The 70,569-nt window shown below is 48.1% G+C and overlaps 3 protein-coding genes and 1 pseudogene across 4 annotated transcripts; all 4 read left to right on the forward strand.

Moving 5' to 3' along the window:
• Positions 1 to 7,571: 7,571 nt before the first annotated feature.
• Positions 7,572 to 9,256, forward strand: DUSP23 (dual specificity phosphatase 23). The gene is made up of 2 exons (XM_045546389.1): positions 7,572 to 7,965; positions 8,847 to 9,256. Exons 1-2 carry the CDS (start codon positions 7,699 to 7,701, stop codon positions 9,030 to 9,032), a joined length of 453 nt encoding a protein of 150 aa, XP_045402345.1. The 5' UTR covers positions 7,572 to 7,698; the 3' UTR covers positions 9,033 to 9,256.
• A 15,698-nt stretch (positions 9,257 to 24,954) lies between these two features.
• On the forward strand, positions 24,955 to 36,332 carry FCRL6 (Fc receptor like 6). The gene is made up of 7 exons (XM_045546529.1): positions 24,955 to 25,017; positions 27,072 to 27,207; positions 31,149 to 31,247; positions 31,529 to 31,776; positions 34,748 to 34,883; positions 35,558 to 35,629; positions 36,277 to 36,332. Exons 1-7 carry the CDS (start codon positions 24,955 to 24,957, stop codon positions 36,330 to 36,332), a joined length of 810 nt encoding a protein of 269 aa, XP_045402485.1.
• On the forward strand, positions 32,283 to 32,446 carry LOC123636112 (annotated as a pseudogene).
• Positions 36,333 to 47,597: 11,265 nt separating the features above from the next.
• On the forward strand, positions 47,598 to 57,839 carry SLAMF8 (SLAM family member 8). Of its 2 annotated transcripts, XM_045547058.1 has the most exons (5): positions 47,598 to 47,995; positions 50,641 to 50,949; positions 53,234 to 53,539; positions 53,619 to 53,726; positions 55,549 to 57,839. In XM_045547058.1, exons 1-5 carry the CDS (start codon positions 47,908 to 47,910, stop codon positions 55,608 to 55,610), a joined length of 873 nt encoding a protein of 290 aa, XP_045403014.1. In that variant the 5' UTR covers positions 47,598 to 47,907; the 3' UTR covers positions 55,611 to 57,839. The 2 variants fall into 2 exon arrangements, with proteins under 2 accessions (XP_045403014.1, XP_045403015.1); XM_045547059.1 differs by lacking the exon at positions 50,641 to 50,949.
• Positions 57,840 to 70,569: the final 12,730 nt, after the last annotated feature.

Genomic DNA, 70,569 nt, shown 5'->3' on the forward strand with positions numbered 1-70,569 from the left:
CCCAACAGCCCTGACTTCCAGTTGGAGAAACATGATTAATGTGTGAAAATACCAACCTGGAAGGAATTGCAGATGGGAGGGAAACGTTTTAGAAAAGATTCAGACTGAACTACCTTTATAGTCCCTTCCGACCCCACCCCCATCCTCTTGATTTCTCTCTAAGGCGAGCATTTATTAGTTTGATTTCAACACACACACTTGTATCTGTAATTACTATATAATATCTGTTTACATTTTTTAAACGAAAATGAATTTAAATTAATCTTGTTTTGTGAATTTCAAGGCACCCCCTGAGATAAATGAAGACACTCCAGGGTGTCATCAAACCAGTGCTGGGAATCCTTGCTCTAAAAAGCAGAGAAGCGAGCCCATTAAACCTTCAAGAAGCCAGAAGGAAGAAATGTATATAGAGATACAGATAGAGCACATTAAAGACAGAGTGTGCTATATGCATTATTCACTTACATACGGACACATACACAAATATACATGAAAGGTAGTGCACCAAAATGCGATTATCTTTAGGTGACTTGTTTCTTGTAAACTTAACATCAATGCCATTTGTTTCTAAGGTCTCTGAATCACAAAGGATATGCTGGCAACAGCATTTCTAAAACTCCTTTTCCCATATATCCTGAGAGCCAATAAGAGGCACTCATGTGAGATTCGGAAGGAGAAGAGAGGAGAGACTGTTATTTGTGAGAGGCAGACAAATGCATAGGCAGATGAGAGGCTTGAAACAGCATCAAGGTGAATTTCTTGAGACTCCCCATATTAGTGCTTCAGACAAAAATAATTGGTGGCAATTTTCCAGAAGTTCTTGAGATTTACAGTGAAATAGCCTTCAGGCAAGGCCTTTGAGAGTGTCTCACTTAGGTGTTGCAGGCTAAGATCATCTGGGACCTTTATGACTCAGCCCACCCAGCAGGTATGTAAACCTCCAATACTGCTTCCCTCCTACCTAGAAAGCATAGAGTGGCTTCCCTTATCCTAATTGAACAGCAGGTAATATAAATAGGTAATAGGTAATCATTTTTGTGTGCATGCATATGTATTTTAATGCTTTTACAATAAACATAGATTTTATTTGTATAATATAGCAATAAAAGCTTTAAAATGTTTTAAATATGTAATGTATTAACTATTCAGATAGAGATGCTGCAGAAGCCTGGAGGAGAGACACAAAACATGAATTGTAAAGCAGTAGAGAAGGCTTCCTAGAGAAAGTGGTTTGGTCCCAAACTGAATCTCAAGGGAGGTGAGGTGTTGCTGCAGGCAAAAGGTACGAGCAGGACACATAAAGGACACAGCATGGGCAAAGACACGAGACAGAGCCCTGCTTCTCTGACCACCCATACGTTGTTCAGTGTGACAGGGACATATACTGCTGCAGAGGAATGAGCTAAGACGAGGCTAAAGAGAAGTGCAGGAGGCCTCATCCTTGAGGGCTTGATATGCCAGTCTATAAATGTTGGGGTTTCCTCCTGAAGGCAATAAGGAGTTGCTGAAGAACTGGAAAAGTAGGATCTGTGTTCTGTGAAAATCACAGAGGCTGCACAGAGGGGAAAAGTGTAGAGGCTGGACTAGAGGCCAGTCCAGAGGTACACAGAGTGATGGGTCCCGAGGAGGTTTTGAAAGGATGGGAGTCGGGTGGGTGGGAAGAAGGTCTGCTAGTGAGGGGGAGCTGGTGTGATAGGAGGCTGGCTCTGGCTCCTTCCTCTTTGCCCCAAACTGCAGGAAGGCTGGAGGCACTTAAATTGGAGGGTAATGACTGGGGAGGTTTCTACCTTGCCTAGAAAGTACTTGAAAGGTGGGGAAAATAGGAAGTGATGATTCAAGCATTCCTCCATAAAGGAAATGTAGGAACCAAGCCCTTCCTTGGAACAAAAACAGGAAAGGCACATGTATATTGAGCCTATTTTTTTTTTGGACATCTTCCTAACCTGTAGATAAAGCCAATCGATTGTTCTAATCCAGGACTCTTAGGTGTTTCTAACTGGCCTTGGGCTTTCCCCCAGGCCAGTTAGGCCCCTTCGAGACCTCTCCTCTGCTGATGAGCTCCTCTTCCCACAGCCCTGCTCACCCAAAGATTCTCAGCCCCAGGGAGGAGACACCTGGATATCTCCAAGTCACCACCTCTGTGACCAGACCACGCTCTGGGTGCTACCAATGACCGAAGGGAAAAACAACAGGGCTTCTCAGTCATAGGTGTGCATATGAACCACCTGGGGACCTCACAGGACTTAGGTGGGGCCCGAGATTCTGCATTTCTCACAAGCTCTCACATGATGCTGACTGTAGATCACACCTTGAGAAGCCCTGGTCTAAAGACCGAGGGAACAGCCAGGAGTTTAGGAAGGTGCCAAAAGAAAACCAGATGCTGACAATTCCTGAGGTCCACTGATTCACCATATTTGTTGTATCTGCACTGGAAAATGAACCATTGTGGGCTGTAATTTTGGAGACAGAAGACTTAAAGAGGAAAGAGACAAGAAATAATATGGCAGTTTAGAAACCTCAAAAGTCTAGTACTGCACACAGCATATTAAAGATGAGAAAATAAAGTAAGTAAATAAGGGTACCTGTATTAGTTTTCTATTGCTGCATAACAAACTGCCACAAACTTAGTGGCTAAAGAAACACCATCTATTATGTCACAGTTCTATAGGCTAGAAGGCCAGTTACACGTTAGCTGGGTCCTCTGCTCAGGGTCTCATCAGACTGAAATCAAAGTGCCAGCCTGGCTGTGACTGAGCTGAGGCTCAGCCAGTATAAACAGAAGAAGTGAGAGAGTCACTAAAATGGTTTTCATCGTAAAAGTGGCCCTTAGGTAACAAAGTGCTCCCTCTTGATTCTGCTCTCCCCAGCCTTCACTGAATGGCTTTTCAAAAACCGAAGCCTGCCCCTCACCTCCTTCCCCATCCCCAACTCCCATGATGATAGCGTCCGGTGTAAGGCAGCATCCCACAATAGCCCAGCTTCCAGTTTCAGCGTGCTCCTGGAGTGGTCTAAAAGAAACACGTAATTTTAAGTGCCATAAAGGCTACAGAATTGTCAAAAGTACAAGAAATCAACTAGTAAATTGTGAGATTTCAGTTATAGTATGTTCTGTAACAGTATACAAATCACAAATTTTTCAACAAGACAAAGAGAAACAAGGAAAAGCTATCAGTGCCATCTTGTGGAAAGACCTATATTAAAATGTCCAAGGTAATCTGGCCACACCTCAGACCATTTCAGAGCTTCTGCACCCAAGGCCAACACGCCTCCAATCGACACCAAGGTAGCTTTATCTGTTTATAGGTAATAGCTCTGATCCGTAGAGGCTCCATTCTAATTGCTTGTTTCTCATGCCATGACCAGTTGTTAAGTAATTTGTATATCATCTCTAACTGTACAAAAACTACATAAAACCTATACACCACACACATACACACACACACAAAAAAAAAAAATACCCAAACTACTCTGGTTGCTTCCCCTCCATAACATGGTTCTCCAAATCTGGAGAATTTGCACTGACCTATCCTAACACTCCACATAAACACACACACACTTAGATCACAACTGCTTAGAGTATAACTCTTTCTTTTTAAATTAACCTTGATTTTATTTCACTTCTTGAGTTTATTGGAAATTATTTTCCTTCTCTCCTTCACACTGAATATTTCCATCTGTATTAGCAGTTACCTATTGCTGCATAACAAATTACCCCAAAATTTGAGGGCTTAAAAGAAAAATATTTATTATCTCACAGTTTCTGTGGATAAGGAATTCAAGAGAGGCTTAGCGGGGTGGTTCTGGTTCAGGGAATCCATGAGGTTACAGTTAAGATTTGGGGAAGTCAACTAAAGTCTGGATGCAGCTGGAGGATCCACTTCCAAAATAGCTGGCTCCCTTACATGACTGTTGGTGGGAGGCTTCAGTTTCTCACTGCATGGATCTCTCCATACAGCTGCCTGAGTGTCCTCACTACACGGAGGCTGGCTTCTTCCCAAGAGCATACGATGGCAGCTCTTCTTTTCAAGACAGAACAAGTCAAAACCCATGTCTTTTATGACCTAGCCTAGGAAGTCACACACCATCATGTCCCCAGAAGCCTACTGGTCATAAAAAGCAGGCCTATCAGTGTGGAGAGGACAGCACAGGCGTGAGCTGGCTCACTGGGGCCATCCTGGAAGCTGCCACACCATCCCTTCTTCCTAGGTCCAACTCCCAGATCATCAGGCCCCAGGGCTGAAGTGTGTTTAGAGGTAGGAAAATCAGAATATTGAGGACACTGAGAATTTGGTCTGTAGCCACAGGAAACAGAACCCAAGCAATCTTTCACTTTAGTGGGACGCAGGGACCTACCTGGAGGAAGGGATTCTCTGACTCTAACTTCCCTTCTAACTGCCACTGGCATCAAGCCAATCAAGGAACTGGGACCTCACCATGAACAAGAATGTGTCAAAATATCCTTGTCAACTGGTGGAGGAGAAGCCAGGATGCCCTAAAACTACTCTACTCTGCTTTACAATGGACAGAAGTCAAACTGGAAGGAAGATTTTTCTGGTGGTTCCAACCCAAGCTTATCTCTCCCCCACTGACTTCTTTAGCACTTGTTATTTTTACTGCACAATTAGCTTTTTAATATATATTATCTGACTCTCTTTGATGAGCAATTTGGTACTTTATTATATGTTCTGAGAATAATTACATCTGAGTCTAAATCCCCCCAAGTATGCTGTAAATTCCTTGAAGTCAGGGAAATTACTTAAGATTATTACTCAGTCCACCATCAGTGTCAACAGATTGTTCTCCAGGAATATGTCCCCCAACACACTCACATACACACACCACCATACACATGCGCACCACAGGAGCCTCGCTCTAGAAAGAATAAGGCTTATTTATCCAGTTTTACAAAAACAGTAATTAGACCTAGCCAGGACCATAATGACACAGTTATTCCTTCCTTAAAAGCACAGACACATAAAAAGTACACCTCAAAGAGGTACTACACAATGCTCAGCACAGTCCTCAAACCCAGGCAACTAAAAAGAACTACAAATACACACTGTCACATAGTCCTACAGACCCTCATTCACTTCCAGAAAAGTATATTCACAGTCTTGCCAATGCATTCGACTTATCTATTTTCCATTCATTTTTTATTTAACATCTCTGAGCACCGCCTATCAGGCTCCATAGTAGATCATGAAATTCACAGACAGAACGATGCAGTCTTGGCTTCTATGCAAACAAGTAACTCCAATCCAACGAAATAACTGCTATCCCGAGAGGATATATTTATACAAGGTGAGATGGGAGTACAGAAAATGCCTCAGTCTTCCAGAGGGTCAGGTAACCCTGTACAGAAGAGAGAGGAAAAGAAGGTCAGTATCATGTATGTGAGGAGAGGGGTGTGAGGTGCTGACATTGTTATTTGAAGGAGTTCTAGCCAGAAAACCATCAGAGAGGGTTTTCCCTTAGATTTTTGAGGCCCCCTGGACCGAAGGCAAAAAATTCAAATGACACCCTTGAAAATAAATGCAACACAGCTCAAGGCAGGGACCCTGGGCCTTTTCTACCCTGGGTCTGTTGGAGGGGAGGGGCAGAGCCACAGAGGGGAAGGCATTTATGAAAAGGGACCCACTGGCCTTCACACAGGAGGGCCCCAGTGGGTTGATGGATACGCTGCTAGCCCTGCAGAGACCCACATGAGGGGGTGGAAATCACTGCTAGAAGGCTCAGGGAAGAAGAGAATCTCTGTCTCCCCCCAAAATGTCTTCCTTCTGGAGAGGATGGGCTCTGAGCTGGATATCAAGGAGCAAAGGAAGGGGCACAGGAGGGCAGGGAGAGGTGTGGGAAGTTTTTCCCTGGAGAATGGAGGGAGCAAAGGAAGGAGAGCAAAGCGAAGGGACTAAGGAAAGCTTGACTGGAGAGGAGCAAGTGCTGGAGCCTTGTCTCCAGAGGCAGTGCAACCAGCAATCCTGGAGGGCAACTGGGCTGAGAGGAGAAGTGGGGCGGGGGTGACTGGTAACTGAGAGGTCAGGGCTGGCAAGGGGGAAAGGAAGAAATCGCAGCAGGCTGGATGATAGGGAGTCATGTAGGAAATGAGAGTGCAAATAGGAAGGGCTTCATCAGAGCTGTGTTTGTATGGAAGGGGAGAAAAGGGGAGATTTGGCAGCTCCCAGAACCTGGAAAGAGTAGTTGACTGGGTAAATGTTAAGTGCATTTTTCACAGGGTCAGAGCAGGCTTTGAACTTTGGGGGAAGAGAAATTCCTTTCCATTCTGCTGGAGCCAGAGGCTTAAATGGTCAAAAGTGTGTGTCAGGGGTAGGTGAGGCAGAGGAAGGAAAATAAACCTTCCTGGCAAAATGCCCTGGGCTTGGATCACTGTGTCCTTGGCCAAGTTAACCAACTTCTCTAAACCTCAGATTACTCACGTACAGAAAGGGTACAAAAATATCTTCCACGTGTGGTTCTTCCAGAAAGCACTTGGCACAGGGCCTGGTACATTAGTAAATTCAATAAGGGTTAACTATTTTCATAATTATATTTAGTCTGCATCACTAGAAGAACATTATTCAAATGAGGATATGGACTGGTCAGATCATAGCTGAGACAGTGTGTTCAGATCTGGGTCCCCACCTTACAAGAACAACAGTGAAAAGCTCTAGCCTGCCCAAGGGAAGGTGACCCACGGAGTCAGGAAAACTTGAAATGGGAAAAAACATAATTAAGAAAACCCACAGGTGTTTAACTCAGATGACATTTGGCGGTATGAGGATGGTTATGTGGAGAGGAAGTAATTTTCTGTTTAACTTTGGGAAACAGTACTGTATTGTTAAAGATTCTAGAGCCTGCAGTCATCTATCTGTTGGTCAAGTATATTAATCTTTCCAGTGGCTCACTGTTTCCATCTATAAAACGGCATTACTTAGATCACCTACCTCATAAGATTATTGGGGCGATTAAATGAGTTAATACATGTAAAGTGCTTAGAAGAGTATCTGGCACATAGTAGATCCTCAATAAATGTTAATTATTTTGTTGGTGGTGATTGACATTATTATTTCCATAATTATTACCCTGGGTAAGTTTTCAGGGCACCAGATGGCAGCCCATAATTTTTTAATAGTTCTAGCAATGGAAAAAATGAGAGTATCTGCCTGTGCGGTAGTAATTTCTCTTTCCAAAAGTCTCTGATAGTGACTAGTCATTGGAAAGGAGATTCCTCCCCGTGGGCGAAAGTGAATTTGTCATCTCGTGAGCCCTGTGCGCCCACTGTAAAGAAAGGAAAGCGAGGCCGGGCCCGGGGGAGGCAGGAGCAGCTGCCCGGGATGCAATAGCTCCGACACACCGCCAGGAGCAGCAGAGCCCGACCCCGGGTTGATCCGTCCTCAGAGAGCAATTCTTAACTCACTCTAGGCTTCCTCCTCGGCTCTTTGGGCTGCGGTAATCCCGCCCATTGGGGATCGCGGCGCTTCTCGGTGTCGCTCAGAGCCGGGGCTCCGCGTTCCAGCCCCGCCCCCGGGCGGCTCGGCCAATCCCCGGCGGCCGGGCCGAGCGTCACCGCGCGGCGGCCCGCAGACCACGTGGCCAGGTGGCGCTGGGGCCTGGTAGGTGGCGGGTTACCGGGCCCCGCGGGACAGGGGACGAAGGGGGGCGGCCTGGCCTCCGGTGACCCCTGCCCTGTGCCCTCCCCCAGCGATGGGCGTGCGGCCCCCGAACTTCTCTTGGGTGCTACCCGGCCGGCTGGCGGGGCTGGCGCTGCCGCGGCTCCCCGCCCACTACCAGTTCCTGTTGGACCAGGGCGTGCGGCACCTGGTGTCGCTGACGGAGCGCGGGCCCCCTCACAGTGACAGCTGCCCCGAGCTCACTCTGCACCGACTGCGCATCCCCGACTTCTGTCCGCCGGCGCCAGACCAGATCGACCGCTTCGTGCAGATCGTGGACGAGGCCAACGCCCGGGGAGAGGTCAGCGGGGAGGGCGGGGCCGGGCAGGGTCGGCGGGGCACACGGGAGGGCTGGGCGACAAGGGCCAGGACAATAGCGGGGCTCCGGGACAGCGATGGAGGAAGACAGTGAGGCAAGGGTGCAACAAGGACCTAAAGCCACGGCGGGGAGGGGAGGCTAAACGGGAGGAATGAAAGAGAAGGCAGAGCAGTGTGAAGTGGGCTTGGGGAGAGGCAGCGGATAACCCGCTAATACTGTGAGTCGAGGAGGAGAAACAGGGGCAGATTTCGGGGGGGGGGGTTGAAGGCATACGGAGGCTGTTTACTGTTTTCTACAGCAATGCTGTCCAAATATAATGGAGCCATGTATGTAATTTTAAATTTTCTAGCCCAACCACGTTTTTAAAAAGGAGAAAAAAAAGCAGGTGAAATTAATTTGGGGAATATTAACCCAGTAAATCAAAATTATTATCATCTCAATGTATAATCTCAATATAAAATAAATTCTTAAGGAGATATTTTCATTCATTTTTTTTGCACTACATCTTCAAACCCTGGTGTTTCTAACGCCAAATCTCCATTTGGACTGGCCACATTTCAAGTACACAGTAGCCACACATGACTTGTGGCTTCTCTATTGGATAGCACAAGTGGACAGTTGTGGGGAAGTGGGCCAGGAGCCCACTCTTGAACCAGCCACTTCAGAGACCTCCTAACCACCCACGTGCAGGGACAGCCCTCCCTGACTTTGATGTCACTTCTTGCCTTCTGACTACCTGACCCAGTGCACAGAGCCCTGGGCCTGACTCAGAAGTAGCAGCTGTGGGGAGACCAGCCCAAATGAGGGGCAGGAGAGTGTTAGGAAGGGCGTGGGCTCCGACCTATCAAGCTCCCTCTTCACAGGCTGTGGGAGTGCACTGTGCCCTGGGCTTTGGCCGCACTGGCACCATGCTGGCCTGTTACCTGGTGAAGGAGCGGCACTTGGCTGCAGGAGACGCCATTGCTGAAATCCGGCACCTTCGACCCGGTTCCATCGAGACCTACGAGCAGGAGAAAGCAGTCTTCCAGTTCTATCAGCGAACTAAATGAGGGGCCTCAGCACCTTTCTGCCCCCTCTCCCCTGCCCGGTGGGGCCAGAGACAACGGGAAGTGGACTAAAGTTTTAAACACTCGAGCTCCCATTGGCCCAAGAGACTGAAATAGCCCACCCACCTGCAGGCAGGTCCTAATTGAGGGGATGGCTGGGGCCCCACTGAAGGGCGGGGTGGGGGGAGGCTATACTGCTCCCCTGAATAAATGACTTGTAAGAACCAGCTCACATTGCATGGCACTTTACAAAGCACTCCCACACATCAACTTATTTGATCCTCACAGTAGCTCTGTGATATAGGCAAGGCAAACAGGCCATCTCTCTTCTTTGGACGAGGTGGCCAAGGCTCAGAGAGGCCCAAGGTGACACTACTAGAAAGTGGAAGGATGGGCCAGAACTACAACATGCATCTTCAGTGGTTGGAAGATGCTGAAATTCTGCGTATCCCCTCCCTAACGATATTTGATGTGGTTTCCGGGGAGCTGGTCAATGAAAAGGTTTCAGATCCTCAGTAGCCCAGCCTCCCTCATCTCTAGGTCTTGGACACTCACAGGCCAGGAGGGCTCCTCAGTCTCGGTCCATCTGCCACACGTGTGTCACCCTTGTCCCTTTGGGGACAGAGACGGCCTGGATGTCGTGCTCACAGACAACCGCTGTCTCCATCTCCCCAGGACTGGACACCTCTTGTCAGCCTCGGGTGCTGCTCAGCTCATCTGGGACCTCAGGCCAATTCTGCTACCCCACAACCTCAGGCCAGGGGGTGCTCGAACTGAGCCAGTCTGGGCAGCTACACAGAGCAGATATTTGCTAGTTAAATGAAGAGCTCCAGGACTATAAATCGTGGCCTCATTTCTCAGATGCTATCTTCACTTCTCCCCTGTTGGACCCCATCCTGCCACGACCACCACATTTTGGGCTTCTGAGAGATGGGAGGAATGGCATACCCCAGCCAGATGGATGCTTTTGCCTTAACGTCTGCCTAAATTCCTATCACCTCTCCTGCTGTAGCAGGCTGGGCTTAATAAGGTAGAAATTCATCACAAAATGTGTACTGAGTGCCTGTGTGTACCAGGCTCTGTTAGATGCGGAGACTATCCAGTCGAATGAGACGTGATTGCTGCTCTCAGGAGCTCACAGCCTCCAGAAATAGATGGGCACAGACAGAGTCCAGGCCCAGGTAATGGGTACTGAGATAGACATGCATTCCCGTTGCAGTGGAGACAGAGTAGAGAGGGGTTAAGGGTTCCCCTGTTGTAGCCTCGACCAGAGCCAGACCTGGCCACCTGCTCCTCACTACTTTCTCCCTTCCACTACAGCCCACCCAAGCCAACCCCTACCCAACTCAACCTTAAACAAAAAGGGTGTCAGCTGAAGTCTTGCCAGTCTAAAAGAGAGAGGCTATAAGATGCCCTGTCCCCAATTTTCATCTATGTGTCAAATCTGAGTGATCAGTTCCTTCTCTCTATTTACCCCCTTGGTCCCTACCTAGCCTATCCAGGTAAGGACATCTCCCAAAGAGAAGAAACCCATAAATTCCAGGTATTTAGGCTGCAACAGAGGAATGAAAAATAGCACAAAGAGGACACACTGAAACTCTTACTCTGGTCTCATCAAAGGTCCCAGCTACCCTGCCCTCCCTCCCTCACTACTTCCCCTACACCACAGCCCCCTTCTATTTCCTGGTGCAAACCAGAGCACGTGCCAAAGGGGTGTGTGTGTGTGTGTGTGTGTGTGCGCGTGAATATATGTGTGTGTGTCTCCATGCATATGCGTGTTTCCATGTGAAGGGAATGGGCAGGAAGAGTATGAATGGCCCACTTCCTAAACCCCTTCCCTGCATTCTGAGGGCTTACCAGGATGGGGAGAGAAAGGCACGAGGCTTGAAGCTGCACCAAAGCTCATGTCTCCTCTCTTATCCTTACCTGCTGGGCTATACAAGCAGTCCTTGCCCTTTCTGCCTGTTTGCCTGTTCCCGGTTTGCTCCACCCTCCCACATCCCCTGCACTGTGGGAGAGGAATCTGCCCTTCCCTTCCTCCCAAGGCTCCTTCAAAGGAAACAGAAAATTTTTCTAGCCCCATTAAAGCCCTATGTACAGTCTCTATCCCCATAATTTAAGCAAGTTCTCCACTGCCTCAAGAGTTCCTTAGGGAAATAAACATATAATTAAGTGCTTAAGGAAACCACTCTTTAAATAAGAGTTGACTTGAAATGAAAAACTCTGCCCTTCTCCTTCCATCTACCTTGGGAGGTTAGCCTGAGCCTCCCTTTGGGGTCATTTCCACCCCCCAATATTTTGTCTTTTCACCACCCCCTCTTCTGTAATGGCCACCGATGAGGGGTACCAGATTAGCCATACTCCTTCCCATCCTACGCTGAGATAAATTCAAGGAACAGGCCACCTCCATCTAAAAAGAGCTTTCGCATCAGACCAGGGGTTCTCTGCCTCAGCATTGTGGACGTTTGGAACTGGATAATCTTGTGTTGCAGGGCTCATCCCGTGCATTGAAGGATGTTTAGCAACATACCTGGCCTCTACTCACTAGATGCCAATAGGACACCCCTCCCCCATGGCAGTGACAACTAAAAATGTCTCTAGACATTGCCATATATCCCCTGGGAGGGGATAAAATCGGCCTCGGTTAAGAACCATTGCATCAGACCAGCAAGCACCAGATGCAGTCATGGGCTTTCATTTCCTCTGGGCATGGAGGTGGGAGCATACTTGTCTCCTGTGGATGCATACATCTTAAAAGGGGAGAAAGAGCCCACTCAAACACTGCTACCCTCTCAAGCAATGTCTGGCACCTTTTCCCTGGCTGGTTTCCCCGAGGTGGTGATAGACACCACTAGCTTTCCATATTCAAGAAGCTTTTAGTCTCGATGAGCTGCTGGTGGACACAGCTGCAGCAATGTCTACTCCCAACCCCATGTTTTATAAAGTTCAGTTCATGTTTATTCTATGGTAGATGATCAGAGTTCTCTGCCGAACGGAGGCTTTTCTCTCTAGAAAATGACCCTCCATATCATTAGGGCTCTGCGGCAGTCACCTTTTGGGTTCCTCTAAAATTATGCATATGGCCATTCAGAACCTATAGGGATCCCATCCACAGGGGGTTCATCTCTGGTCTTCACCTGGCTGGGGAGGTCTGCTCCTCATGCACCTGTCCCTCTCTATCCGCTAGATCAAGTCTCCCCAGGGCAGTAGGAGCCTGTTACCTGGGACAGGGATTTGAGCCAAACCATAAACCATTTCCCAGAATGAACTTCACCCATTTGCCAAGCTGCAAATCAAACATTCTGTCTATATCTTGCCATTCTTTCTGAGAATTTGGTCTCACAGGATTGTTTTGTCACAAGACAATGTCAATTACCATTAATGTATTTCACATTTTGTCATGACCATACTTCACTTACTTATAGGATCATAATTGCCATTATTTATAAGGTGCTTACCATGCAGCAGGTGTTTTACATACATTGCATTATTTTATCTTTAAAACAGCTCTGCAAATTATGTATTTTTCCCTTTTTATAGATGAGGGAACTGAGATTTAGAGAGATGAGCAACACGCCCAAAGCCACACACTTGTATTGAGAGAGCTGGGATACAAACCCAAGTCGAGACTCCAGAGCTCATGCTTCTTTGCCCAGACAGCGGCCTTCCAAGACTTTCCCAGGTTCCAGTGACACACAGAAGCCTGTCTTCATGATTAGACCTTGGTCTCATGGGCCCTCTTATCAGCACGCCCTCCAATGAGCACGCTCTTCATTCTCTTGGGAGGCCAGAGAGCCTGCCCCTGACACTGAAGTCAGTAACACCTGAATTATTAATATGTGCTGCTCTTTAAAATGGGGCCCAAGCATTTAAGGCCAAAACGGTGAAACCAACTCATCAGACCAGTTCTGTCTCATCCACTATTATCTAATTGGAAGCATGCAGATGTCCTCACCCAGCAGGACAGCCTTGAGGAGTGTGTAACTGGCATCAAGACCTCAAAAATGTCTGATTATTTATTTAAAAACCCTAATACTTTTTCTGGTTTTGTTGTTGTTGAGTCCTTAATGCATGCCAGGCACTGTGCCAAGTACTTTACAGCATTATCTCATTCGCTCCTCAAAAAAAAAAAAAAAAAAAGCCTATGAACAAAGTGCTATTAGAATAGCCAGTGCAGTGCACAGATGAGTAAACTGAGACCCAGAGAGTTTAAGTAACCTGCCCAGAGTTACCTAGTAGAGCAGGATCAATTGTAGAATGTCTAACTATAAACTGCCTTCCCTCTTGGGAGCAGAGAGAAGAGACTTCATTGTAATGAGAAATATACAGAACAGCATCTTGTGTTCCCCTGAATGGAGGCATTTGGACCCACAGGGCCATCAGTGGAGCTCTCTGATCTCAGGGCTTCCCCACCCTGCTGCCCGGTATCCAGCAGCGCCACTGACTGGGGAGAGTGTGGGCTGCCAGCACAGTCATCATCCCTAACAGCCTTCTGCCTCCAGCCTCCAACGCCATCAAAAACATAGTCCCCTGTTGACTTAGACATGAATTACATAAGCACTTCTTCCATTACTTTTAAAATTTCCTCCAGCTATTATGGATTCAAGGCATACTCTTGAGAAGGAAGCATGCCTGTCCAAGCAAGCAGAAATTTAAGGAACACTTTGGTGCACCTCCATGCCTATAATTGATGACTTATTTGCAACCTTGATAACAGAATTCTTTTTGCCAATAAATTGCTTAGATTGCTTCAACAACTCTCTCACACTATTTTTTCCTTGACTTATTCTGTAACCATGGATATGTGATCATGAAACAAATTAGTGATGTCACCTCTGAGTATTCAATATGTGACATTCAGTATGGCAAACAGTGCCTGGATTGTTTTTCCCCTGCCTTTTATAATAAACACACCACTTGTGTCTTCTTTAACAAAATCCACTGAGTAGTGGCTCTGCTCCAAACCCAAGGTAGCACTATGGGAAATGAAAAATCCATGCAGCCATCCCACAGGTGACACTGCTCACCTCTTTCAGTGGGTTTTATGTGCCCTTGGGTTCCCCCACCCCAAGCAAATTCACTAATTTGCATGTTTTCCATAGAGACTCATGAGATCCAGCTGTGGTTGGGTGCAGCCTAGAGCCATGGAATAGAATTAAATATAGTAGCCACACTGGGATCAAGCCCACAGGCAGAACCATGCCAATCTTGACCATGGCCTGTGAGGACCTAAGTAAGGATCCAATCCTATCCTCCATTTCATCCCTTACCTCATACACTCCCCTCTCTTTAACCTTTGTTCTCTTCTCTGTACCTGCATCGGGAGTCCTCAAGACCTCTGTCAGATTGGATGATTCGCTAAAAGGACTCACAGAACTCAGAAAAGCTGTTATACTGTCAGTTATGGTTTATTACAGTGAAAGGGTATGGGTTAAAATCAACAAAAAAAAGGCGCATAAGGTAGAGTTCAGAAGAGATCAGGCACGAACTTCCAGCTGTCCTCTCACAGTGGAGTCGTGTGAACAGTGCTTAATTCTCCCCGGCAACGACCTAAGACAGTGCAAGGATGTTCACCTGAGCCTGGGTTTCCAGAGGTGTGTGGATTTTTTGGTGGGACTTGAGGGAGTCATATAGGCATACAGCATTTATGTGACTCAGTCTCCAGCCCCAGCAGAGGTCAAACTAAGACAGCATAGCCCAAAGCAGCCTAGGCGTATAAAAACAGGTGCTGTCCATAAATCACACTGTTAGCATAAACGATCTGGGCCGGCTCAAGGTCTCAGGTATACAAAGACACTCTTATCAGGTGGATATTCCAAGGGCTCAGAGGTCTTAGGAGCTGGTCAAGGGGCAGTCCTGAAGACCTTTGGAATGTGAAGGGTTGGGCAACGCAGGCCTGCTGAGTTAACCCTTTACTGCACACTACCAGATGCTTTGCACCTCTCCACATGACAGTCTGGGCACATGCTATTCCATTTGCCTGGGACGCTTTGTTCCTCAACTCTTTGCCTAGCTCCCAACTCCTACTGACCCCTAGTGGTCTTAGTTTAAACATCACTTTCTCAGGGAAAGGTTTCCAACAGCACCCCTCCCCCATATTCTCCTTCATATTCCCAAAGCATCTGTCCTTCTCTTTGAGGCCATTTGCTCACTCATATGATTCATTTAGTCATTTAATATCTCTCTCTCTCTCCCTCTCTCTCTCTCTTACTGGAGTCTAAGGACGTGTCCCTACCTCTAGCACCTGGCACAATGCCTGGCACATGGGTGCTCAATAAACATATGGTGACTAACTGACACACTGTCACTTACTTGGGTATCTGCACATAGACAAATAAATGGGAATAAAAGAACAAGTCTAGGGGTTGGATAATGATAATCCAGTGGAAGTATGCATGACACATGTACACTTGTAAGTGTAAATGCAAAGATGCATATATAAAATTAGCAAATATGCAATGCATGAATATTTAAGCAATGCTATAGTGATTGAAGAGATAAGAGGAGTGAGTCTGGTAAATTTCAAAAAGTTAAACCTTCAAAGAGATGTGGAGGATGTGGTTGGAGAGCCTAAAGGAATATGCAAATGTTAGCTGTTACTTAAAATACCAATATTATGTGTTGGGTGCAGAGTCCACATAGGTGGGCTTAGAGAGAGAGGTGGACAGTGCGAATGGGTTTCAGTGAGGGGAGGGAAAATATGGGGAGTCTATTGGCACAGATGAAGTAAAAACCTCACCTAATGGGCAGCAGAAAATGCAGTTAGGTGAAGGTCTTGAAAGGGCAGAAACTCACACCAAAGGGTCAGGATCATATCAGTGACCAACAGTGTGGAGTCACCGTGGGTTTCTGAGTAGAGGACGTTTCACTAGGTTCAACTTTTCTTAAGTTACACTCTGACAGAATGGTCCCATTACTTGACAGCAGTATGGTGCTTTATGATTTAACACTGCCAAAGAGAAACAAAGTCTCAGGGCTGCTGATTTTTAAGACTTTTCAGAAGATAAGAGTTAAGTAAGAACTTGCTTTTCCCGCTTGCTGGAAGTTAATGACTTTAATGCTTTGCAAAAGAAAGTGAAAGGGTTGTTAAGGCAGAGTGCTCACCCTCTGGGCTTGCAGGTTATGATTTTTTAATGCTTTTCAAATAGGAATGGATCTCAAGTGAGAGCCATCCCTACGTGCTAGAAATACATGTCTTTCAAATGGCAGCTGGCACTGGCTCCTGCACACCCACTGTTCTGCCTGATTCGCTGCTGTCACATTTTAAATCTTGAACCATTGCCATATCCTGGTTGACCCAATTCAGGGACAACAGAGGCAACAACCCTGGTCTTTCTCCCTAGTGTCCCAAGGCCAGAGAGTATCCTGACTGTTCAAACTTTCTATTTCAGTTTTATTCCCATTCCCCTCTCCCCATTCCCCTACCATTATGTCTGTCTGCTTACCTTCAAACCTGTCTTCTCTTCTCCACATAGTGGCCAATTTGTCAAGTACTGAGAAGCCAAACAGAACAGATGATGTGTTTTCTTATAAGTGGAGGGCACGGTGTATGCCAGGGAGGGGCAGTGCTAGGGACTCCAAAGATAGTTTCACCCACAAAAACCTGCAAGGTAGCTGTAATCACAAGAGCACCCTGAGCCTCAGGACTCCCGCCAGCAAGCTACAGCTGGAGACCTAGAGGATAACAGACCAGCACAGCACCAGGGGCTGGCCCCTCACAGGGGCCTGCAGAGCTCAAGGTGGGGCTGGACAGGGGGGCGAACCTGGTCTCCACACTGTGTTCTGCAGTCCTGGGGTCCTGGGTCTGCCTTGGCACAAGTACTCAAATCCCTCCAGACAGGAAGGGAGGCTGGGGACACGTGGAGGGTTTCAGGCCCATGCAGGAGTCAGGCCTTACCCTTGAGAGGTCCCCTCAGCCCACCCCAACCCACCTCTGCTCATTTGATAATCTGGAATCCTCAAAGGAAGTCAGTGAGACTCCCAGGTGAGACAAATCAGAAAGGAACTAGAGCTATGCAAATTAAAACAACAACAAAATATGATTTTATGTACAATAGAGTTAGACACAAACACCTGTGCACACACACCCAAATCTCAAAATACTAAAGTTGGCAACACTAAGGGAAACAGGAACTCTCAGACTGCTGGGGATGTGTAAATCGGCACAATAACCTTAGAGAGTGATACAGTAACGAGTTCACCCAAAAATCCAGCCACTTCACATATATCTATGGCAAAATCACCCAAAAATCCAGCCACTTCACATATATCTATGGCAAATTTTCCATTTGAGCAACTTAGAGACATGTATGAGGCTGTTCATTTATTCAATAACTCAATAAATATTTATTGGGCATCTACTATGTTCCAGGCACAATTCTAGTGGCTAAATATTGAGCATGAACAAAAGACAAAATCTACTACCCTCATGGAGTCATTATGCAGCCTTGTTTAAATGACCAAAAACTAGAAACAACCTGAAAATATGTCCCTAGGAGAATGGGCAAACACTGAACTAGAGATACCAGCATCAACATAGATGTGTTTTGGAAACAATGTTGGGTGGGTAGGAAAGAAACTGGCAGATGCAGAATACTATCTGTATGAGTAAAAACAAACAACAAGTTGTATATGGATACATACATATGTTATACAAATAAATGGTTTGGACACCCACCAAGCTCAGAATCTTGGCTACCTCCAGGAAAGGAGGGAGGCAAAAGACCAGGGAGGAGAGCTTCAAATTTAACTGGAATGCTTTATGTCTTAAAAAGAAAACATCTGAAGCAAATATATACGGGAAAATGTTAGCCCTGTATATTTTGGATGTTAAGTAGATAAATGTTTGTTTTCACAACCTGGGTCTCTTTTTATTTCATTTTAAGATGAAGGTTTTGTTTTGTATTGCTTTCAAATTTCAGAAAAGAGTTGGAGGCGTGGGGGACTAAGACTCCCATCGCCCAGCAACCCAGGTGCTACAGCGTCTCTGGGATTCTGACCTCCAACCACGGGCCAATGGGTGGGACAACCAGGACAGAGACAACAGCAGAGTCCAGCTCCTTCAGCCACTGCCCTAGATCCCAGCGAGCTGCTCAATGATCCCTGGGGCCCCCAACCAGCTCGGCCGCTCAGTCAGTGAGGAAGTGGAGCTCCCACACCGCCATGGGAGTGGAAATTTGCTCAACCACTTTGAAGAGCAATCTGGCATTATCCCGTAAAGTTGAAGAGACACATACTCTATTATTCAGAAATTCTGTTTTTAAGGTTTTACCCTAGAGAAACTCTCAAACATGTGTCCAAGGAGACGTGTCCAAATGTTCTTTGCAGAGTTGTTTATAACAGCCAAAAATCAGAAATGGCACCATTATCCATCATTAGAGGAATAGATAAAGTCAGACGTCTGTATCCAGTGAAATACTACGCACGGTGAAAATGGAAATGAGAGCACGTGAGTCAGTACAAATCCTTCTCACAGGCAGCACGGAGGAAAAGGGTGAGTTGCAGAGTCCTCCCACAGTAAGATGCCATTTACATAAAATTGTAAACTTGCCAAACAACGCCATAGATTATTGATGGGTGTAATGAAAGTATGAAAACAGACACGGGAAGGATAAATTCCAAATTCAGGGGTTACTTCTGGAAAGGGAGAGAGGAGAACAGAATTGGGGAGGACTATACATGGGGCTCTGGCTGATTCTGTGCTAGTTTATTTCTTTCGTAAAAACAAAACCCTGACGCAAATATGACATCATTTTAGAATGAAATAGTGCTGGGTGGTAGGTACCTGGATGTTTTTTACGTTATTTGCTACATTTTTTTGATTGTTGAATTATATTTATTTATTTATTTTTATGATTTATTTATTACTATTATTTTTTTGTTTTGGAAAGGGGAGAGGGAGAGGTGGCGGATAGGGGAAGAACCTCCGAGGCCAAGGGAAGAGCGAGTGGAGGCCCTAGGTGGGGACCGTGGTCGCGTGTCTGCAGAGCTGAAGGAGCACGGTGAGAAGGGGGGCTGGCCTCAGACAGGCCCAGGGAGAGAGGCGGCCCTGGCCTGCAGGAAGTTATACAAGAGGGTGTGATTTATTCTTGGAGCAATGGAGAGACATGGGGGCTTTTAAGCAGAGGAGTGTTTACACTGCTCTGTTTACACAGTGAGTAGGTGGCTTTTTTTCTTCTGTGTATAAAAGGAAAAAAAGGAGGGTAAGAGCAGAGGCAGGGAAAGAGTGAAGAGGCCTTTACAGTGATGTACGCGAAGGATGTTGAGAGGCTCCATGGTAATAGTGACAGAAAAGATGGAGAAAAATAAAGGTAAATGTGAGATATGCTTTGAAAAGGAATGACTAGAACTTGGTAACAGATGAGATGTGAAGGCTGACTCCGAGGTTTGGATTTGAGTAACTGGTGGTGCTGTTTACTGAGATGAGAAAACTGGTGGGGGGGCAGGGACAGTGAAAATAGTGGTTTGTGTGTTTGTTTTCTTGTTCCTAGCAGGGAGGAGAGAGATGAGAGTTTTATTTTGGACATGTTAAGTTTGAGATGATTATGAACTACCCAAGTGGAGGACAAGAGCTGACAATTGCAAGTTCAAAGTCCAAAGTCCACAGGAAAGTTTGGGTCGGGTTAGGAGGTATAAATTTGGGTGTCACCAGCATATGATTTAGAGGCATGGGACTAGAGAGACAGTGTAAACAGAGCAGAGAAGAGGGTCCAAAACCAAACTCTGAGCAACTCTACATGTAGCGTCAGGAAGAGGAGGCAGATCCAGCCAATAGACTAAAGCATGGCCAGCCAGATAGGAGAATCAGGAGAGGGGGCTGTGGTGCGTGCCAAGACAGAAGGGCATTTCCAGATGGAAGCAGGGTTCAACTGCTGAGTGGCCAAGTAATTGGAGGACAGAGAACCTGTTGGAGTCAGCAACACAGGAGTCCTTGTGACTTTGATAAAAGCAGTTGGGTGGAGTGGTGGGGGCTGGGGCCAGATCATCCACGATTGCAGAAGAGGAGACAGTGAGTGTGGGCAAATCTTTCCAGAAGCTTGACGGTGAAGGGAGGGGAAAGATGGGGTGGACGCTAAAAGGGATGAGTGAGGCAAAGGAGAGCTTTGGTTTGTTTTGGATAATGTTTGTGCGTGTCCATATGCAGATGAAAAGAATCCAGGAGAGAGAAACTGATGGTGGGAAGAGTGGAGGGAATGAATGCTGGGGGGAGTACTCTGAGAAGAGGAACGAGAATGGAGTCCAAGCCACACAGCCTCGTTCAGCCGAGCCAGGATTTTCACTCAGTTCCGTCTGACTCCAAACAAATCTCATGCTCTTTCCCTTCATTACCTCTTTTTATTTTTTACCTGCTTATGGGTGTCCGACTCCCAGGATCCAGTACACTAAATCCTTTACCCCCCCTCCTCTAAATACATAAGTTTATAGTCTTCCCATTTCCATCTAGGTTGCACACCTACCCAGAGAACTGGAGGAGAAAATAAGCAAACTGAAGAAAATTAAATCTGACCTATTTTATGCATTTGGTATAAATGCATGAAACAGATTATGTTTGACAGTGGTAAACAGAGAACCCAAAAAAATCCAATTCATTGCTTTAATTATATATGCTTTTCTTCCTCAATCTCCAGGGAAGAATGAGGTTCCAGCAGTTTGCAGCCCGTACCACAGAGTCATACTCTAATTTCTAAAGCTGCTTTTGGTAATCACAGACTTCTGGTTAAGGATGTTTTAGCTAAAGTACACTGAAGATTTTTTAACATGCTACCTAGGAAGGCACATGCAAGGAGGAATGTAACATGTATGTATAAAATTAAAAGTAAGGAAATAGAGTTCTGATTCAAGGGAACAGCATGGATTAAATTGGAGTCCCTCCAGAGAAACCAACGATCTCCCCACTGCCACAAAGGAAAGTATAAAGATACTGAGTTATTTGGATACTAAGCTAACTTCAAATCAACCACCACCTTTAGGTAAAGAAATATCACCCTCAAAGCCACTTATTTATGAATAAGAGCATGAAAGGGTGAGAAGACCTGAGGGAGGGCAGGCAGGACGACAGTTCACAGCCATCACTCTGCAGTCGCTGTGCACAAGCAGGAGCAGTCAGAAGGCGGCCTCTGCTCTGGGCAGTCTCCATCCCAAGCGTAATTGCTGAACACAACTCTTGCCAGGCACTGAAGGTACGGCAAAGAACAAGGCAAGCATGGCCTTTGGCCTCAGGAAGCTTGCAGTCCCGTGGGGGAACACACACAAGAGGCCATTACGATGCCAGAGGAAAGTGCTAAATGCTAAAACAGGGGATGTACGTGCACCTAGCTCAGCCTGGGTGGGGGCCAGTGGTCAGGAAAAAGTTTCTGCAGGAAGGGCCGTATAAATTTAAATCGAAGACACGAGTAGGACTTAGCCAGACTGGCAGCGAGGGTTTGCGGGGAGTAGATAATAAACAGCAGAAATATAAAGCACGTGCATGCACACACACACACACACACAAAACACCCATTATCCAAAAGGATCATGTTACTGGGAATATTTTTGCTGGGCTAACGTGCACCTTAGGGAAAGTCAGAGTTGTTACAACCAGGTTTGTGACCTGCACATAAACGTGAGTAGTACTGTCAGCTAACACAGGGCACGCCAGAAGAGAACCAGGTTGGGAGGCAGAGGCTGGGTTTGGTCTTAACAGTTTGCATTTAAGGAGCCTCTGAGACCACCACACGGAGCTCTCAGGTAAGCAGTTGGATACTCACATCTGAAACTCAGGCTCATGGCTTGGGCTAGAAAGATACATTTGGGATTCGTCAGATTAGAGGTGGCAATTTAAACCGTGGGCACAGATGAGAATGTTCAGTGAGAGAAACATTCTCTCGCTAAAAGTGCAAGTGAAAAGAGAAAAGGCCTGGGACTAGGGTCTGAAGAGGCTGAGCCTGCAGAGGAAGGTGGGAAGGTGTTACTGGGAGAGACAGAGGAAAACCGGGAGGAGGCTGTGTCATGGTGGTTAGAGAGAACGATCCACAGTAACAACATTAGCATGCACTAGAACAAAATGAGGACAAAAACCTTTCTGTTGGACATGCTGGAGACATGGAGTGGGTAGATGGCCAGCTGAGAGGTCAGCTAATACACACCTGTGCTTCCCAAGCCTTTCTGCTCTGTGGCATATATAGAAAATTAAACTCAAATGGAACACCGGGTAATTCAGCAAGGCTGCTCCATTCTGGAAGTGCGGCTGCTCTAAGGGCTGAGATCAATATTTTATAACACCTGTAACCATCTGAGACACACCAATCTGTCTCAGAACACCAGCTAGTAAATTCTGCTGAAGACCACTCTTCCAAGGAGAGTGAACGGGGCTGGCAGTGGGTGTGGGATCAAGGGAAGAGTTTGGCTTTAAGATTAAAAAAAAAAAAAAAAAGACTCTAGCATCTTTCAGAAGCATCTATGGGAAAGATCCAGTTGAGATGGAGAGACTGAATTCCTAGGAGAGAAATGGGTGGTATAGCAATGGTATTAAAGGCTCCTAAGAACATACAAAAGAATCCAAGTTCAGGTCGGGGGTGAATGTGCATGATACTGTGTGGGCAAAAGTGCAATCCTCTCCACAATACTAGAAATTTGGTGTCATTATTACCAAGTTAAAAATTTAAAACCTGAAGCTTAGTGAGGTTAAGTCACTGCCCTAGGTCCCTCACCTAGTAAACAGCATAACCAATATTATAAGCTAAATTTTTCTGACTCCATAAGTCCTAACAATTGTACTTAGATGTATCTTTTTTTTTTTTTTTGAGACAGAGTGTCACTTTGTTGCCCTGGCTAGAGTGAGTGCCATGGCGTCAGCCTAGCTCACAGCAACCTCAAACTCCTGGGCTTAAGCAATCCTACTGCCTCAGCCTCCCGAGTAGCTGGGACTACAGGCATGTGCCACCATGCCCCGCTAATTTTTTCTATATATATTTTAGTTGGCCAGCTAATTTGTTTCTATTTTTAGTAGAGACGGGGTCTCGCTCTTGCTCAGGCTGGTCTCGAACTCCTGACCTCGAGCTATCCACCCACCTCGGCCTCCCAGAGTGCTAGGATTACAGGCGTGAGCCACCACGCCCGGCCTAGATGTATCTTGAACCTCACACTGTGCTGGGCCTGGAGACACAAAGACGAAGAGATCACAAACTGGAAATATAGAAAGACAATGAAATAAATACAATACAGTGTGATACATAGAATAACAGAGACATGGGGAAAATGCTTTAAGAAGCACAAAGACTATATCTGAATATATGCCTGTCACTTCCTGAGCTTGTGGAGACAGGGATGGGCTGGATATAGACCAAGAGCTAAAAAGACAAAAAATACTTGGACGGTTGGGTGGATAGATGGGTGAGTGGGTAGGTGGGTATAGAGAGTGACCTTTTAGCACTAATAGAGACTCCCTCCTTAAGGCAACTGTTGTGCACGTAGCCACAAGAGGTCGCTGCAGACCTGACACAAAGCAAGTTTTCCATTGGCTCCTCCATGCTCTCTCCAGTAGCTTTCTGGAAGGAAGGGAGAAGACAGGAGGGAATGAGAGTGGCGACCAGATGCCCCATAGCGTTTCCTGCACCCTGCAGGCCAGGCCAGAGCTTCATCCCCAGTGTGGCTCCATCTTCGTGCTACTCCTGTTCTTTTCAGCTGCTGCCCTAAGTTCCAGGCTTTTGATGTGTTTCTCCAATTTGTTCTCTCTTTTGGACCTAACTCAAAAATGGCCTGAGGTCTTTCCTTGGGCCTCTAGTTCCAGGTAAGGATGTGACTCCAATGCCAGCAGGTTTTGCACAGACTACTTCATCTTTCTGGGCCTCACCAACACCACTTAAGGTAGGGAGGAAGGCTCAAGGCTTCCTGACACAGTCTTCCTTGTATCAATAGCGCACCTTCATCCAGCACTTTCTACCTGCCAGGCACTGGTCTAAGCCTGTGATATCCAAGAAGACAGCCACTGGTCACATCTAGCTGTTTAAATTTAAACAATTAAAATAAAACAATTAAAATTTCAATCACTGGGCATGGTGGTATGTGCCTGTAGTCCTAGCTACTCAGGAAGCTGATGGAGGAAGCTTGCTTGAGCTCAGGAATTCAAGTCCAGCCTGGGCAACATAGCAAGATTCCATCTCTGAAATAATAAATTAATTAAAACAAAAATTTTTTTAATTTCAGTTTCTGAGTCTTGATAGTTATTTTCAAGTGCTCAATAGCTACATGTGGCTAGGAGCTAGTGAACTGGACAGCTCAGAGAACATTTTCATCATCACAAGAAGTTCTATCAGATGTCACTAAGTACATCTCACGTTTTTAAATGTCATTTGACCTCCATAACAATCCTATGATGCAGGTATAACTATTCATCCACTTTAGAGATAAGGACCCTGAGACACAGAGAGGTTAAAAAACTTAGCCAAGGTCTCTCAGCAGACTCGTTTCCAGAGCACAGAGTCAAGCTCAGGGGCCAGGCTCCAGGGCCCACCCACCATGCTGCCTCTGAGCCCAGAGAGGCCCCAGCCCCAGCTCTCCAGCTCTCCCCTCCCACTCCTGGGAGGTGGACTGACTCACCATTCCCCAATAGCCACTGGCCCTGGCCACGGCTGCCCTGACAAGTGACCCTGAGTACTGAGGGCACCTGCACTTGAAACCTCTTCTGGATGAGATCCCCACTCTGTTATCCCTCTACCTCCGTTTAGCCCCTCAATTCCCTTAGAGTGTCAGTACTAGTATCATGGGTTTTGATTCCTCCCCTGATCCATCCCAATCTTGGTTCAAGGTCAGCCTGGGTCCTGGAAGATTCCTAACCTAACCTGGGCAGCAGCCCAGTTGCTGCTCCCCTACGGTCACCTTTATCCCCAACAGCAACATCTCACTCTGCAGGGGAAGTGAGAGGAGTCAGGCTGCAGTTCGCGCTCTCATGCTGCTGGAACCCAGTGAAAGAAGAAGCAGCCAGGAGGAGAGGCTTCAACCCTTCGTGCAAGCAAGTGTTCGCAAGGAGACCATTTGCAGTTGCTCTGTCTCCTAACCCAGGTGCTGCCCTGCAGGGCCTCCGCCCCTGCCCGCACTGGACCTGCAGCTGAACAAAGTTGGAGACAACTCAAAACAGGCGATCTGTTAGCAAGAGGACAAAGGAATATGTGTGAATGTTCACATCCTTAGGTGAAAGGACAAGATATCCAATCCTACTATACTCCATCACTACTTTTACCTCTCTCCTAAGCAACCAGGTCACCAAAGGATTGCCTGGCAATATCTGATTGGCTTCCACCAAGGACAAGAAAAGTTAGAAAATTCATCCTCTCCATTCCTGCCCTCAGCAATAAGCACATCAAATTCTTTCCAGACTATATAAAACTTCTCATCTAAAAATTGCCAGAAAAAAAACCTAACTGTCAGAAAGTGCTTACCTGACACCTCCATGTTTCACCTTAAACTGTCATGTTCTGTCCTCAGAGGAGATGGGAATGTGTGACCTCCTTCTCTGTCGAGAGGCCACTGAGTAGTTTCCAATTTTTTTCTGTTACAAACGACGCTGTTTTGAACACCCTTGCACATGTCTTTTCATGCCCATACAAAAGCTTCACTGTTCAGCGTGTGCACACGAGTGAAGATGCTGGGTCATCAGGGATCCCTATGTCTGGTTTTAGCAGCTTCTGCCAGGCCATTGTCCTAAGTGATTGTACCAATTTATATTCCCACTGCTGGTGTACAAGAGTTCCAGTTGCTTCTCATCCTCACCAACTCTCGGTGATCTTTGTGGTTCTGACGATTCCTAAGGGAGGCGTAGTGGTTTCTCATCGTGCTTTAACTTTGCATTCTCAAGGTGATTTATGATGCCAAGCTCCTTTTCCTATATTTAGTTAACACTTGAATATCTGCCTTTGTGAGGTACCTATCCAATTATTTTGCCCATTTTTCCAGTAGGTTGTCTGTCTTTTTCTTATTAACTTACAGAAATTCTTATATTTTGGATATGAGTCCTTTGTCAGCCATATGTATTAAAAGTACCTTGTCATACTGTGGCTTGCCTATTCACTCTCTTAATGGTGTCTTTTAACAAAAAGTTCTTCTCAAAATAATAAGCTGACAGTCTTAAAGCTCCAGATTCAGAACCTGCCACCCCATTCTACCACCCTTCTCTATCCCTGATTCCCTTCTGAACTGATGGTCCTATGGACCATTCTCGGGTTGCACCTCTCCATCTCACTGTGGTGTCCAGACACATGTATCTCTGTGGAAAGGAGAGCACTCGAGAACCTGGAGGTCACTCAAGGGTGGGGGGTGGATAATCTCAGTTTTCCAGTACTATGCTATCTGCCAGGCCATGTGATTCTGAGACCAGTCAAATCTTGCAATCTCTGGCATCTTTCTAATGAATATGTCCCATAGCCTTGTCCCATCCTGGTCCCCTGGCATGGGCTTTTTGAAGCTACAAAGAGAGTGTCATAAAGGGCTTATTAGTGATTTTTCTATTTTTTTATTTTTTTTATTTTTTTAGAGATGGGTCTTACCCTATCACCCAGGCTGGAGTGCAGTGGTACAATTATAGCTCATTGTAACCTCAAACTGCTGAGCTCAAGTGATCCTCCTGCTTCAGCCTCCTGAGTACCTGGGACTGCAGGTGCATGCCACCATGCCTGGCTAATTTTTTTAGTTTCTGTAGAGACAGGATCTTGCTATAATATGTTGCCCAGGGTGGTTTCAGACTCCTGGCCTCAAGTGATCCTCCCACCTTGGCCTTTTAAAGTGCTGGGATTATAAACATGAGCCACTGTGCCTGTCCAGAAAGTGCTTATTAGTGATTGATTCATGCTTCATGTTCAAGAAATTTACTCATGTAATACTCCTTCAGCAAAAGAGGAAACACTAATTTGAGCTTTTAAAGTTTCTTTTCCACTTCCTCTATTTCAATCAAGCTGCAACACCACCCAGGTCAGAAGGGTCGCCCACCCACTCTTGGGCCTGAGGCCTAGGCGGTTTCTACCAGCTTCGCCCTGGCCTACAGTCTGACCTGTGTTCTCTCCTCTGCACCAGGGCAGGCCCATGCTGCTCTGGACAGCTGTGCTGCTCTTTGGTAAGTCACCAAGCATGGGTAACCCCTCCTGGGGCACTCAGGACCGCAAGTCATTCCAGAAACACAAAGTTCCTGATCTGACCTTTCCCAATTCAAGTGAGTCTGTGGCTGGCGCTTGAGCAAGTGTGCACACGGGCTCGAGAGAGATGGGCACTGGGGCCGGGGGACTCCTTGGTGTTTCCTATGCCATCTTCCGGGGTCCTCAGCAGGGCAGCCCTTCCATGTGTCAGAGATAAATTAGGGAGGCAGAAAAAATCACATTCTAAGGTCCCTTTTCTCCCCAATGATGTTTTTACCCTGTGAAATCAGGCTAAAAGCCTCATCAGGGCTGCCTCAAGAGGAAAGTGAAGTTATGGAAGGAAAGGAGGCTGCTGGGGTCATGGGGGGAGATCAGGCAAATGGGGGAACACAGTTTCATGCATTTTGCTCAGCAATGGGAGGTGGGATTTTACAAGCTGACATAGTTACGGAGCCTCAGTATTTTCTTAGGGCCAGTTAACTATGACAGGCTTCTCAGCTGGTCGAAAGGCTTATGCTCTGGGTATCCAAATTCCCTTTCAAACTGACCATTCCTCTTCTACCTACATCCTCTCTGTTGGAGGTGGGCAGTGGTTATGGGTCTGACCCATTCTTGGGGCTGGTTTGAAAAACCAAATTGATCCTCTGATCCATGTCGCTCTCTCTCCCTCCATGTCTCCCATGCCAGTCACTCATGCAGCAACTGAAGGAGCTGGGCTGAGGGTAGAGGATTGCATGGGAAGGGTCACTGGGCTCCCTGAGACCCAGCTCAGCCTCAGCCAATATCACTACCCTATACCTAAAAGGAAAAATTTGTGCATATATTTTATTTTGCTTTTATTCGCCCAGCTCAGTTTCTAAGTTGGCCTACTTTTTGTTTGAATCTTGGTCCCAATTGTTTGTTGGTTGTTTGTTTTCACTGAACCAGAAAAGCAAAACTGTTCTTAAATATAACCTCTTCCTGGGCAGACTTTGTGAGAACTTGACCCAGTGAAGAAAATGCCTGTTCCACTCAGTGTTCTTCCTTCTCCGACGTCACTGCACCACTCTGTGTGTTCTGTGAATGGCCTTTTGAACAAACTGAAAGGTCTAACACTCACAGTAAGGCAGCAACAGGATGGCCTAGTGCCTGGATATGCTCCAGATGAAAAGGTCTCAAGGGCAAATTACACCACCTTGTAAAAGGAACAGCCCTTGGACTTGTCTAGATATAGTCTAAGAATGTCCCAACTTGGAACCCAAGACGTGGATGGAACACACCAGAGGAGGGGATGGGAGTCAGTGACGAGCTGACTGGTGCATAGCATAACGGAGGACATGGCACAACCCAATTTGGTCACACTTGATGGTCAGGGACTCCAGAAAACAGCCTAAGACACAGCCCCCAGAGGTAGGTGTGTAGAAACAGTTAACATGAGTGTAGAGCTGCTGTCTCCTCTTGGATGTGGACAGAGAGAAAGAAAAAAATCACAGAACATCTATTTTATAGTGAGTACATCTCACCTAACCTTCAGAACTTTATACAGCAGGTTACTTTTTATCTTTATTAAACTACTGAGGAAACTAAGGCTCAGAAAGATTACGAACCTTGCTTGGAATTACCCTGCTAACCAGAGTAAAGCAGAGATGCAAACCCAAGTCCATTTGCTGTCAAATCCTGTGCTTTCTCCTTTCCACCACACTACCTCTAGTCTGGATGTTGTTGGATTCTAATCAGGCAAAACTGGAAAAGAATAATTCGTTTAAAATACTGGGCAGGGTGTGGTCAGAATAATTGGTGGCTATTACTATTATTGGCTATCATGGGTACAGGAGGCTAGAAGCCCTGACATTGAACATGCTGGCACCTGGCTGAACACTAAATATATTTTTAAATCTGAGAGATGAACCTTAATTTTCTCTGAGCGGAACATTAGCCAACTTCCCTCCCACCACGAGAACCAGCTTCCCATGTGCTCATGCAGCGTCCGTGCCTGGCACCATGGCACTCCACACAACCCTCCTAGCACCACAGCCACCACAGCTTAGCAAAGCAATGTGTGGCAGAGCTCAACTGCAAGATAGTGCTTGTTGGGCTGGAATCTGCCTCCCTGATCCCTCTGATTTCCATGAACTAGTCTCATTTCTGTCCTGTAAGTAACTCAAAATGGGTCTCTCCCTTCTTTTAAGCTTAGCCCACCAAGTGTTTGAAGAGCACTATTGTGTTCCCGTTCTGTGGCATCTTTCCCAGGTAAATGTCTCCCGGCCCCTCAGCAACTCTAACAGGAAGTGGTTTCTAGACCCAGTTCCCCGCGCTGATCTGCCCTGTCCAGCTGCACTCAATCAGTGTGCCAGGAGCACACTTTCCCCTCCCTCCCATAGCGGCCTGACTCGCGCAGAGGTCAGGGGGCTGCTGCCTCCACTATTCGGGACTCTGTTGTGCAATTTAGTTTGACGATAGCTCTCGGTCACCTCGTCACACTGTCACCTCATCCTCAGCCTATGGCCAACTGAGGTCCCCGGGCCCTCTTTACAGGAGCTGCATTGTCACCTACTCTGTGTATTTCCAGTTGGCTGCCATCTTGATTATAGAAAGCAGTTCTGCAGTCACAGTTCCAAGGTCTTGCAGTCCCTTGGGCAGCGAGTCATTGGGATTTGGGGACATGAGTTCGTCTGAAGTGGCTCTATGCTCTCTGGATGCTTCCTCTCTTGTTACAGGCTTCAGTAGCCTCAACCCTGTTTGTTCAGCACTTTTGTTGCCGCACTATTGTTTTGTAGGTGGGGAGGGAAAGGGAGGGAGGTGTAGCTACAGAGTAAGGTCTCAGGCGGTCTTTCTGTTTCCAGTTAATGCCACTTTCTCAGGCAGGGGGTCAATATAACCTTCACAACTAATGTAAGAAAAAAATGACTATTATTGTGCCCATTATGTGATACAACAGAAGGAGGAATTGAAAGCTCTTGGAATTTAGACAACTTGTCCGAGAAAGAGATAGATTTGTGAGTTCAGTTCAGGTCATCTGATTTCGAGTCCCGCGTGCTTTTCTCTATGCCCAGCTCAGAGATGGGGCTGGCAGCAGGAGGCAGAGGGTTGATACACAGAGACTTTACAGTTCTGCACACACTTGAGAACCTGTGACCAGGGTGACCCTGAGCTGAGCAGAGAACTAGGCTGAAAGGCTCCCTCTGTGTCCAGAGCAGTGCGGAAAGCAAAGATGAAAGCATGGGACTGAGCCGAACATCTGTTCTGAGAGGGTTTCACCCACCCCTTTCAAGGCCTTTCTTGCATTTCTCAGTGTCCTGCCGAGCACCTAGGAACATGTCAGCAATGAAGGACACAAGTAAATGTGTGAGGACTGCACTCAGCTCTACAACCATTCATTGTTTCACCCCTTGTCCCAAAGTCCAGAATATTCTCCCTGCTTCATACCTAACTATGCCCTTCAATTTAGAGTCCTCCATCCCTTGGGCTATTTATACCTATCTAACCATATCTGTCATTGCTTTGTGGCTTGGCCTCTCTTCCCAGACCATCTATTCTTGTCAAACACACGCTTGTTTAAAAGCATAAATGCAGTGCACACAAGGTGCAAGCCTGGTGTGTGATGCAGCTGGCTTGTTTGCAGTTCTCTCATTCATCCACGCTGCCTGACTCTACCTCTCATCCTTCAGTGATAAGTCTCTCAGGGAACCTTGCCTCCCAAATCTGATCATTTACTCTCGGGCCATCGGTCCTGGCTCCTAGGCTGTCTGGGACTGGCTGCGTCTGGCTTGTCAAAGTTCAGCCTGGGGACAGGTCGAGCCTGGGGCTGTGCTGCATGTGATGCTGGAGCCCTGGGAGCTCTTCTCTTGTCCACATCAGGGCACAGAATGCATATTAGGAATAACCACAAAGAGGACAGTCCCTTCCCTGACTGTGGTGGAAGGTGAAACTAACTCCCTGCCGAGCGTAGAGATGGAGGCTGGGCCTGGGAATGACCAAGAAGAAGGCAGGAGGGAGCCAGCTTGGGCTGTGGCCACTGTGACACTTCTCACCCCCACAGCTCTCCCCTGGTGGACAGGGATGGAGCTCCTATCAGAGGTGAAGGCTGCAGAAAGTGTCATGCTGAGGTCACCAGAGGATAAGAAGCCAACCTCAGCTGGTGGGAATTGAGTCAGGAGGAATGAGGCATGGAATGATGGAATGAGCCCAGATGCAGCCACACTCGGCCAGACAGTGCGGGCAAGTGCGTGTGAAAGGAGGCACAGCAGGCAGGAAGGAAGAAGGCCAGTGAGAAGACACAGGGAGAGGAGAGAAGGAGAGAGAAAGGGAAACGGAAAAGGAGAAAAAGGAAAGAAGGGGAGAAGGAGAAAAGGAAGGAGAGGGAGTAAACTAAGTCCAGCCAGGACTGTCCTCCTGAGCCCTGGGCCTGCATGTCCCCAGGGCCTTTCCCACCTCCCGTGCTGAGCACTGTCTCCTCTCCTGGGCCCTGTGAGGAGAGCCTGGGATGTCAGACAAAGCTGTACCCCCAGAGGGCAGCCTCGCAGCTCCTTTTCTCCTTCCGCAAGGATGGCTGCACCTTGCAGGACAGGAGCTTCCACCCAGAACTCTGCATCCTGGAAGTCAAGGAGGGACATTCTGGGCTGTACTGGTGTGAGGCGGCCCCTGAGGGTGGCCGGGTCCAGAAACAGGCATCTGGTCTGCTTAGTAGAGGAGAAAGAAGACATAAGAACCATAGTGCGTCTGGGCATGCTCACGCACACACACTCATCTGGTACAGTTCTGTGCCCTAAGGGAGCGTTGGATGCATGTTAACTCATCAAAAAGGGGATGTGGCAGAGAGGACTGAGCTGCAGCCTGGTTCCAACACTGCTGTTTACTAGTTCCATAGCCTTGGGCCAGTTTAGTCTAAGACTCACGAAAATTGTCCCTCTCCAGGGATGTTGTAAGGGTTTAAGTTAATGAGATAACAGATACCTAACACTTTAGGTATTAGATTAGCACACAGTGAGTGCTCGGTAAGTTGTCATTCTAGTCTAAGCAGATCATGCCAGCTGGACCCTAGGCTGTCTTTTCTCCTCTGTTCGTTCTCTAATTCTTCTAATAAATGTCCATGAAAATAAAAAGTTTGGTTGAAACTCTAATCTAGAGGATTCTGTAGAAAGGAGGTGAAGACAATGAGATCAATGGCATTTCAAGCTTTGTACAGTGACACTATTGTAGCCAATGAGGTTTATCTGAGGCATGATTATTGGTAATTGAAAACTTTTCCCAAATGGCATTTCAGGCTGTCTATTGATTTTGATGTTCCAGACTCTCTTCTTCTTCCTGTCTTGGTCATGATAATTAAGCACAAATGTTGACTTTCAAAGCAATCACCTTGGGCGGCCACATGTTTACTCCAACTTCAGCCCCTATTTGCCTCAAGCCACAAGTAAGGAAGTGGTACTAGCGCCAAAGCTGTCTGGTGCCAGTTTGTTCCTAAGCCTTCAAATCCACCTACAGAAGTTCAAATCAATTCCATTTCCTCCTCTGCAGTGGAAATGTTCTTATTTTCTATCTGTCTAGGGTAAAAGTGATTGCTCTCATAGACCTCCAAATCTAGATTTATTTATTTGCATTTGCAGCTCTCTTTGTTGAGAAATTTCTGATGAATTTTCCAGGAGCTGGGCCAGCCCACTTATTAAGGAAGACCAACCCATCATGCATTCAAACCATTCCTCCCTGACCATTAGCAAGGGTCCCTGGGAGAGTCTCCCCATAGCCCCAGGCCCAATACCCTGCCTCTCCAGGTACCCCATTTAGGGCTTGAGCCAGCCTTCAACTTCCTCCCCCATTTTTATTTTAGTCAGACTTCCTATGCCCCCTTCTCACTAGTCTTGAGTGTGGATTCCATGCAGGCTAGGCTTACTTTAAGGTATCCTTGGATCAGAGCGTTAAAGGCAGAGCAACACAGCACAGCTGCCTCCATCCCCACACTAGACAGTGGAGGAGCAGTGACTAGTGAATGACCCTCAAGAGAAAAATACCTTTCACAGAACACCCCTCTTGATGTAGAGATTCTATACCACCACCACCACCACTCCCACTGCCAACCTTGGAGCAGTGGGCTCCATTTTACTAAAAGACCTCTCTCTCATGCAAACAGGACTCCTGGTGGTGGTCCTAGTATCTTGAAATCTCAGGGGCACAAAATCTTCTTTAGAATGTCACTCAGAAAGCCACTTCCAAAGTTGGGTGCAGTGGCTCACCCCTGTAATCCTAGCACTCTGGGAGGTAGGAGAGGGGAGGATTGCTTTAGCTCAGGAGTTTGAGACCAGCCTGGGCAAGAGCAAAACCCGTGTCTCTACAAAAAATAGAGAAATCAGCAGAGTGTGGTGGTGCATACCTGTAGTCCCAGCTAATCAGGAGGCTGAGGCATGAGCATCATTTGAGCCCAGGAGTTTGAGGCTGCAGTGAGCTATGATGATGCTACTACACTCTAGCCTGGGGAAACAGAGCAAGACTCTGTCTCCAAAAACAGAAAAAGGAAGCCACTTCCATGCTCAATTCTATAGCTACACAAGGAAAACAAGTTTACAGTCTTACTCTCCATACCCAGCTCTGGGAGACTCTTAACCACTTCCAGACATATCTGATCCTCAGTGAACAAAAGGCTGCCCCCACTGAAGACAGTCAATAGACTTACTGCCTGAAGGCAATTTTCAGAACATTTTGACCAACGATGATGTCACAGAAATGAGGATGTGGTGATGCAAGGGGTCCCGGTCCAAGTAGCACCCAGCCAAATGTACAAGTTCTGGTGTGTTTGTTTAAAGGTGTTCATTTTACTGCCTGTTGCCACACCTCCCATAAAACAAAGTTCCATCAAACTCACAAAACTCTTGGTTGAACAGAGACTGAGAAACACAGCCCTGACAGATGAGCATTAGGGAATGTTTGATAATCAAGGGCCCATGTGAGTCTCCGTAAATACCCTCTTCGTTTTACAGAGGGAGCCATTTCCACAGACCTTACCTGGTGATTCTGATGCTTTCTTGCTGTTAGAGATAATGAGCATTTCTGGGCACTAGGCGTGAACCAAGTGTTCTAAAATCCACATGTGACACAATTCCTATCCCAGGAGTTAATTTTAAAGTTCTGGGCTATCAGGGAGGCAGCGTGCTAGTGGAGAAAAGGCATACAAACTTGGGTGAAGATTCTGTCTCCACCACTTACTATGACCTTAGAGACATCACCTCTCTCACTCACCTCATCTACAAAATGGAAATAGTATCAATCTTTGCAAGATGGTTGTGAGGACTATCAGATACCAAAGGGAGGCTTTTTTGAGATCCAGCTATGTGCTGGTCACAGGTTAGGTACTTAGCTAGGAAGTTGACATTTTATTTGAATTTCCCAGCCCAATCTCTGGCACATAATGTGTGGTCGAAGTTATTAGCTTTTCTTCCTTCTGAAAAGCATCTTGGCTGGTAAGCCTGGACCCTTTCCCTGCAAGGGTGTAACCTATCCTTTCTGACCTAACTTCCTCCAATTTTGTGATTCCCAAGGAGCCATCTAAAGTATTTTTCAAAGGAAACATCCCATTAAAAATTAATCCTGTTCAGGCCTGTGAATTAGCCTCATACCTCTGGCAGCCTCTGTTGTCATTCTTGTTCACAGCCTGTCTGTCCCCACTGTCCCTCCTGCCCTCTGAGGGATGCTCAGTGGATTGTGCCTTTGTATCTCTTGTGGCCCCTTCCATCCCAGATTCCAGCCCCAGCTCCAGGTAGAGAACAGTGCACACTGTATGCCAATGGTAAGGACTTCCAGCAGGACAGCGGTCTGTCCATGAGGTTGGAGAAGAGCTTCTTAAGGGGAGCAAGAAGAAGGAAGCCCTCTTGAACCCTATGTCTCAGGAATCGGAGTCATCTGGGGAAGGGAAAGGAATGGCTTCTAGGGAGAGCTTGAGGAGTGAGTACAGTGGAGCTGGTGGGAAAGGGATGCAAGAAGGGAGCCAAGACTCCAGGAGAAAGGGCAGGGAGGGTTTCCACCAAGAATTGGCAAACTTTTGGTCCCTGGGCCAAACCCAACTCACTGCCTATTTTTGTAAATAAAGTTTTATTAGAACACAGCCATGCTCATTGGTTTATTCTGTATGGCAGCTTTCATACTATAGAGTTGAATAGTTGTGACAGAGACTATATGGCCCCCAAAGCCAAAATATTTACTATCTTTTTTTACAGAACAAGTTTGACAACTTCTGGTTTAAATCATGTCAGGGCTAGAGAAGCTGCAAGAATTTGCTGAGGGGGCCAGGCTCCTCCTTCCACATTAATGTGGAATATCCCACATTAATGACCGACCCCCTCTGCCAATTACCACCATGACAGAGCCCCTAACTGGCTTCCCTCAATAAGTGTCTCCGGGACACTTATGGCTAAAGGTGGGAGAGTCAGGTGGGTCCTACTTAAGCCTCATTCCTTCTTCCAGTGCATCACCAGAAAGAGAATGATGAAGATGTTATCTACTCTGTGATGTGTAGAACCTCAAAGAAGAATGAAGGTGAGTGATCTCAGGCCAAACTTGACATCTTTACTAAAGAGAAGTTTTGGACCTAGAATGAGAGTATCACTACCATTGTCATTACTATTACTATTTTTATCATTACCATAATTACCATTACCACCACCACTACACTCTCCCCAACACCATCTTATTCATCACCATTATTATCGCCACCATCTCCTTCACTACCGCCATCACCACCATCATCAACACTACCACGACCACCACCATCTCCTCCTTCACCATTATCACCACGATCATCATCATAATGATGACCACCACCACCACCATCTCCTCCTTTACCACCACCACTACTACTAAGCCCCCCAATACCATCTTTATTATCACCACCATCTCCTTCACTACCACCATCATCCCCACCTTCACCACTATGGGCAACACTAACATGACCACCACCATCTCCTCCTTCACCACCACCATAATCACCACGATCATCATTGCAATCATCACCACCACCATCACCACCGCCACAAACACCACTATGACCACTATAATCCCCATTCTCAGCATCATTCCCACCCCCACTTTTACCATAACTACAGGAAATTTTTTGCCCTTTTATGAGTACTGTGGAGGAACAAAGAAAAGAGAAAAAAGAATGATGCAATTTGCCTTTGCTCCAGAGTCTAAGTCTAAACAGGACAGTCCCAGCTTTAAGATGGAGTCAAGAAGACCCTGAGCTCCAGCCGCAGCTGTCAGATTTGGGATGGCAGAGATGGAGGAAAGCCTGGTCCTTTAACAGAGAAAAAGGCCATGTGGCATCCTGGGAAGAAGGTGGGTTTCTGAGTCAGTCAGAACTGAGTTCAAAACCTGACTCTAGGCCGGGTGCGGTGGCTCATGCCTATAATCCTAGCACTCTGGGAGGCCGAGGCAGGCGGATCGTTTGAGCTCAGGAGTTCGAGACCAGCCTGAGCAAGAACAAGACCCCATCTCTACTAAAAGTAGAAAAAAATAGCTGACAACTGAAATTATATAGAAAAAATTAGCCAGGCATGGTGGCACATGCCTGTAGTCCCAGCTACTTGGGAGGCTGAGGCAGAAGGATTGCCTTATCCCAGGAGTTTGAGGTTGCTGTGAGCTAGGCTGATGCCACAGCACCCTAGCCCAGGCAATAGAGTGAGATTCTGTCTAAAAAAAAAAAAAAAACCTGACTCTACTTTCTCACCATGTAACTTGGCAAGTCATGTAATCTCTCTGAGCCTAACCTATGAAGTAGAGATGATGCCTGCTTTGCAAGACTACTACAAGTTGTTAGGAATAGAACCGGGGTGCTAGAAACAAACCTTAAAAATTGTCTAGCACATGATAGATGTTCAAAAACAGGGATTCGTTTTTGTTTTTGTTGTTTTAATGTCTCATCTGCTCTGAGAGTTCAGTTCCTACTGTGTAAAAATGGGTTTGAATCAGCCTAAGGTTTTTGCACCTTCCCATAAAGGGCACCATGGGAAGTGAACAGCCAAGGAGTCTCTTAACTCAGGAGTGCTTCCCCCAGGTCCTGACTGGTCACTGCCCAGAGCATGGCCAGGGCATGTGGGAAAGCACACAGGGACACAGTTCCTTCCTGAGAAGAGTTACAATGAGGACTTAAACATAAAAGAGAAAAAAAGGAACCAATGTATGATTTGCATTGGCAAAGTAAGGCAATGTGACCGTTTTAATCCTAACAGAGCAACCAGTGTGAAGGCATGACTTGGGCCGGAGATGGAAGGCAGTGATCTGCTTCTAGCTCATGCCTGCTCTAAGCAGGCTTTCCCTGATGTGTGGTGGAAGGAATTTGAAACCCAAAGTAAGGGGAGCCCATTCTGTTCCAAGATGCATAGGAAAGAGGATACTGGATCTTTTCTCGTTGGGAGAATGCTTCACAGTTTGTAAAGATTCAATATTTGCCTGTGGTTCCAGTTCTTACGGAAATGACAAAAGAGAGTTATTAATTTATCTGAACCTTGGTTTTCTCATACCAATATGGAAAGGAATCAATAATCCCTACTTTGTAGAATTGATGTGAGATTATATTAGAATAAATGTAATCCTGATAGTTAAAACATTGCCTGGTACATAGCAGGGATCTAACGTCGTGGTTATTTTTAAAGCACCATTTATACTTACAACATCTTTGGCTCTCACTGTAACCCCTGTGAGGTGATTAGAATAAATGTAATCCTAATGCCTAAAACATCAAACATCGCCTGGTACATAGCAGGGATCTAACATAGTAGTTATTTTTAAAGCACCATTTACACTTGCAACATCTTTGGCTCTCACTATAACCCCTGTGAGGTGATTATTACCACCACCCTTTTTTTTTTTGCTCGAAGAAGCTGAGGTTCAGAGGCTGTGTGCCTAGCCTACGGCCAGACAGCTGATGTATGGTCCAAGTGGGACTGGAACCCAGCTCTCCCAATTCCCAACTCCATCGGTTTTCAGATTGAAGGGAAGTAAAAGGGGTCTCCCTTGGCTGTGTCCATGCACTCTAGAGGAAGACAGATGGCAATGACGGGTGGGGAGGAGGCGCGCTGGTGAGCAGACCCCTGCCCTGAGTGCTCCTTCCCTACAGGCAAGCAGTTGGGTTCTCCCCATGGGAAAAGGTGAGTTGGGTTCGCTGCTCCTTTCTCACCCTGTCTTACATCTGCTTCCCCATCCTGGTTCAATTCTTCCACAGGACATTTCTATCCCCTACGCTGAAGTGAGATACCTGCAGCTCAGTGAGGTTTCAGCCAAGGCGCTGAATCAAAGAAGCAGGACCCACAAGATCCTCTTGGTGACTTTGAGTAAGTTCTCTACTAGTGATGGTGCCCCCTCCAGCAACACACCTGTCCCCGCCTCCAGTGCTCCCCAGGAGGACAGTGCACTCCCCAGCCCCTTCTGTGGGTCCTCCAGTTCCTGGGCCCGGCAGTGTGGGAGCCCCTGAGCCTTCATCCTGGTCAGGAGCTCGTGGACTCTGGGTTCCCCTCTTAGCAGAAGACCATGGCCTGGTGTGGGAAGGGACATCCCCCGACCATACACACACATACTCAGTTTCACACAGTGACATTGGACACAAAAGCCACAGATATTCTCTTTCCACAAAAGCAACTGGAAGCATCAATTTCCCTTCTTTCCCTCTCACTCCATATATACATATAAGTCATATATATGTCTCATATATATTAATATATAAATGACTGAAACATATAGTCATGCACCACGTAATGACATTTCAGTCAAGGGCAGACCGCATATACAGCAATGGTTCCATAACATTATAATGGAGCTGAAAAAAATTCCTGCTGCCTAGTAATGACACAGTGTCTTAACACGGGTAGCACAACACATTACACATGTGTTTATGATGATGCTGATGGAAACACACCTACTGCTCTGCCAGTCGTACGATGATGATCAATGACTATGTTACTGGTTTGTGTATTTACTGTCCTACACCTTTTAACATTATTTTAGAGTTTACTCCTTCTACTTATTAAAAAAAAAAAAAAAGTTAACTTGCAAATCAGCCTCAGGCAGGTCCTTGGGGAAGTATTCCAGAAGAAGGCATTGTTATCATAGGAGGTGACAGCTCCACGCATGTTGTTGACCCTGAAGACCTTCTACCGGGACAAGATGTGGAGGTGGAAGACAGGGATATTGATGATCCTGACCTTTGTAGGCCTAGGCTAATATATGTGTTTGTTTCTTAGTTTTTAACAAAACCTTTTAAAAATGAGCATAAAAATTTTTAAGTGGAAACAAGCTTATAGAATAGGATATAAAGAAAAAATATTTTTGTACAGTTATATAATGTGTTTGTGTTTTAAGCTAAGTGTTGTTACAAGAGTCAAAAAGTTAAAAAAGGTTAAAAAGTTTATAAAGTAAAAAATGGTACAATAGGCTAATTTATTTTTGAAGAAAAATATGTTAATAAATTGAGTGTAGCCTAAGTGTACATCCAGTGTTTATAAAGTCCACAGTAGTGTACAGTAACATCCTAGGCCTTCATGTCCGCTCACCACTCACTCACTCACTCCCTCAGGCAACCTCTAGTCCTGAAATCTCCATTCATGGCAAGTGCTCTATACAGGTGTACCATTTTTTATCTTTCATACCACATTGTTACAGTATCTTTTCTATATTTAAATATATTCAGAAACACAAATACTTAGAACTGTGCTACCATTGCCTGCCACACTGAGTACAGTAACACGCTGTGCAGGTTGGTAGCCTAGGAGCCCAGGTGTGTAGTAGGCTCTCCCTTCTTGGTTGGTGTAAGTACACTCTATGATGTTTATACAATGACGAAATCACCCAACTATGAATTTCTCAGAACATATCCCCTCATGCACTTCTTTTGTGGTCATCAGTCCCTTTGAATGTACTTGGCTTGACCCTGAAAGGAAAGGGCATCATGCTGTATTCCCGAAGGCTGGACCCGGGGCAGCTCTGAATGCATTTCCAACTTTCAAGCTGCTGTTGAGGTCCACGAGTGACTCCAGGGCTGAGGGGCCTCTCAGAGGTTCAGCAAGACCAAAGTCATCCAGAAAAAGGCCTGGCCTAGATAATGTCACAGAACCCTTGACACCAGAGCCAGAGCCCCATAGGCACTAAGAACTCTGCCTTTCCAGGAAACCCCACTTGTGTTCAGACCCTTTCCAGTTTACCAAAGACAGAACTGAGGCTTACCCAAAGCCCTGGTTTGTGGAATGTATCAGAAAACTCAATTACTCCCTACTTGTTTAAAGAGATATATGGTTGTAGAATCTACTTTTGTTAATAGAGGTGCATCAATTAGTTTCATATAATTCATCAGTATCAGTCATTTGCAGTGCCTGATAGTTTGGTTTGGTTTGTTCAAGGAGTCCATACTCCTTGTGCCTGAGAGTGGTCAGTAAAGGATTAGTTACACTTGCCCCTCCGAGGCCCTGCCCCCTGCTTCGTGGAATCACAGAGAACGAGGTCCAGCTTACAGACACAGGACTGCACCAGACTCCACCCACCTGGCCTTCATGGACACATCAGCACTGTCACAGAGCTCCTGGCCCTGTGGGGCTGCAAACACCTAGCATCTCCCCAGGACCAGCAGTGCTGACATCACCTGGAAGCTTATTAGAAATGCAGGTGCTTAGACCCAACTCCAGACCTACCGAATCAGAATCTGCATTTCAATAACATCTTCTGGAGATTTGTGTAACTGCATCAGCTCAATCTGGTTCAGCTTTTATGTATTAATAACAAAGTTGTGACATTTTTTTTCAGTTGCCATGGACCCCCCCAGGTTGAAGGTCACATAACGTGAACATGCCCGGTTGAACCAAGCATGAACCAGGATCCAATCAGATCAAGCCCTGGTGTCACCCCATGGCAAAATCTAATCAGATCATGGCTCATTACCCCATGTTTATAAAACCTGACCCAGTCCCCAGCTCTGGGAGACAGATTCAAGTGTTTCCTCCTTTCTCCTTGCCAGTCAACTCGCAATAAAACTTTTCTCGCTGCAAAAACCCAATGCTTCGGTGTTTGGCTTTACATTGCATATGGCAAACGGACCCAGTTTGGTTCAGTAACATTTTTATGCACATTAAAGTTTAAAGTTTAAAAAGTACTGGCCTACCTACAAGACACCTACTTCATTGAAGTACATCCAACCCCTCCCCATCCTCATCCTCCTCTTCATCTCTCATCACCAGTCCAGTCCCTGTCCAGAGGACCCCAGGGCCACTTCCCTTTGCCAAGAATCAGAGATCCTACTAGGAGGAGATTCACAAGCCAAATAATCTGGAAGCTCAGGGTCCTCATTGGTCAGTCAGGGTGTACCAACAGAGCCCAAACCCTTGCCACTCCCTCTATAAAAGAATCGCCCCTTTTGTAAAACATCAAAACGTAGGACAGGAAGGAAAAGTGATGCTGGAGACCCAGAAATCACCAACCCTTCCAGTTGCCCCCATAGACAACCTCCTTCCTGAGTTTTCGTACCTTCCCCCCTCTACCTGCATACCAGGGATACTCAACTCGTGGTCCACAGACTGGTACCAGTCTGTGGCTTGTTTTTCACTAGTCCATGACAACGTAACTAGAAAAATTTAAAGAATTTAGAAACTTTTATGGCAATTCAACTGAGTAATTTTATGTTTGTTTGTTTAATACAATCATAAAAAATTAGGGCTTGTATTTTGAATGGCTTTTTATTTTATTTTTCTAGTAATTTGCTTTTATTATTTCTGCAAAAGTATAAGTCTGCAATGGATTGGAAATAAAAAAGAAAAACAGGTTCTTCGACACAGATAAGTAAGAAGCCCTATCTTATACACACACTTATACTGACACACACATTGTCTCTCTCTCTCTCTCTCTCTCTCTCTCTCTCTCTCATACACACACACACACACACACACACACACACACACACACACACACACACACACCCTGCTGGCCTGGCCTCTCCGGAACTTTGCTCTCTTCCTGGAATCACTCCCCCATCCCCTCAGATCTATTTGCAACTGAAAACATCTTTTCTCTTGGTTTAGAAAAGAATAAGCTGGGATTTTTCCAAATGAACAATTACTAAGGAAATTTAAGAAAAAGAAAATCCCCCAAAATAACATTGGGAAAGTAGAGCTTTGAAAGGAGGCCCTTGCTCTTCAGTTTGCCTGATATCAGCACACCCTCCCCGAAACCCCATGTCCAGTCTTCGGTTGTGGGAGCAGGAACCTGCTTCTGTTCCCGCAGGACACTGTTGGCCGGGAGTACAAGGGCCATCTCCAAGGAAAAATGGGACTTCCACCAATCTCGAGGAGCAGACCCTGCAGATCTGAGGAAGGGTGCCCTGGAGGGGACCAGAGAGCTGCTTCCCCACCCCTCCTCCGTGGCCTTCCCCAGCCTGCCACAGCCACCGGCCACGCTAGCCCCAGGGCCACATGCCAGCAGCCTCCACACATTCTCAAAGCTCTCAACTGTGAAACACTATTTTCCTCTCCAAGTCAGAGCTAAATGCAAACACTTATCCAGCGGGGCGAGTTGGCTGTGCCTCCTCTAGGGACCTCGGTTTCTCTGGGTTCGCATTACAGAGTAAAGAGAGAGGAAAGAACTCCAGCTGGATTGAGCCTGGACGGGTAACGCCCCGGAGCTGCTCCTTACCAGGGTGGGGCGGAATCCTCGTGGCTGCCCTCTGGTGGCCCTCTCAGGTAGTCCAGGACTTGCAGCCGGCCTGCCCTGGGGTCTGATCCATTCATTGCACAGCTCCAGTGTAAGATGTGATTAGCCACCAGGTCCCTGCTTTGTATGTAACTATACAACTTAGATACAAGCAATAAAATGGAGCATGGTCCCTCCCTGAACAGGCAGGTTGAACGCACTGGGATTTCTTTCAGTTCCAGGTTTGTTATTTTAGATTTGGCTAGGAAATAAGGCTCTGTTTAAATCAGCATCCACTAAATAGCTCTGTGTCCTTCATATTTGTATCAACTGTGATGAAGGTAAATCCAGAAAGGGTGTACAAGATGGGAAAGACACAGACTTTTTCATCCAGCGCTGGGATCTCTTGTGTCCTGCCACGTGTTTGCCTGTCATTCTGCACTGCTAAAAGAAACTGCAGTTGGCAGGGCCTGGAGCCGACCGCACGCCTGCTCCTTCAGCATGCATTGCTCCCTGGCCTTTGCTCAGAGGGTTCCTCTCTCGAGTTCTTTGAAAGGACAGTTCACGTTGTTGTACTTATTTGTCCTGTAATTCTTTCCCACACGGGGTAAAGACCAATTCTGTGATTGCACCTTTCATTATTAGTGTCATGACCACTGTCTTCCTCAGCATGAGTTCCTGACCTCGTGAGGCCCACCCATGCTAGATGGTCTATAAATGTTTGTTTGATGCATTCGTGTGAACAAGCTGGAATCCAACAAGCGTTTGGTGAGTGAGTGAATGCATGAATGAGCTTCCAGATTCTCCCTCTCTACCTCAGTAAAGCACAATGGCTTTGTTTCTGTTTTATGCAGCCTTCCTTCCAATCTGGGAAGGTGCGTCTTTGCCTTAAAAGCAGACTGGACAGACCTAAGCTGCAGACCCCTCCCACCCAGTCTCTGGGAGCTGTTCCATCCCACTTACTCTTTCTCCTCCCTCCTCCAGTTCTCCCTCTCCAGCTGTGTGTTCCAGGCCCCTAGTTCATCAGAGATTTCTTTCTCTCTACCTACTCCCAGCAGGGCCAGGAGCAGGCTGAGACAGGAGAACCATCTTAGGCACAAAAGTGAAGGAGGCACTCAGGCTGATGGTGGTGCCAGCATCATCTCATTGGAGATGAGGCCATTTTACCTCCATTTCACATCTGCAGAGGCTCAGCAACAGTGGATGTTTCTAAGAAGTGGCAGAGGCAGGCTCCTTCCAGGCTCTCCTGCCTCAAGCCCAGCCCTCCCACCACACCACAGCACGTCTGACTAAGCTGGCTGGCCAGGAAGGGGTGCACACAAGCTCCCCTGCTGCTGGGGCTGCCAGGGACATGGTGTCTGCTGACATATCAAGTGAAGGCAGACACAAAGACAGGGCTTAGGTGGGCTTCTACCTGCTCCCCCTTAGCCCCATCCTGCACCAGCCCCTTGAAACTGTCCACAGAGGTCTGCAACTCCCCAGTAACATCCTCTTCCTCTTCCTTCACCCTTGGCACCCAAAAAGCCTGCTGAATGCCCCTCCTTCCCATCTGGCTCCCTGTCTCCCCCAACTCCCCAGGTACCCCACCTTTCTTTCCCTTCCCCACCTCTCCCCCAGGAGAAGTGTGGTTCTGATTGGCCCTCAGGGACAGGCCATCACAGATCTGAATCTCCGCAGCAAGCGACTCGGTTAGTGGTGGGGTTCGGGCAGCCTGTGTGGCCGTGGTCAACACCTGCTCCCCCAGCCCGAAGTGAGGGTAGGCTAATGGCGGGCGCAGGCTCTTCGCATGGCAGATGGAGCTACTCTGTCTGCCTCAGCAGATGCAGCCGTCTCCAGACTTCGCAGAGAGGCCCCAGGGAGGTGGAGTAGCAGTGCTGGCTGCCAGCTGCTCTCTTAATTAAGGAATGTGGGGAGTGGCGCCTTTGAACTCACTAGCTAATTTACTCCTGTGCACTCCCCACTGTGGCTGGGTAATTAATATGGTATGAACCAGTGATTAGCAGTGGTGAGGACAACCTGCCTGCCGCAGACTTAACCCTTCCTACAGCTGGGAAGAATCGCTGCCTTCTTCAGTCTATCTTTCTCCTGTGGTCACACAGGCCAGAAATGTTTCTCTTTGGGGAGGTGGGACATTTTCCAGCCTTCACTCTACCTCCCTCTCCCCATTTCCTCAGCTTCCCCAAAATTCCCCTCAAGTCAAAGGGCTTTGGTTGGGGGTGGGAGGGTAGAGAGAAGACTGCAATTCATTTCCTGCTTGGATGGACCACTATGGGCAACCAGTTCTGTGAAGAGGGAATGTGACCGCCCACTCTTCTCCAGGGAATTCGGGATCTGGCCCACACTCCCGCAGCCCCGCCCCCACCCTGGCCCTTGACACTTTGGAATGGTTCGATCTAATTCAACAGATGCGCGGGGGGCCATCGCCTCATAAAGAGCATGTCCTTGGCGATATACATGGTGCAGAAATGAGGGGACCTGATTCCTGCCCTGGTGGTCCTCCCAGTCTGGGAGGAGAGAGTCGCAATAGGGACTTTTCTGCCTCAAACACACCCTTATCTGCCTTTACCCAGGTGCCCCCTTGCCTCTCTCTGGCCATTCAGTAGCAATGTTAATATTTGAGTGCTGTCTGTGCACCAGAACCCATTTTAAACCCTTACACGTGTCCCTTGGCAACACTAAGAGGTAGATACTGTTATTAATCCCTGTTCACAGATGAAGACACTGAAGCGCAGAGAAGTTACTTTGCTCGAAGTTTCATAGCCAACATTTGAACTCAAGCAGACTGACTCTAGAGCTTGAGTTCTTAACTCCTACCCTCATCTAGTTATAGTCTCAAGGCTCACTTCAAATCCCACGGCTCCACGGAGCCCTCCCAGCCTCCCGCCTGCCCTGGCTGGGTCCCGTAGCATCCACCGGGCCAGACGTCCAGCACTGCTCTCACCACGCTGGTTATAATTACTGGTTTCCGTATCCCATCGCCTCATCTAAACTATGAACTCCTTAAGGTCAGGGGCTTAGCCTTTCATCTCTGTGTCCCCAGCACCTGGCACCTAAATAGATGCTCAATAAATGCCTGATGAATGAATGACAGAATTGACAATGGGGCCATAAATGACTCACCTGCCTCGTCCTCTCTACCCGCAGCCAGGCAGCCTCCCAATTCTGCCCCTTTTCTGTATTCTAGATATCTCCTCCCTCTTCAGGCCCTTCTCCTTTTCCCAAGACCATCACAGCAGCCGCTACCTGGGCTGCTCTCTCTCCCTGCTCTGCCTGCTGTCCTCCCGCCAGCAAGTCAGCCCCACTGGCCCCACTCGAAACAGGCAACAGCCCCCCACCTTCAAGCAGCCCTTCTGGGAGCATAGCCTCAGTCAAGCAGCCACAGATTCACCTGAGTGAATCTCGCTGTTGCAGTGACAGGTTCCTCGTCCCAGCCCCACCCCACTGAACCAGCATCCCTGAAAATCCAAGTACTTAGTGAGGCTTAGAGCCCCAGGCTAAGAGTCTCCAGAATAACCTAACCCTGTCTCCAAGGCCTCCATAATCTGCCTCCAACCTCCATACCCATTCTTCCCACTTAGCCCTAAAGGATTCCTGCCTGCATCCCTCACTGCCCCTGCAGCCTATTTGGTACTTTCCCAAGGCCAAGGCTGAGCACACTCTGCTCTCCCCTCACTCCCAGAGCCTAGCCCAGCCTCTGGCCCACTTCTTTCCCCACTCTATCTAAACCATGCCCATTTCAAGGCACAGCCCAATTCCAGCTTCTCAGGGAGCGTCCCCTGCCCAGATCCACAGAGACCTCTTCCCCACCCTCCCTGCAGCACTGAGGACCTGGGCTGCACGTTGGCAGAGAGCAGTGCCTTGTGCAGGTGAGGCTTCACTTCCCCTGGTGCCCCTGTTTCTACCTTCTGGCTGGGAGTACCTGGAGGACAGGAACCCTACCCCCAAATCCTCCTGCTCACCCCCATCCTAGATGCCCAGTTCCTCGCCGGGGCCAAAGCACGGGGTCCAGTTTGACTGGCAGGTCAGAGGCTCTGCAGGAACAGTCACATTGTCCCAACCATGATCAGGACAATGAGGAACTTCCTTCAGAGGCAACAACTTCTTGCAAAGCCTTTTCCGACATAAGAACCCAAGTGACTTGAAGTGAGAAGAGAAATAGGATGGGGGGGGGCTGTGGAAAATGGACCATGCTCTGAAGTTCAAGTCCCAGCTCTGCCCCTCTGTGACCTCAGCAAGGGGCCTAACCTCACGCTGATTTTCACATTCCCCCCATCTTTACCGGGCGACGAGATGACTCTCTCGGAGAAGAGTTGCTGGGCTTCCACAAAGCAAAATGTGTAACAATGTCTAGTATTCATTCACTCATTTAACAGACATTCATTAAACACCTGCAATAATGTGCTGAGCACTGAGGCAACACAGAGATGAAAACAAGAACATGCTGGCTAAACAGTCTGCGAAGCCCAGAAAACTGTTACCAACAACAGGCTAAGGGTGATGAGGGAAGCGTGGGCACGCACGGGGCAGAGGACGGGGCCTCTCGCCCGCCTTTGGCCAGGAAGCCTGGGTGGACAGCTCGGCTGTGCCCGTCTGGAAGGGAGCAGCACACGGGGGTGGGGGACAAGCACAGCAGGAGGAAGTATGCAGTGCCAGTTCTTAGAAGAGGGCGATCTGGCTTGTGGTGGCTGCAGGGCAGAATGGATGTGGACCGGCAGCCTGGACAGCAGCTGGAGCCGGTGCAGGAGAGCCGTGTACGCTCAGCCAAGTGTTCCGTCTTCAGCCGGAGGGCCAGGGAGGCCATGAAAGGACTTTAAGCAGAGAAGTGACTCTATGGGAACTGCAGTGTACAGGGCTCTGTGTGGCTCCGATGAGGACAGACAGCAGGAAGCAGAGAGGCCGGCAGGAGCCAGCCAGGAGGATGCAGGCTTGTGCGGGGGCGCTGGTCAGCAAGCATTAGCCAACCGTGTGCACGTGAAAAGGGCTGACTTACAAGAATCTGCTCCTGAAAGCCCAGCCAGGCCCAGAGCCAACTTCCACTTTATTCTGGATGTTTTCACTTTTGGGGCATCTTGTTCTGAGTCAAGATTCCTCCTTCTGAACATGGGACTTTCCAGAAGGACAACAGCTCCTTCCATCCCTCCCCTTAGCTTGAGATGTTCTGGATTTGGGTTGTCAAGGGAGTCTGCCTGCCTCTTTGGAGAAGGATGGCCATGTGGTCCCTGTGGGCTCTGCTTCTGGAAGGTAAGTGGGGCAGGTGGGCAGCCCATCCTCAGAAAGCTGAAGGCCCCTCCCCAGCTGCCCTCACCAGGACGTCTGGGCAGGGCCCCCTTAACCCAAGTGAGAAACCAGAGGCTGAGGAGGGGTAGGGAAGACGGGAGCAAGTTCTGGGACATTTGAAGCCAGGCAGATACAAAGGATGCATGGTCCTGGCAGGGAGGAGGTGGCAGCATGAGGAGCATCCTTGTCCATTAGACTTGAGCTGCTTTGTGACCCAGGGAATTAAACTGAGCAGGCGCTACCACTGGTTTGGAGAGCAAGTTGGATGTGAGAATGGTAAGAACTGGCAGTGTTAACACATGGAAGATCTATGTACAGTCTGGAGAAGGAAGTGGAGGGCAGGGCGGAGCAGGGTCCCCTACACCCTGGAGAGCGTGTTTTCAACAGCCTGTGGCAAAGCTGAGGTCCCTGCCTGCAAGCTTGCAGAAGTGGAGGTGGGTATCCAGTGGGAGTGAGAGGCGGGAGCAGGCCAAACGTGTGGACTTCGGGTGGCTGACCACGGTGCGCTGTTGGAACGGCTGGCACGTGGGGTCTCTTCCACACTGGGTGATCTCTCCATGAGTCTAAGGTGTGAGTTGCCTTCCTTGGTCATGTACAGCAATGTGACACACATCAGCACTGCAGGGCCAGGGATGGAGGACTGTGGGGTGTGGCAAAGACCCAGATGCCATTGTTTGCATCAGAAACTGGTAGGGACTTTGTGGGTGCTTTGTCCTGTGTCCCCGCCTGGGTTCCTGGCCCTGAAGCTTCCAAAGGCCCAGCAGATTCCTTCAACATTTCTAAATATGTGCCCCAAATCACCCCTTAACCTTCAAAAGAGGCCTCAATCTGTTTGGCTCACAAAATCTTTCAAATCATTGGACACATAAAGACAAAAATAAGTTTTAAAAGGTCTCTTTACGGTGAAAGAGATAAGTCACTGGCCTGGTGCTGCCCCCTTATTTTATAGGTGAGGCCACTGAAGCCTAGAGAGGGAGGTGATGTGCCCAAGTTCACACAGCTAATTTGTGGCGGAGCCAGGACAGGGTAGAAGCTCATCTTGGTTGGCACCCAATGCAGTGCTCCCTGTGTGCTATGTCTCCATTCCGAGTGAACACGGAAGCCATCTCCAGTCAGGATGGACATGCTGGCTGGGGCAGGGAAGGACTGGAGTTATCATGGCCAATTGAGTGACCACCCAGAATGTGTCTCCTTCACCAAACTCACAGCACCTGGGTCCAGGGGCTCTGGCCATCAGCTCTGATTCTGCTCTGCACCCTGTGCCAGTGTCAGGCACAGGGTCAGTCCTTGGCAAACTCAGTCATTCATTCCACACTGTTTTCTGAGCTTCTCCCATAGCCTGGTCCTGAACGCTGGTGAGCACGGGAGGCAAAGGGGAAGAGACAGTGCGGTTGCCATTGAGGGGATCACAGTCTAGTGGGAGATACTGACTCACAAACAGGAGACAATAACAGAGGGATAAGGGTGGTCACAGTGGTGTTCCCAGGCCACTGCAGGACCATGAGAGTGTGTGAACTGCAGTGAGGGATGAGGAGGTCAGAGGAGACAATAACACTTCAAGAATGAGCAAAATTAGTCAGCAAAAGGGTCAGAAAAGCACTTCAAGCAGAGGTGTCTCCACACACCTCCAGCTCAAAGACAATCCCAAAAAACTCAACATCTTGCCATCTCAGCCTCTGTCATTTGTCCTCCTGCTCCAGACCACAGAGAATGGCATCCAGTGGATCCCAAGGACCCGGGAGCCATCCTTGACTCCTTTTTCTCCTTCACTCCCCGGAGCTAATCTATTACCAACTCCTTCTAGTTACACCATCTTAATCTCTCTCAATTCCTCTCACTTCTCCCCCATACCAGTTGCTCCCTTCCTCAATTGAAATTTCCATCACTTCTGCCTTGAATTAAAATAAACAGCCTCAGTCTTGCGCCATCTCCAGTGCATGCTCCACATCTCTGCTGGAGTGACTCTCCTAACCATGAGTCTAATCGTGTCACTCTCCTGCTTAAAACCTACCTGAGACTCCCCTCCCCCCTTGCTCTACAGATAAAACCCAAACTCCAAAATTGTTTTCAGGTCCCTGTGTGCTCTGGCTCCCACCAGCTCTGCAGTGACCTACTCTCAGTTTCCCATGCACCATGTTTGCTTCCTGCAGGCCTTCGTGAGGGCTATTCCTCTGCCTGGAACACTCCCCCGTCCCGTCCCCGCTCTGGGAAGCCTGGCCTGGCTGATTCCCATTCCTTCTTTGGGTCTCAGCTTAACCATTTCTCCTCTGAGCCCCTCAATGCTGGGTGAGGTCCCCTATCACCCTACCTGTGTTCTCCTGGGGCCCTCCATTTTTGCCATAATCGTGCTTCCCATAATTTATTTTGACTGCTCGCTTGCACGTCTGGCTTCCTCTGTGAGCTCCATGAACACAGGGACCGGATTCTCTCCCTTACTGTTTTATCCCCAGGACTCGGCAAAGTACACTCTCAACTTGCATGGCAGGAGTAAAGGTGGAGGGGCCCTAATTCTCACCATAGCAGCTCAGCTGCATGCAGGAGAAGGATGGGGCACGTGCGCAGGCAGAGTGACCAGGGAGTCTGTTCTTTCAGTGCTGTTTCCATTCCAGTTGCTGGTGCCCAAGTGCTGAGCAAAGTTGGGGACTCCGTGCTGCTGGTGGCAGAGCGCCCTCCTGGCTTCCACGTCCGCGAGGCCATCTGGCAATCTCTCTGGCCTTCGGAGGAGCTCCTGGCCATGTTTTTTCAGGGCTCCCTGGAGACTCTATACCACTCCCGCTTCCTGGGCCGAGCCCGGCTGCACAGCAACCTCAGCCTGGAGCTCGGGCCCCTGGAACCTGGAGACAGTGGCAACTTCTCTGTGCTGATGGTGGACACGGGGGGTCGGGCCCAGACCCAGACTTTACAGCTCAAGGTATATGGTGAGTGCACCTGACACTGGCTCCCTCACCCCCTCCTCCCACACAGCACCAGACAGACATCCTGAGCCCTGGGAGCTGGGCAGGGCAGGGCTCCAGAAACCTCTGGTCTCTGGCCATGTTGCTAACCTTCGCAGTCACATCTAAGAAAACGCCACAGGAACTCCCAGGCGAGCTCCGATCTGGAGCAGCCAGACTTTGCCATTTCACAGCCCTCGTCTGAACTCCAACTCAGTCTTTTCTGGGCTCAGTGGCTTTGGACACAATGCTTAGTCTCCCTGATCATCACCTTTCTCATTTGCAAAATGGGCATTGTAGTATCACCATGTAGAGTGGTGTTTGCAGAAGCATCCATGACAGAGGTTGGCCTGGGCTCCATGGTTGTTAAAGTATCACCACAGACTACAAAACATGCTATTAGTGTATGTACTGCTAAAAAGGAGAAAAATGTTGCAAATTAAACTGTGACACAATGGGTTTTTTATTTAAAATTAAGTTATAATTAAAAGTATAGAATTTTTATATTTCTTAAAGGAGCTCTTTTAGAGAGATTTTAACTGTGGCAACTAAGAATGGCCTTTTAGCTTTCATTTATCTACAAGGTGTGAATAACCCCAAACCACTATTTCAGTAAAACCTTAGAAATCTGGACAGAATACGGGTGGGGAAGTCCAAATTTAGGAATAGGAAGTAGGGATAGCAGCTGGGAAAAAGGAAGCAGCCAGGGAGAGAAAGGCTACAAGCAAATTGGGGAAGTGTCTCCAATCCCCAAGACAGCTAACTGGCTGTCCTTGGGTGAGCCACTCAGGGTGCCAATGCAATTAGAGGGTGCCCTTCTGGATGCAAGCAGCCCTTAACCAGGTGGCATGTCTTGGCAAGCAAAGTGCTGGCTAGATTTCAGCACCCCCACCCCACCCCCTTAGCCCCCTTAGCCCAGTGCCCTTGTGCCGTGAATAACCTACACCACCACACAGGAAGCCCCAGAGCCTCTCCCCTGTTAGGAGTCTCAGCTGCTGCACATGTGAAATGAAGACATTGAGTGTGGTAATACATGCAGCACCCACACCACTAAGCTCTAAAATGCCTTGTTCTCAGCGTCTGAATTACAGATTTTAAGGAAATTGCTGTTTTATTGCTTCCAAATACATAGCGTGATTAGAACTAATTGCACGAATCTGCCAAGCAGCCGTCCTTAGGAGCTCTGCTTTGACAATAGATAAGAGTGATGTGAATTAGCAGATCAGTTACTAGAAAATGTCAATGAGTGTTTCTACTGTGCCTGAGCGTGTTTGGAAGCAGCTTGTCCTCTTAAGCAGTGTAAATATCCCCCCTGTAATCTTTGTTTATACTATTAGTGTGCCCAGCAAATCATTTCCTTTTTCATATCACAAATCCCAGCAGATTGAGCTGGCATTAACAAGGTTTTCTCTGCTTGACTTTGGAATGCTGTCAGAGACTGAGCCCTCCCGTTGTCACCAGAATGCTCTCCCGCTGGCCCCACTGCCGAGGCTCAGAGTTTACTCATCAACCTACAGAGGAAAGGGAAGCCACGGCCCAGGACACCAATGTGTCCAGTGGCCCAGGTACTTAGCACCTGCTGTTTGCCACACTAGAGAGCAAAAGTCAGGGAGGTAACAAGACAGAGCCCCCACCTCTGGGCTCCTACCTCACAACGTTTTGCACCCTTGTAATTATTTCTTAATTATTCATAATCACTTGTCAGTATTTGTCTTCTTCACCAAATTGTAAGCTCCAAAAGGCCAGGAATGTATTTGTTTTCTTGCCTGACTTACATGCTTGTCATCTCTTGCTGACTGACACACTGTGAGAAGTGCTGCAGAAAGGGACAGATGGAGCCCCTGGGAGCTCGGGGCCACACCTGGACTGCCAGGAAAGGCTTCACAGCCAAGGCAGGAAGCAACGTGTCCGAGCTGGGCCTTGAGGGATGGGCAGGAGTTTCCAGAAGGACAAAAAGGGAAAGACATATGTGTGCACAGATGAGCCCTGGGGAAGCACGAGAGACACACAACAGCATGACTTGTCTGGGGGAACTGCAAATTGATTAGGCTGAATGGGGAGGACTAGCAGGAGGCACAGCTGGAGACGTGGACACGATCATTTCCTGAGGGTTTTGAATATCACACTAAGGAATTAGTGTGATATGCAGCTTTGTCCAGTGGGCAATGGAAAGACAGGCAAGGTTCTAGAACAAGAGGGGCCTAGTAGGAGGTGGCATCTCAGCCCCAGCCTCGCTGTGACGCACACCTGCTCTTCTGTTCTTGCCCAGACACAGTGCCCAGGCCCGTGGTACACGTGTTCATCGCTGTAGCAGGGGATGCTCTGCCCCTCACCACCTGCCAGGTCTTCTTGTCCTGCTGGGCCCCCAACATCAGTGATGTAACCTATAGCTGGAGACAGGAGGGGACAATGGACTTAGGTATGGAAGCACATAGCCTCTTCACAGATGGACAGGTGCTGAGCGTTTCACTGGGACCAGGAGAAAAGGATGTGGCTTATTCCTGTATTGTCTCCAACCCTGTCAGCTGGGACTTGGCCACAGTCACCCCCTGGGAGAGCTGCCATCGTGAGGCAGGTATGTCAAGGGCCAGTAGTCAATGGTTGAGGGATTAGGAAGCATCAAGTCACCTCTGACCCCAGCCTTTTATTTCTAGCACCAGGAAAGGCCTCCTACAAAGACGTGCTGCTGGTGGTGGTGCCGGTCTCGCTGCTCCTGACCCTGGCTGGTCTCTTCTCAGCCTGGCACTGGGGCCGCTGCTCAGGTAGGAGCCCTGCAGGTGCAGGAGGTAGGTGGAGGAGGTGGATTTACTGGGGGTGAGGGGAACCTCCTCCTCTTCAGGCTTCAGATGGCCCACCCCTCCTTACCTCTTCCACCTCATCTCTTGGCCTTCTCCATCTCATATTTGGTCTCCAACCAGCTGAACTACTTGAAGTTTCTTTTGCAGTTCTCCAGATGAACTACCCTCTCACGTTCATCTTCAGACCTTCATGCATTGTATCCCCTCTGCCTGGAATGTACTTTGCATGATAGCCACCCAACTTCCGTCCTACCTTGGAGTATCTCCCACTCAATCTTCAAGGTGTGCTTGCTCCAGGAAGCCTTTCCTGACCTCCTCCACTCTCAGACTGGTTAATGTCCTTCCTTCCTTTAATCTCCATTGCTTGTCCACTCACAGAACTAAGTGCACTTACTCCCCGACTGGACTCTGAGCCCTTTAAAGGCAGAGGCTGGCTCACCACTGGGCATACCCAGTGGTTCCCAGAACACAGTGGTTTCTTAGCTGGTATTGATAAACATTTGCAGAGTGACAGTGTGGATGAACCCCACCCCTTCTTGCCTACCATTCCTAGGATATGGCTCCCTGGGAGAAGCCTCTCTCCCGCCAGTGGCTGATAGGGCCGTCTTATTGCAAAGAGGGAGAAGGGGAAACTCCAAGATCAGTCTAGATTCCGAGCTCTCCACCCAGCACAGCCCCTACCTCTGCCCCAGGATGTCCTAGCCCTGAAAGAACCACCTGACCGAGCTGGGCTCCGTGGGTCTTCCCATCCTGGGCTGTCTGAGCTGGCAGGCCCCAGGGTGGAAAGAGTAGGCAGGTCAGCAAAGGGGAGGCACTGAGACCTCACTGTGGTGAGTGTGGCCTAGAAGGCAGAGTCTTGGCCCAGCCACAATGCATGGGAGAAGCGAGTGGCTGATTCCTGCATATTCTTTCCAGTGGGGAGAAGGGAGGAGGGAGCAGCTGAGGCTGCACGCCACCTGCAGGCCCTGGCTGCTATGGAGAGGGTCTGGCCCTGGCCCTTTATCCCCCAAAGTCCCCAGGATTTGTGATAACAAGGTTAACAGCAGGAAAAGAGCAGTTTAAAAAAAAAATAGCTTTATTGAGATATAATTTACATGTATAGAATTCACCTATTTAAAGTGTACAATGTAATGGCTTTTAGCATATTCACAGCTCTGTATCTATTGTCACAACCAATTTTAAAATATTTTCATTACCCCACCCCCCAAAAAACCCACAGCCCCTTAGCCATCACCCTCCAACTCCCATTCCCCCCCTCAGCCCTAGGCCACCACTAACCCACGTTCTGTCTCTATGCTTTTGTCAGTTCTGAACATTTCATATAAATGGAACTATACACTAAATGATCCTTTGTAACTGGCTTCTTTCATTTACTCTAATATGTTCTAGGCTCAGAAAATAGCAGCTTTGGCTGTCCCTGAGAAGGGACAGAGAGGACAAAACCACCTGAGATAGGTGAAAGCCTCCCTGCAGGTAGTCCTGAAGCTGGTCCTGGCTCTGCCATGTGGCTTCTGGCCAGTCACTTACCTGGGTCCACCACAGCCCTAACTGCCCACACCTTCCACAGCTCAGTGTATGGCATAGTTTCTGACCAAGGTTAGACATTAGGAAGAACTTCCTGTTCCTGAAGAGCTTCCTTTTCTAGGCTCTTGGAAGATCAGGAGAAAGTTATTTGCCTAAGGTGATCCTGGGTTAGGACACTTAGGATTCAGAGGCCTGGGGCTAGGTCAACGATGCCAAGAGTCCAAACATTGGAAGGGTAACTTTTTTCTGATCTTCTCACCAGGGAAAAAGAAGGATCTCTGTGCTGACAGAGTGGCTCCAGAGACAGAGAACCCCCTTGTGTAGGATCTGCCGTGAGGGACAATGTAAGCAGAAGCCTGCATCACCAAGAGCCCCACTGCGTAGGCACATGACACTCTGGGACAGAGCTGGTGCCTGGAAGCCATCATCATCCTCAGTCTTCCCCAGGACTCCATCCTGCCTTCCAGGAGCAGCCTGGGTAGCTGTCACACTGGGAGGACAGAAAGCGCTGGCACAACCTTCCCCCTTTTCTCTCCCCGCTTTGCATATCCTGGCTCTTCTCTGGACAAGATGGGCCAAACAGGATGTTCCCTCAAGGACAATGGAAGTTCTCCAGGCCCACATTAACTGTCCAAGGCATTCATTCCGCGACCTCTTTTCATAAAGTGTTAACCAGCTGGCACCAAAGGATAGCCTCCAGCCCCGGTCCTGAGCTCTAACAGACATTAGACATTTGAGCTAACAGAGAAACTCTGAATCACCCACCGCCAGCTCCAGCCCCAGCCCCTGTAACTTGAGATCCAGATGCTTCCGGATGACCCAGGTGTTATCATAAGAAAAGGTCTAGAAATGGGTGGAAGGTAAGAGGTAGGGGACAGGGGCTTCTGTGTCTGGCCTGGAAGACTTTCAGGTCATCTGAGTTCAGAGCCCCTCACAGGTAAATTGCAGTCATACACATCAAGGATGGTTGACACCCCTTGGTTGAGGTGGGTGCCATTTTGCAGGTAACATCTTACTAATAGCCATCCTCCCCATCTCCAGCGGCCCTCATGCCTCCCGCAGGATCTGGGGCTGGGAGTGGAGGTTCTCTCCTCACTCTCCAGCACAGTGACCAGGAGAAGAGATTTCGAATTTGCCCCAGCCAACAGGAAGTTCTAGCACAATTTCAAGAAAAGCAGCTCAGCTCAGGATGAGTCTTTCTGCCTGAGACTAAAGAGCTAGGAGAAGCTATCCGGGAAAATTATGGAAGGAAAGGATGCTGGGGTATTCTGGCACCTTTATCTCCACTTGTTTTCAGATGCAAATGCAGAAGATCCACCCAAGCTCAAGGGGAGTGGACAAAGACCCCACTGCTCAATGGGAGGATTGTGATGGTTACTTTGACATATAGGATGGAAGTTATTATTGTGGCCATCTTTAGAAAATATAATACATTCTGCCACTGAGTGATTCTGTCTAGAAAAGCTCTTTGGGGTATCACCACTGGAAAAAACTTGATGAGCTAAACTTATCCTCAGGGATCAGTCATTGATAAGGTTCATGGTTACTGTCACCCAGGTGTACATGGATTTTTTTCTAGGCTCCCACTTAAGTCTTGATAATAGAGAGAAAGGAGATACTGAAGAAACAAGGGTTTTGAAGTACTGTTTTCCAAGGGTGGCTTCAATCTCTCCACCTAGGATGTCAGTCCTGTCCAAGGACCTTCCCTCGTCTCCCCAGTTCCTGGACAGTCACTTCACCTTGGACAAATGATCAGCACAAGTGGCCTCCAGATTCCCATCACTGCTCCTCCGCTCGACTGCTCCCAGGCTTTCCCTGCCTGGCACTGCTCAGAGGCCCTGATGGCCCTGGCTTTACCTAGTCCTCCTTTCTCCCTTTCCTGTACCCACTTCTCTCCTATCACCTTCCCCCAAGTCCACCTGAACAGTACACATGGCCACCCGACCTGGCAGCTTGTGCCATCCTCACCTGCCACCTAGAGGCATTGCTCATGTCTGGTCACTGAATCATGCAAAACTGGCCTCAGTCCCTAAAAAGGACATGAAAAAGAAAGCCCAGGATCTAGCAATGTGCCGGGATGGTTCTGTGGGGAGAACACACATGCCACTCCCCACCTTTCTTCCCCTTGTCTCCAGGGCCCACCTCGGATCAGAGCAGCTCTGGATGAGGTGGGACTCAAGGTTCTCCCTTCACAAGGTGAGTCTTAGCCACCTCGTTTAGACAGTGGTTTTATCGTGTGGTGCACCAGGGCCTTTCTGAACAAATCCATGCTGCTCAAATAAACTAAGGTTCCCAACCTCAATGACTCACTTGTCAACTAGTGGACTAATTAACCCTCCACCAAAAAACACAAAGTACTCCCGTGAGACCAATTTTTGTGCTAATAAGTATTGAGATTGATGCTGTAAAAGTCACACCATGACAAATATTGACTGAGGGCTCAGCATGTGCTGGGTACACTTCAAGGCACTAGAGAATCAGTAGTGAACAAAGCCAAGTCCTTGCCTTTGTGGAGTTTGTGTTCTAGATAATATAAATAAACAAGTGAGTATATGTCTGATGTTGACAGGTTCTGTTAAGAAAGATAAGGCAGATTAAAGGGCTACAGAAACGATGTGTTGGGAAAAGGGATCTGTCTTAGATAAGACTCTGAGAACACTTTCTGATGAGGCAACATTTGAACAGAGGCCCAGTGAGGGAGCCAAGCAGGGGAGAAGAGTGTTCCAGAGACCCCAGAAAATTCAGACTCTAAAATGAGAGTATGGTCGGTGTTTACAAGGAACAGAGTGGAGGCAGAGTGGCTGGATCTAAGCAAGAGAAGGAGAGTGGAAGCAGAAGGGTCCAGAGAGGTGGGCCAGGGCCATATCACATGGGACCTGCGGGCTTCAAAACACCCCTTCCTTAAAGGTAGGATGGCAAGGAGAGTCTCCCATCAGTCTTGGTGTCAGACTTCTCCCAGAACAACCTTTACATCATTGTTTCCTGTAGGTTCTTGGTCATGCCAGAATCTTTCCAAATCTGCTTTTGCTTTTTCTTGTTTTCATTTAATTTTCCTTGCCTTTGCACCCATCCTTCTGTGCAAAGGACAAATACAAGAGCTGCTAGAGCGAAGGGGTCATGTGACATGGTATCAGAGAGAATGGTGGGAGCACAGCAAGAAAGAAGGCTTGGAAAGGACATTCTTTTCATCAGCGTAGAAATAAACACCCTCATTAAAAAAAAATCTGCAAACATTAATGACATCTCTGGCAAACCTTTCTTCCATGTTTATTAAGAAATAGCACCTGTTCAATTAATCAGCTCTTGGTTTCTTACTGATCTTCGAGGGAAGCACCGTCTCCTTCCAGATTTGACTCCATGGCTCCCTGCATCTGTTCTGCATGCAGCCTGAAGGAAGAGCCTCTAAAACTACAAAATACCAACTATCCCCAGATCCAGGAGTATTTTAGTGGCTGCCTCCCCTCGGGCTGTGCCTGGTCAATGTTGTCTGTCAGGACAACAGGCTGACCACATGGTAAGCAGTGGGGATGCTCCCACAGCACGAATAGCCTGGGTCCACTTCTGAAAGCCACAGTTTCTGGAAGACCCTGGAAAACTTGTATGTCCAGAAGAGAAAGACCAGAATGGTGAAAATTCCAGAAAGCTTATCATATGAGAAATGATTTAAGAAACTGGTCATGTTTAACCTGGAACAAAAAGCTCAGAGGAGCATAGGTCCTCACCTAGGCCCAGACTGTGTAACTGGGGCTGATGGAGTCTGTCACCAAAAGGCAGCTGTGACTCATATGAGTAAAAGGATCTTAAAGCCAGAAGGAAATTTGTGGTTACTCACTTCAAGTTTTTTTATTTCTCAGGTAGAAATCCAAGGCCCAAAGAGATTGTTACTTCCCTAGAATTGCACAATTAGTCAGTGGCAGAGTCAGACTTAGCTTTAGATTACCTAAGTCAGTCCAACCCCTCACACTGCACCAGGGAGAGAGAGTGGAAGGGGAAGGGTCCAGAGAGATGGTCTGAGGCCACATCGCATGGAACCTTGTGGGCTTCAGAATATTCTTTGCACCAGGAAAAACTTTCTAACAAATGGAGAAATAAATCCAAATATGAAGTGAGCTGTTTCAATGAATGTGCTTACACAGAAACCATCTCAGTGCAACAGTATAGACGTAGAGACTTTTCATAACAGATAGGAATGACAAATATGTCTTCCAGGACCATGTCAGACGTGGCTAATTAATTATGACTCACTTTTCCCACTGAGTCCGGATACAATGCTCAAGTTATCCCTACCAATCAACTGAAGGTGGGAGCCAAGATGAAACCAATTTGCCATGCCTACCCTAGACAATCCATGAGATGCTTCCAACATTAAAAATGAATTGTAAATTTAAAAAAGAATGGCCAAGCAAGGTGGCATGCATCTGTAGTCCCAGCTACTCGAGAGGCTGAGACAGGAGGATCACGTGAGCCCAGGAGTTGGAGACCAGCCTGGGCAACATAGTGAGACTCTGACTCTGAAATAAATAACATTTAAAAATGAAAGAAAGAAAGAATGAATAAACAGAAGGACAAGAGAGAGGCCAGTGAAAGGATTCTACTAAGGTATTAGAAACAAGCTGTGCTTTCTCTAAAGAAGATTAATTCTAGTTTTCTTTCTTCTGCCATTTATCTCAGTATGTTGCTTAGGGAAATTCTCAGATCGGGAAAGAGACTGATAAAAAATAGCAATACCATTATCAAGAAAACACCAAAAAAACCACCCACAAATCAGTCAAATAAGCAAACGTAATACATATAGCCATTAAAAATTTCATGGTCTTTATAGTATTTACAAATAATGGGAAAACACTTGTATTAGTCAGAGCTCTTTGGAAACAAGCAACAAAAACCAACTCTGGTATTAACTAAAGCAAAAGTAGGAATTTATTAGGAAGTTGTGGTAACTCAGAGAACCAAAGAAAATGTTGACCAACCAAGCCTCAGAAGGGACAAAGCCAGGTGGCCTTGACGATGCAGGCCTCTGGGACCTCTGCAAAGTAATTCTGTTCTGTTTTCTGTTCCCTGGTTGCTCCCTGAAGACCAATTCCTCACCAACAGGACTTGATCAGCCTGGCTGAGGTCAAGGACCCTCCTCTTCAGGGGGCAGGGAGGAGTTGCAGGACTTCTGGTCAGAAGCAGTAGTTGGTTTAACAAAATCAAGTACAAAAACAAAGTTCGAACAGGAATCTGTAGAACAGGAAACGCACCCGTCTGTGCATTCAGTAGGCATTTCCTGAGTACCCACGCGGTGTCAGCATCGTTGGGGATGCAGAGATGGCTAAGAAGCAGCATCACAGCCCCTGCCCTCAGAGACCTCACAGTCTGGTGGGGAAGCGACATGTCGACAAGCAAACCAGTGAATAAAACAGGGCTACAGCCCCCAGCATGAGCTCAATGGCATCTCCTGGCCTGTGAGACCTCTGTTCCCAATGAGGTCCCCAGGGGAAAGGGGAAAGGGACAGAGCCTCTGTCTGGGAATAAAGCTTCAGTTGGGAATTGAAGACAGTATGCCAGGGTGGTTTCTCAGGGCAGGTCCCACAGCAGCATTGGGCTTTTGCTTGACTGTGTTCCCAGAACACCAAACATCCAGGCTAGTAGGTTGTCTTTGGCTTCCCTTCTAGGTGGTACAGAAAAGGGAAAGCAGCCTGCTCACGAGTGCTGGGGGCTGGTGCCACCCTCTGGGGGCAGGGATCCTGGTGGGGTTGCTTGGGCTGAGATGCTGATGCACTCAGTTCTGCCTGCCAGCCCACCCTGTTGGCCTTCAAGCCTACACCCTCTGGCTGGGGATCCTCAGACTCCTCGGGAGTCTTCCAAAGTCAGATAAAATTATCCAATCTCAGTCTAGGCGGAGAGAAAATGAGGTCTGAGGTCTGCCTGCCCACCTGACCCACTTGCCATACTCCTACCTACCTTCGGCCAGCTTAAGTGCGGGAGCTCGGGGCTCTGGCACACTCACTGTGGTCCTGCTCTCCAGGCCAGGGACCCATTACCCTCCAAGCCCACTCCCCTACAAAGCGGCCACAATCAGCTGGTAGTCTGGCCTTCTCTTTGCCCTGCTCAGAAGTACACTGACATCCCTCCTGCCCCTCGTTGATGACAACAACCCTACAGCCAGTATTTTCCCAGAAAATCCCTAGCAATCTCACCACACACATCCTTTGGATTCCTCCTGAGCACTGCACACAGATACCCACTTTCAGGGATGCCTCAGCATGGGAAAGCGAGGGAGGCACATGGCAGAAGGACTGACCGCAGGCCCGGCCACTGCAGGAAGGACTGAGGCTCCCAGTTTTCATGGTGTCCTGAGGCCTGAGCTGTCAGGAGAAGGTGGAGCTCTCACCCATGTGCTCACCTGAGAGGGGATTCTCCACCAGAGGCCAGAGCTAGCAGCCAGAGTCTCAGGTAACTCCAGGCAGCAGCTAATAGAGGGTCTATCCTTCTGGAGGCTGTGTCCATTCCCTGCCCAGGCACCCCCAGGACACCACGAGCACAGACGGCATCACCCTTATGCCCAGGCGAGAAGGCTGCTGCCCTGGCCTGTACTACAGAAGGCCTGCTCTGGCTCCTCCGTGGGCAAAGAGGGAAGGGGACATCCACCTGCAATTCATGCTCCCCCTTCTAGGTCATGCCCAGGGATCCAAAGGGAATTCTGGGGCCTGCCTCCTGGGTTCATCCCACCAAAAATGGACTAAACTGCCTCTATGTGCAGCCCCAGGTCTGAGGGTAGCTAAGGAGCAGTCTGCAGGGGGTGCGTGGATGAATCCCAAGTGTCCACACCTGTGGGCACAAGGCCCTTCACAGTGTTGACGGAGCTGCAAGTGAGAAGAGAAGGGGTCCGGCCTCAGGCCTAGGGTCAGTTCTTCCTATGCTACTAAGTTCTGGCAGGAAACTCCAGAGTTCAAGATTTCTGGATCCAAACCTGGCTTTCCAGGTCATTTCAAAGGTATATTTGTCAAGCCAGGAGGACAGAACATATTTTATGTCACAATTTGTTAGCTTGATTTATAGTCATAAGTGTTCCAGACAGGCCTGGTTATGGGGACCTCTCCCCCTGGACTTTTCGTATCATAATTCCTACCCACCCCTGAGCCTGGGCCCTGCCTCCATGACTGGGAGCACACCCTTGGCTCTCACTGAGGCTCAGCGGCAGCACAGCACAGGGGGTCTGGGATCGCACCTGCGACAGCAGGCCCCAATTTCCTGGAGGACTGAGCCGCCGGCGTCCAGCGTTCATCTCTCAGCGCGTCTTTAGTGAGTCCCTGCACCATGCCAGAGACACCAGAATATAGCTGCAAACACAACAGACAGGTCCCCCAATGCATGGGGCTTGCGATCTAGTTGGGAGAGACAGACTCTGAACACATAAACACGGATGTGTAAGTTGTGCTAAGCTCTGTAGAAGAAAATAACTGAAACCCGTGAACAAGAATAACAAGGAAGCCAAATACAGCCAGTGGGTGGACAACACAAAGGGCCTCCCCAAGGAAGGGACGTGCAAGGTGGGACCAGCAGGAAGAGGAGGAGTTAGCAAAGCAAGGGGCATACGTGAAAGCCCTCTGGAAAGTGTCAGCAGTGTCAGGGAAGGTCCCCAGGCCAGAGGACTATGAGCAAGACAGGCTCTGGGAGGAGAGGACAGCAGGACTCAGATCAGGCAGGATATGGTAAGATTGAAAAGTTAATTATAAATGTGAAAGGAGGCCACTGAAGAGCTTTAAGAAGGGAAGCGACATGATCAGACATGTGTTTTTAAAAGACCACTCCGGCGGCTGCAGGGAGAATGGACTGAAGGCGAAGTTAGTGCAGGAATCCCAGCAAGAAACTATGAGCACTGGGAATTAGGGTGGAGAGAGAGAGGGGAAAGGAGTGGTGGATTCGACACATATTTAGAAGCTAGAATAGACAGGACTTGGGATTCGGGGTGGAGGACAGGATGACACTGAGTATTACACTGAGGACTCTAACATGAGTAACCAGGCGGATGGAGGTGCCATTTCCCGAAACTGGAAATACAGAAAGAAGAGCAAGTTTTAGGGTAAGTCAATAGTTAATTGGTACTTAATTATCAGGGAACAGAGGTTTTAAAAGGAAGAAGTATTTGGAGGCCGAATAATATATTGGGTTGAATCACTTGAAAATTGTCATTTTTATAAGTTTAAAAATGGTCAAATATAGGTAATTTCGTATGATTCAACCTAATAATTTAAATATAAATTGATCTGAGGAGGAAAAGCCATTTCTTCCTCTGCTCTGACTCCACTCCACCCAGGACAGCTGGGACATGCCTGTGACCAGGCGTTGGTGGGGTTCCTTCTCCATGAACCTGATGATGCAGGAGCTGCGAGACATCTTTAGGCAGAGGGCTTTCCACAGCACCCCCAGCCAAAACTGTCCTGGTCTGCTTCTCTACCACTGGCCTGACTCCTGCCTACTCAGCTCCAGAAAGTCCCAAAACATTCAGGACCCAAGGTGCATAATGGTGGGGAGGGCTGAGACTGCTTTGGAGGAACTGTCCTCCACCCTAAGCCCCTGTGAATCCAGCCCCCCTCATGCCCACTCCTGCAGCATGTAGAGTCTCATCAAGATGGAGCCCCCGAGCTGCTGAAGGAGGCTTTCCAAGCAATAGGGACAATGACTTGCGGAGGCAGGTATGGTCTGACACAGAAGGACAGTGCATCAGTCACTCCAAAGTTGCTGGCTTGTTAGACCATAACTGTCTTTCAGCCCACCTGCTGGGGAGCAGAGCAGCTGAAAGACACACCTTCCTTCCCTCTCTCCCAGCCTGAACCCTCAAAGGCCTTAAGATGGAGATGAATCAGCCATTGGCAGTCCTAATTCAGACCACCCACGCTAGACAGACCTGCCTCTTGTCTGTCCCCTGACCCTGACATGCTCACACACTGTGCCCCTTTAGCCAGGCTCTTTCCCCTACCTCCCAGCCTGAAACATATCCTTTATCCATCTTAGTCTCCAACCAAATGCTTCCAGGCCCAGCCCTGGGCACTCCTCCTCCCAGATTCCTTCCCCCAAGTGATCTCATAGCATCAGTTCTCCCAGCTTTGTATGGAACTGAATCAACAATGTGTGTGTCATTCTTTAATTTTTCCAAAGGAGGTTAATGGTCTCCCTTGGGAAGCTGGTTGCTCCTGGGAGGATCAGATTTAATACCCCAGTGTCACCACTGACGCAGAGTAAGCGTGTCGCCAAAACATACTTGTGAACTTGGTGGTTAATGCAGAGGGTGGGGGATGTGCAGGTGGGCAGTAAATGGTCATTCTTCAGACATCTCCTCCACTGAGGAAGCCAAAATTCTCAGGTTGGGAGATTCCATGTCTGCACCTCCCACTTCCAGGCAGCATAATCAGTTGTCTGGGTTCAGACAACCTGCCAAGTCTCTTAGGGACCTCTTGGCCCCCATAAGGAGACAGGCTGCTCCTTAGTAACTTCTCTGGGGCTGGGGGTTAACTCCTCCTACCGCAGTTGGTCCATCTCCCCCATCTTCTTTCTTTCCTTGAAACAATATTTATTGTCTCCTATTTGCCTGGCACTTTTGGGAAGCTTAAGTACACTAATGAGTAAAACAGACAAAGATTAATGAGTAAAACAGCCTATTGGAGCTGACAGTGTGGGGGAAACAGGGTGAGTCAAAAATCCTAATAGACTATACAGAGTGCTGGGAGAGGCAAGTGCTGTGGGTTAACGAAAGCGGGATGAGGGAGATGAGGGGCGCAAGCAGGAGACCAGTGTAAGGATCCTGACCTTGGGAAGCCACCTCAGGGGCTTGAGCAGAAAGAAGAATGACTTAACTCTCTCTCCAGCTTCTCTGCTGAGAATAGACCATAGGTGGAAGGGAGGAGGCAGGGAGATCAGCGGGGACACTAAGGCTGTATGTAACCCAGGTGAGAAACTACGATGACTCCCCGCCCCGAGTGGATGTGGTGGGGGAGTGGCGAGAGAAAGAGAGGAGTTAAAGAAGGACAGAGTGGCCATTACCGGAGATGGCAGGGTAGATTCAGGGACCATCAGAAGCAGTGTTGGGGCTTGCTGAGTTCAAGATGTCTGTTAAACGTCTAAGCATATCAGTGAGTGGGAAATGCAGGAGGGGTCTGGCCTGGGGGCATGAATGTGGGTGTTACTGGCTTACAGATTCCAGGTGGACAGAGACGTGGGGGCTGGGTGGGCGATTCTTCCCATCTCCACTCCTCTCTGTCAGACTGTGTGCTGCACTCCAGGAAAGGCTAATGTTTACTAAAGGAAGGAATCAGATTTCCCCACAGGAACAATGTTATGGCAGCAGGCTAGGCTCCTGACCAAGGACTTGTTGCTCAATTTTTAGTGGCAGTGATCACAGACACGGCATATCCTCAAGTCCTTAACGAACTATGAATGAAGAGCCTGCGTGCTGTACAGGGAAGAGCTTGCGGCAGAGTCTGTTGGTCAAAGGAGCAGGGGCATCCTCAATGGTGCAGTCAGGGAGGGCAACGTTCACATGCATCTTTGAGAAGGATTTGGGGGATGTGTGTGGTTTTTCCATCCCATCTCCCTGAAGTTACCACAGGCATTGGCTATTGTCAACACCTTATGTTGGGGGAGGAGTCCCTCATACAAACTTATCCATCACTCTAATTTTAGGGAAGGTCAGCTCAGAGAGACATTCTGAGCTCTTAAGGGAGCAGATACCAAAAGAGGAGGAGGCGTGGCCCCTGCCCTCCAGGGAAGCCACATCTAAGGGAGTTGGGGGTAAACAGGACACCCCTAAGTAGGGCAAGCATAATAAACACAACTTCTCCTTGTCTGGGAGTAGGGGAGAGACCGGGATGATAGAACAGGGTAAGGCCAGTTTGACTTTCTGCAAGACCAACACAGGCCAAGAAGGAGGCTGAGAAGAGAGAGGTGGGGGAGTTTTACAGGCAAGGACAGCAGCCTGGGCAAAGGGCTGAAGGAGGTGGGGGCCGGGCTGGAGCAGGGATTGGGAGCATGAACCCAGCGTTTGGAGAGTCACAGGGGCCAATTCAGATGAGTCCTGGCAGAGATGAGCCACAAGCCTGCAGAAGGCATCCAGGCAGGAGAAGGGGGGTGGGGACAGGCTAGGGCACGTCTGAGACTCCCCAGGCCAGAGACAGGCAGCAAGTGGGGCCTGGAGTGGGCTGGAGGAGCCCAGTTCCAAGACTGAGTTGATTCTCCCAAAAATGCTGGGGAAAAAATCTGTGTGCCCCCTCCTGGGAAGGTCCCTCCTCAGCTTTGGGAAAGCTGTGTGGAGACCCTTCTGGAAGGACAGTCCCCCTGGGGAGGGGCTGTCAAAGTGCCACAGAGGGCACCACAGTGGGACTGCACCCAGAGGGCGACCGACACGGACCTAAGCACCAGGAGCCGAGAGCGGGCAGACGGGAAGGGCCCAGGAGGGCACGCCCTGGTCCAGGGAGGCCGCCCTGAGGATTCTGGCAGCTGGTCCCCGGGACTGACTCTGGGACCCTGCAGAGCTTGTGTTTCAGGTGCTCCCTGTTATTATTAGTATCGCTATTACTAATGAGGATTGTTGTCAGTATTAACACCGGCAGGTGGATTCCAGGACCCAGGCAATCCTACTTCTCCTCCTCTTTCTCTACTTGCCGCTTCCTGGACTCCTTGCCTCCTCCCCCAGATAGTGAGCTATCTCCAAGTTCAATCTCAAGGCTTCATTCTCCCCCCTCCCTCTCCCTCCCCGTGGATCTCCCACTGCCTCAGCCCCCACACCGCACCCCTGTGTGGTTAGATCTATGCCTCCAGGCCTGCCCTCTTGTGGGACATGAAATTGTATATTAGTGACGTGGGGGGCTGGGGACCAACCATTTGCTGAACTCCTATTATGTACCAGGCTCTGTAACACCCACATCACACAAAATAGCTCTATTACTAGTCCATTTTACAGATGAAATTGAAGTTTTGGGAGCTTATTGGATAACTATAAACCCAGGTCTATCTGACTCCAAAACTGAGAACTTTTTCCTTTGCATATGTGAACAGGGCTAACCCACAAATATTTATTACAAGTTTTCTTCATTCCTCCCTCAAGAAACCCACGCAGGAGTCCCCCATCACCTCAAACTCAGCCTTCTTGGACAGGAGCACTGCAGTTTCGCCCCATCCTCCGGTGCTCAATTTCCTGCCTTTGTCAAGGCTTCAGTCTTCTCCCTAGTGCTCAGTGCCCCAACTGCCCAGGGCAGTGGAGGACAGTGGCCACAGAGGGTGACAGAAGGCCATCCTGTCCACTCCACACTGCAGGCACAGTGACCACACCCAAGCACCTCCAGATTTCCCAACCTAGCCACCATCCCCACCTTGCCTGTGTGGTCCCATGCTCCTTCCCTGCAACACATGCTTCCTAATCCAACCACAAGGAACTGCATGGAACCAGTTTGTTTCCATGTACCAGGAATAGCTGACATAATTGCTCCAGATAGGCTAGTTGGATGAAGAGTGTGAAGTCCAGAGTAGGGGTTTCCCAGGTTCCCACCAAATCAAGGGAACAAGCCATGAGGAGGCACCCCCGGGAAGCTTAGGGGACAGGGCTAGAGTTCTGATCCAGCCCCTGCCTCCAGGCAGGCCCCAACCAAATCCACTGGAGTCAAATAGTTTTACAACTCTGGGACGACAATGATTGGGTAATGCTCCAAAATCCCTTATTTCCAATGAAGCAGAAAAAAAAACCTAATCCCTCCGCAGAGTCACCACAGTCTGCCTACAATGTGATTGAGCACCATCCATGTAATAGTTACTGTAAGAGGAGTACACAGAAGAAAATTCCCCTGGATTCCACATGACTTGTAGTCTTGAGAATTGGAGGCTTAAGAGAAGATGACTAGAGGATGACTTCCTAAAGCCTGGGGAGGAGAATCAGAGAAGGAACTGAGGCAGTGAGGACTCACTAGAGTCTCTTGAACAGATTTCCCATGCTGCATGGTCTGGGAGACAAATTCTGAGAAATTCTATGGATGTCAACTTAGGTTTCTGATGGGTAATAAAAGAATGACCTGGAACCGAGGAGATATAAATTATCTAAATAATTTTTCAGTGACCAGAGGAACTAGAATTCAGCTCCTGCAAGGCTGGAGAGAAATGCAAAAGATGGAACTAGGAAGTAGAATGGAGACAACTGACTCTGCATGTGCTATTTATGTCTCTCTAGAAAAATAGAGAAAAATCAGGACTCTACTTGAGATTCCCACCCTTGAGGCAGTACTTGTGTGCCCAGCCTTCTCTTTGCCTGGTGACATGGCCTGCCCAATTTTGCAAGCCAGTTGTTAAATGCAGCCGTTATTAGAAAGTAAATTATGTGAACTTGCAGTTAAATAAATTATATTAAAACAAAGATGATACCCAAAACTCACCACTTCCTGATTATTTTACTACAGCTCACTATCATCTAAGCTCTTAAGATTATTTACTTCCTCTACTGTTTCTGTGTTGTAGAAATACTATATATGGCATGCTGCAGAACAGTTCTCCCAACTGGTGCCTGTGATATCATGTTGGGAGGCTGAGATCAGCCATAGCCAGAGTATTAACATCGTGGAAATTGGCAAATGCTAGATCAGGGTTTCTCTGCCCCCACTCCACTCCCAAAGCCACTGTCAAACATTTATCACCACAGGTTTCCTCCTCCAGCACTGAACAAGGTTCATGCAAAAGAAAAGAAGAGAAAAGACCAAGGTGTCTCTGAAACAAAATCACTGAAGCAGAAACTTCCCTCCCTCATCACCCTGGGATGGTAAGTACATGATGACTGTGATTTCAGCCTTGGATTTAGGACTTCCCTGGCTTCCCTGTTGACTCACCCTAACAGGAAATTATTCTCAGAGTCCCTCTGAAATCTCTCTTGCTGCTTTTTAATGAGCTTTTTTTGCCAGAGCCTCAGTGTTCCCACCTCTCCAAAGGCGGCTGTGTCAGCATGGCTCCATGGTTCCTGGAACGGGAAAGATGATATCATTCAACACAACCTGCACAGCCAGCTGGCTGCCTCTGTCGCTCACCACCTTGCAGGAGGCTGAGCTGGAGGCTCTTCAGACTGGGAGCGCCCTCCCCAAGTCATCCTATTCAGTCCCCTGCCTTTGGGCAAAAGTGTACTAGGCACAATGCCCTGCTGAAGGTCTAACTATCTGTGAACAAGTCATCTTATAGGTGCTCATAAATGTCACCAAGTGAATGAAGGGATGGATGGGTCCTGGAGATCATGCTGCCCCCCCTGTTTAATCCCCTTTCCCCTCTACCTCTGCCCATCCCCAAGAACCCCTCCACCTCCCCAGCCCCCAAGTCATTTGTCTCTGTTTCCCTTTGTCTCATTATCATCTCTCATTTCTCCTCCCAAGCTCTGTGAAGGCAGAGTTGGCAATGCCATTACCCCTTTGCAAATACCCAAGTCATCTCAAGAGTTTCTTAGGTATATATTACCAGTAAGGTTCACGGCTTCCTAAACTCAGATACTCTGAAGCCCACGAGTACCCCATACTTCATGTGGCCCTGGGGTAGGAGTAGGAATAATTAGAAAGATGAGCTTCTCCTTAGGAGAAAAGAGACAAACACATAAGAGTCTGGGCTCTCAAACAGCAGGTGGTTGAGGAGAGGCGGGCAGAACTTATGACCTTGAAGTACTATGCTCTTCTGAAGACCCCCCACCCCTAGACCAGACCAGTGTTCAGTTGTGTGCCTGTTGCAGCCATCCGGTAGGGAGTACAACCACTTGGTTGTATTGGAAATGAGATGCTCTGGGCTCCCTAAAGTAGAACTTGGACCAAGGGATAAAAGCTATATGAGAGAAAAAAAAAGATATATGAGGACAAAAACTGGGTTCAAGAGAGAAAATAGTCTATTTAATATTGACAGTCAGAGGCCAAATGGCCTGCTTTGGGAGGTAGTGAGCTGCTACTGGAGGTATTCAAGAAGAGATTGGTATATCCTTTGTCAGGAATGCTGTAGAAGGAATTCAAATATCAGAGAAAGAGCCTGATGTCCTGGAGTTAAACATGCCTAGATTGAACCTTGAATTTAACTTTGTGGCCTTGGTCAAGATACCTAATCCCTAATCCCTTTGAGCCTCAGTTTCTTCATCTGTATAATGGTGATATTGCACAACCTCATAGGATTGAAGTAGGGAATAAATAAGCCAAATTATCAAAAAGCATGTGGCACTTAGTGGGTGCTTGGTAAATGCCAATCCCCTTCCCAGTAAAAGGGGGGCTGGGTTAGATGGCCCTGAAGGTCTTTTTACCCACCA

The sequence above is a fragment of the Lemur catta genome, chromosome 3 (genome assembly GCF_020740605.2).
Source record: "Lemur catta isolate mLemCat1 chromosome 3, mLemCat1.pri, whole genome shotgun sequence".
In the NCBI taxonomy this organism is placed as follows: domain Eukaryota; kingdom Metazoa; phylum Chordata; class Mammalia; order Primates; family Lemuridae; genus Lemur; species Lemur catta.

Coding starts and splice junctions, on each gene's coding strand:
- DUSP23 (XM_045546389.1), top strand. CDS start 7,699: ATGGGCGTGCGGCCCCCGAACTTCTCTTGGGTGCTACCCGGCCGGCTG. Junction 7,966..8,846: donor AGGCCAACGCCCGGGGAGAG/GTCAGCGGGGAG, acceptor CCCTCTTCACAG/GCTGTGGGAGTGCACTGTGC.
- FCRL6 (XM_045546529.1), top strand. CDS start 24,955: ATGCTGCTGGAACCCAGTGAAAGAAGAAGCAGCCAGGAGGAGAGGCTT. Junction 31,248..31,528: donor TAAGAAGCCAACCTCAGCTG/GTGGGAATTGAG, acceptor GCATGTCCCCAG/GGCCTTTCCCACCTCCCGTG. Junction 31,777..34,747: donor GTGGCCGGGTCCAGAAACAG/GCATCTGGTCTG, acceptor TCTTGTTCACAG/CCTGTCTGTCCCCACTGTCC.
- SLAMF8 (XM_045547058.1), top strand. CDS start 47,908: ATGTTCTGGATTTGGGTTGTCAAGGGAGTCTGCCTGCCTCTTTGGAGA. Junction 47,996..50,640: donor GTGGGCTCTGCTTCTGGAAG/GTAAGTGGGGCA, acceptor TTTCCATTCCAG/TTGCTGGTGCCCAAGTGCTG. Junction 50,950..53,233: donor TTTACAGCTCAAGGTATATG/GTGAGTGCACCT, acceptor GTTCTTGCCCAG/ACACAGTGCCCAGGCCCGTG.